Below are 70,607 nucleotides of genomic sequence, written 5' to 3' on the forward strand. Positions count from 1 at the left end.
CAAAGGACAGGAAAGATATACTCAGTGCTTATAAGTTTGATGATTGCAGTTGGTAGAAACTAGGACCTCAGGCCAGGTGTAAAACAGTAGGGAGAGGTGAGGCCTGAGGCAAATTAGAGAGAATGTGCCCTCTGAGGAAAAGGGCTTTTGGCCAATTGTTGCCACACATTGCTAACTCTTTAAATTTTTGAAGGAAAGCTGGAAATCATATTTATGTGAAATTCCCCACATTTTAAATGTTAATGCTAATTTATATATATATATTTAAAGATTTTATTTATTTATTCATGAGAGGCACAGAGAGAGAGAGGCAGGGACACAGGCAGAGGGAGAGGCAGGCTCCATGCAGGAAGCCTGATGCGGAACTCGATCCCGGGACCCCAGGATCATCTCCTGGGCCGAAGGCAGGCGCCAAACCGCTGAATCACCCGGGGATCCCCTAATTTATATTTTTTAAATATTTTTTTAAAACACTGTTTTAGGGGTGCCTAGGTGGCTCAGTTGATTAAGTGTCCGATCCTTGGTTTCAGCTCAGGTCGTGACCTCAGGGTAGCAGGCTGAAGCCCCATGTTGGCTCCATGCTCAACAGGGATTCTGCTCCAGATTTTCTCTCTGCCTCTGCCTCCCCCCCCCCCCCGTCCTGTCTAAAATAGATAAATACATCTTTAAAAATGAATAAATAAAACACTGTTTGGTCGTTTGGCTTTGACCTTTGGTCCGCCAATCTGTTACCTTTGGAGTATACCAAGATGTTGATACCAGCTGTCTCTGAGGAGCATGCTTACTGGACATTTTAATTTTCTTTATCATAGCTTTGGGAATTGCCCAATTTTATAAATCAATGATTTCCATAATTAGAGAAAAAAATGAGCTTAACCCCATGGGACTGGGGGGACTAGGTGCCCATGCATGCATGCATGCAGATGAATGTTGAGGGAAAGGTATCTGAAAATTCTGGGCAACGCCCAGAACCTTCCTGGGCTTGAGTTTAGTTAGGTGCTATTGGGGATAAGATGAAGTTGGTGCTTATATGAATGTAGGCAAAGAGGAAGGAGAAGAGGTGGCAAGTCTCTGCAAAGTATGGGAAGTATACAGCTTTAGGAGTCAAATGTGTGTTTGTAAAACAGCCTGGCTCTGCCATGAACTAGCTGTTGACACCTTGATAAATACCATGATCTTATCTATAACTATGATAATCTGCACGACTGCTATGTGCTAATGCTCGGTTAAGCACTTTGTATGCATTATACCTTTCTGAGCCTGATTCCTCATTTAAAAAGGGAGAATCATACTCCTTATCTCAAAATGTCCTTGTGAGCGTTAATTTGGGTACTCTACGTAACTATCTAGAACAGAACCCAATAAATAGCACTTCCCTTTTAGCTCTGGGCTGGATTTCAAGTTTAATTTCACCTGTTCCCACTAATTCAAGGAGACTGAATGGATGGTATGAATAGAATAGATTACTTATTCAAAATATCTAAATTCCCCTTTTCTAATAATACTCAAATATGTAATTTTTTCCTTTCTTGGTTTCTTAAAGAGAGGAAGCTCATTCTATTCACTGGGATGGTTTACAAATGGGAAGCAAAATCCAGCCCATGTTCTGCTTTGCAAAATTCCTCCCGGTGTGTCTGGAGAACAATCTAGCCCCACCTGCCGCTTTGGCAGGTACTGCTTGGCACCTGAGGAAGTTTAAGAGGTGTGTTTTTTGTTTTTTGTTTTAATGCACATGGTTTCTACTTGTTTTTCTAGCACTTGTTTTACGTGGGTTAGCACCTCCACGTAAATGACCTTGTCAGATAACCAAATATATCTATGTCTGTGTCTATATCTATATATGTCAAGAAGTGGTGTGTGTAATGTATTTTTTAAGATGCAGGATTTTTAGGGATGCCTGGGTAGCTCAGTGATTGAGCATCTGCCTTTGGCTCAGGGCGTGATCCCAGGGTCCTGGGACTGAGTCTGCTTCTCCCTCTGCCTATGTCTCTGCCTCTCTTTCCGTGTCTCTCATGAATAAATAAATAAAACCTAAAAAAAAAAAGATGCAGGATTTTTAAATGCGAACGTCTAGTGTAGGCAGTTCATACACATTAGCTCTTAGATGGATAATATTATTTCCTTTTTACTTATGAGGAAAATAGGCTCAGAGAGTGGAAGTAATTTTCCTGACATCACAAAGCAACTGAGTGGGAAGACTGAGATCCAGGCCAGAACTGACTGGTAGATTTTCTGTGGTTGCCATGGTAAAGCGTCAGCAACAATTATTTTGATGACTTGTCCCATGAGAACAAGCTCTACCCTTGCCCAAAAGAAATCAGAATGAGGGCACACAAGTCTGCCTTTAAGCTCCATTAAACAGTGAGATGGAATCACAGGTTGCCACTGTCCGTGTATAGGGAGACACACAGGAATTGGTCCAGAGGCTCGCCAGGTACTTGGAACTGCTCTGTCCCCGACAGGGCATCACTAACACCATTTGTCACCCTGAAGGTGAAAGCAGTCCCTCTCCTTATAGTATGTGCCGCACCTCTCTTCTCTCAGGGTGCTGCTTGCTGACTGTGGCAGCAAACACCCCCATTTCCCAGTGTGACAGGAACAAAGATGCTGATACCTTTGCAGTTTCTCTGCTGTCTCAAAGGATCGCTTGTTAACTCGCTTTTCACTCTGGCAATGGAGCTCATGCACTAAGTGGACGGGAGCATTTGCAGGAGGCAGAAGGTTGAATTGGTTTCCCTTGGAAAAGGTGGGAAGTAGCCACATGGAATGAAATAAACTGAGTAGATTTAGAGAGCTGGGATACAGTGAAAAGCAGAGGAAAGGTTTCTGAGGAGGAAAAGCCCCAGAAAGAAATCAGGGGTGAAGAGGAGTTCCCCTATGTTTTGCTGGATGTCCTACAACAGAATGACTCTTTGGAGCCTTTTAAGAAGATTTCCATAATGGTTAAATCAGTAAATGTTTACTTTGCTCCTTACAACAACCCATTTTTAAAAACAGTCAAATGAAAAACAGAAAATTTCAATAAATGTATATCTATATACATCCATATATTTTTTATTAGCAAAAAGAACCATAAAGGGAACACTAAACTGGTCAGTTCAAGAGGTGGGATGAGTGGGGAGGGGAGGGTGAAGTACTTCTTTCTTTTTTTTTTTTCTTGAGAGAGAGAGAGCATGCCTGAGTGAACAGGGATGGAAGAGGAGGGAGAGAGAGAATCTTAAGCAGGCTCGGTACCCAGCATGGAGCTCGATGCGGGGCTAGATCTCACGGCCCTGAGATTGTAACCTGAGCAGAAACCAAGAATGGACTGAGCCAGCCAGGGGCCCCTAAAGTTTTTCTTTTTATCTCCTATTCTGTTTGGCTTGTCACAATAAACACTTAAAAATATAAAAAAAAATAATTATAGACTTACAGGAGAGTTGCTTGCAAGGAAAATTCACAGATACCCTTCACTCAGCTCCCCATAATGTTAGCACTGCATCTTTGTTCACAACTGAGAATTAATACTGGCATAAGAGGATTAAGTAGACTCTACACTCAGACTTTATTTGGATTTCCCCACTGATGTCCTTATTCTGTTCCCGGATGCCATCCAGGCTCTCACATTATATCTAGTCATCCTGTCTCCTCCGTCTTGTCCAACGTGGGACAGTTTCTCGGTCTTAGTTGTCTTTTTTTTTTTAATTTTAAAGATTTTATTTACTTATTCATGAGAGACACAGAGAGAGAGAGGCAGAGACACAGGCAGAGGAAGAAGCAAGTTCCCTGCAGGGAGCCCGATAGGAGACTTGATCCCAAGACTCCGGGATCATGACCTGAACCAAAGGCAGACACTCAACCACTGAGCCAACCAGGCATCCCAATCTTACTTGTCTTTTATGACTTTGACAGTTTTGAAGTGTACTGGTCAGGTATTTTGTAGAATGTCCCCCAGCTTGGGTCTGTATGATATTTTCTCATGACTAGATAGACTCAGGTTGTGGATTTGGGGGAAGAATGCCACAGAGGCAAGGTGCCCTTCTCAATGCATAGCGTTAGGGAACGTGATGTGCATACATTTATTACTGCTCATGTTAATCTTCTTCATGTGGTGGATAGCAGAAAGCCAGAAAGTTACTATTTCCCCTTTTGTAATTAGTAAATATTTGGGAGGGAGGATTCTTTGAAGTTATCTTATAGCTTGTTTCTCCTTGAACTATCACCCACGAATTTGAGTATTTAATGGTGGACCTGGAGGCAGTTACCATTGTCCAGCTTGGATGATGATTTTCTCTTTTTCCTCCTTTTTCTGTTTGTTTCTGTAAGGAAGGGTTCTCATGTCACCCTATTTATTTATTTAATCTTTAAAAAAATCAGTATAGGCTCATGGATATTTCTTTAAACAATTAATTTTTAATTAATTTTAATTATTTTGAGGGGTTATAATAAAATATTATAGTGACTAATTTTATTGCCCCAATTATTTCAGCTTTGGCTAATGGGAACTCTTTCAGCTTGGCACTTGTGTCCTTTTGACACGATGTGTGACTTTTTTCGTTTAAACAGTACAAGTAAGTACAAATAATTAACATTGCTTTTCACTGCTTTTTCTTATCTTGAACTGGTGTTTATTTGAATGGGAGAGGATGCAAAGACTAGCCGTGAGGCAGCTTGGCTTTCCTGGAATTACATAGACAAACCTTTAACAGATGGTGGATTTTTTTCTTCCTTTTGTATCATAAGGTACCATTCTCTTTGGCATATGAGGGTGGATTGTACTAGAATAGAAAATCAGGAATCTATCTAGGTTATGAACATCTGCAAGAGGATTTAAAAAAAAATCACAACGAATGACAAGAACTTCATGCTGAAGAGATTCATGAAAACCATGAGCTCTGAGTGTTGCCAAAACTTTGCTAGGAGAGAAAATGACAAATAAATTGCAAGGTATTGTTATGTCTGATTTTACAGTCACAGGCTGAAAAAGATGACTGAGCTGGGAAAATCAAATTTCAAGGTTAATTCATCATCAGTAAGGGAAAATTGTTCTCACTGAGTATTTACCCATGCTGCATTGAAGAGCCTGGGAGAGGACCCCTGAGGCTGATGATGTCTTTGAAGCATTGTTAAAATTCTTTGTTAAATGAACTTAATTAGAAAAAAAATATTAGGTGTCTACTGATGCTATTTCAGCAGTGCCTTGTCCAAGATCAGCATTTGGGACAAAAATCCAAGAGAAGATGAATATTTCAAGGATGTCTTCTCATTGCTAAGCATTGAACCAGACAATTCTGTGAGGGCAGCTCAATCTAGCTATCAGGATAGCCAGTTTGTGGAAAACAGTGTTTGAAACATCAGGTCATTTCCCTTTTTATTTTTTGTGAAGAGTTGAGAGTTGATTCCAGAATAGTGAAGTTAGTAAGGAAATTAACTTGGCTGGGATCAGTGAATACCCAAGGAAAGACTTTTTCAAGTTTTTAAAAACATTAACTTTCCATATACCTTGGTATAGCAGACACTCTCAGTGCTTCACCTGGAGCCCTTGGGTCCCTATTCTGGGTTTGAAGCACTCATGCCTTGGCTTCTTTGTGCTCTGCACCTGCTGCTTTCTTCTAGGACCATCCTTGGACCACTGGGGCCCTCTGCCCACAGGTGCAAAGAGCATAAGTGCCTCTGGAGTTCATAGTACCTTAGTGGTTGTAGCCAGTGACTGTAGGGCTGGGTGTAAAAGTCTTTCTCCCTTGTGTTGGGGTGGGGGCAAATTCTGGTGTGTAACTCATCCTCCAGAGGTCTCCAGAGGACAAGGACATTGTTGGGACCTGCTTGAGAGGCCCCTTTGTGTGTCCTGCTTCCCTTATTCCATTACAGGTTTCTCCTTAATAACTCCCTTTAACACATATCCTCACCTAGGGTCTACTTCTTGGTGTCTCACCTAAGATACTTGGCATACTTGGCAGAGACATATGAAGCTTTGAATACATTGATTATGCAACTTTAAGAAATAAGCACCCACCTCTTTTCTCAGTATTTCATATGTCAAGAAATTATAGCCAAGGGGCGCCTGGGTGACTTAGTCATTTAAGTGTCTGACTCTTGATTTCTGCTCAGGTCATGATCTCAAGGGTTGTGAGATCAAGCCCTGCTCCACACTGGGCATGAAGCCTGCTTAAGAGTCTCTCTCCATCTCTACCTGGGCCTCTCCCTACCGCTTAACAAATTATTTTTTAAAACAAAATATTTTATTTATTTATTCATGAGATAGAGAGAGAGAGAGACAGAGACAGAGACACAGGCAGAGGGAGAAGCAGGCTCCATGCAGGAAGCCTGACATGGGACTCGATCCTGGGTCTCCAGGATCAGGCCCTGGGCTGAAGGTAGTGCTAAACTGCTGAGCCACCTGGGCTGCCCCAAAAAAGAAATTATAACCAAAATTTATCTATAGAGACATTATACTAGTTTAAAATTTTCTTTTTTTGTGTTTGGTGATATTTTTTCTTTCAAAGAAAAAAATATTTCATCTAATGTGTCTGCTGGTGAATTCAGGATATATACTTTTTTTTTTTTTTTTTTTTTTTTATTGTGGCTGAAAGCACATTTGAAACTTTGCAAGGAACCTTTTCTTCACCAGGACTCAGTCTTTGCCAGATCTCCCAAAGGTGTTTTTGGAAGTCAAGCTTCACTTAGTGACCAGGATGACTTGCATCCAATTGACTTTAAAGATTTGCAGGAGTAAATGATCTCTCTAACTTCCTAAAAGCAAGTAACCATTGGTTGTAAATTATTTCCCATTTTCATCAACATAAAAAAAAAAAAGGTATGCAATAGCCTCAATGTTGCGGATGATCTTGGGTTTGTTTTAGCTGCCATGTGTGTGTGAGAAAAACTGGGGTAGCAAGTGGATTGATACCATGTGAGTAAAATAAAGAGTCAATTTCCCTTGTGTGTGGGGAGGGAATCAAATTGCTTTCATCTCCAATGGCCATAGCCTTGCTTTGTTTTTGCTGATGATGCTTAATCTGTTGTACATTCCAGGTGACATTAAAGGAAGCTGATATTTTTGGTTTGTTTGTTTTGGGGTCAATGCCGAGAAGATGAGCATTGAAGGTGGTGAGTGCTTCTGTAGGCCTCTCTGTGGTCTTGCCCTGCTCTGACATCCTTTGATCCTAAGATGCTCTAAGAAAAAATGCTCTGAATCAGCATCCCTTTTCCCCTAATTGGGGGATGCTGTGGAAATTCCATACACCTAGTTTTCAGACCCAAACACAGAGGGGTAGAGACTGCAGAGTGAAAACCCTGCTGTTTCAATAGACATTGCCAATATACACTGTCATCTTTGGCTCTTCTGGATCCATTGGCTGGGATGAGCATGGTCCTCATTAGCAGCCCGTTCTCCTGTCTTCTTTCCTCCCTGCCCCTCCCACGGTCCTCCCTCCTCTCTTTTACCTCCACTCCCTTTACTTCCTCTCTTCCTCTTTCCCTCTCTCCCAATGATTTTTCCTTCATGATTTATTTTTCTTTCTCTTTTCTCCCCCCTCTTTCTGTTGGTGGCCACTGAAATGCACCCAAACTGAAGTGATTACGGCTTCTTGCCTTTCTGACAAGAAACGTTGATGCAAAAGACACCCTATCCCCCAGCTGGACTGGAAGCAGAGTATCTGTGGAAAAGTGGTGCGGAGCCCAGTGGGTGTAGATGCAAGGACCGTGTGCGAGGGCTGTTCTTAAAGAGGGCGCTGGTAAAGGTGGCGTTGTAGGTGCTAGAAGCTAGAGAGAGTACAAGTTCAGTGTTTTTGTGATTTGCATCTGGAGAAGACTTGTGGGAATAGGAAGAGGTCTTTCTTGAGGAATGTTGAAGAGACAAATGGATGGGGCACCTGAGGGCTCAGTTGGTTAAGTGTCTGCCTTTGGCTCAGGTCACGATCTCAGGGTGCCAGGATCAAGTCCCAGGTCGGGTTCCCTGGTCTCAGAGAGCCTGCTTCTCCCTCTCTGTCCTGCTCGTGCTCTCTCTCACTATCTCTCTGTCTCTCAAATAAGTAAATAAAATCTTTTTTAAAAAGAGAGGCAAATGGCTGTTGATCTGATAACCTGTCCAGGTTGTCTTCTGGATGCCTGAATCTGCTGTTCTGTGAAATGGGAGCAGTCGTTGTCAGAGGTATTTTGAGCATCCTTGGCTCGTTGGAGGGCAGCATGGTGAGCACTGTGCCAGGAGCCAGGACACTTGGGCTTTATTTTTTTATTTTTATTTTTTTTTTAAATTTATTTATTTATTTATTTACGATAGTCATACAGAGAGAGAGAGAGAGAGGCAGAGACACAGGCAGAGGGAGAAGCAGGCTCCATGCACCGGGAGCCTGACGTGGGATTCGATCCCGGGTCTCCAGGATCGTGCCCTGGGCCAAAGGCAGGCGCCAAACCGCTGCACCACCCAGGGATCCCGACACTTGGGCTTTAAACCTAGCTCTGCTGCTGTCTTGCTTTGTCATCATCAGCGTGTAAATAGCTTCTGAAGGTCTCAGCTTCCTCATCTGTGAAATGGGAAAGTTGGGTTTCTCAAAACGGGATGCATTTCCTCAATTCACAGCTGTGTCCCCTGCTCCTCCACTGGTGCTCTGGGCCATGTGTTTTTCTTTCTTTTTTTTTTTTTTAAAGATTTTATTTATTTATTCATGAGACACACACACACACACAGAGAGAGAGAGAGAGAGAGAGAGAGAGAGAGAGGCAGAGACACAGGCAGAGGGAGAAGCAGGCTCCATGCAGGGAGCCTGACATGGGACTCGATCCTGGGTCTCCAGGATCATACCCTGGGCTGAAGGCACCGCTAAACTGCTGAGCCACCCGGGCTGCCCCGGGCCATGTGTTTTTCAAAAGCAAGGCCTACCATAGGATCTGACAAAACGCAATTGCTTGAAAATACTGTTGAATGGATGAATGCTCACAGCCAGGGACCCCAAATATGGCCGTGCTATACACAGCTCCAAGGGAAGGGGGACACTGCTCATAAAGACTATGATGAGAATCAAGTCCTTGCAGTTGTGCAACATGGAGCCCTGCTTCTAGTGCACAAGCATTCAGTGACCTGAAGTTGCCAAGAAGAATGTGGGGCTCTTGACGGTGGAACCTCCCTTATGCCCCTCTGACGAGTTTCCTTTCTTGGAAGCTGCAAAACAACCCACCTGGGCTCTTCATCTCTCTCACATTACAGAAACACGGACTTATGAATGCTTTTTGGACTAGCAGCAGCCGTGGGGCAGCTGGATAAGCACAAATTTTACATCAATAAGGGCCAGAAGAGCTGATGAAATAATCTGACTCTTCAGTTCCTTCTCTCTGAAGCTATATTTTAGGAGTTAAAGAGCCCCTCACTTTCTAACCAAGGAAAATATTGACAGCTCAGTCAGAAAGCAAATCCCTTTTTTGGCCAAGTGCCTTTAGAAGAAAACTAAATTATCTTAGAAGATACATGATTATTAATTTTCCTAGAAGTCCATCTGTGCGCCTTTTGTAGCTGCCCTCATGCGCTCCTAATGGTACCCAAGGGAGCCCCTCTCCGGGAAGCCCTCTTGGGGTGAGGGCATTCTGCACCGTTTTGTCTGGAGGCTTAGTTGATCAGCTAACAAATTCCTAGCGCCCCCTGCTGGAGGTCGCTGCTCTAATTGACCGGGGGATTCTTGGATTTGGCTGCCCTGGAGCGATGGCGTTCCCAGCCCCAGCCACCCTGCCAAGGCTCCTGCTCCACACCCACCTTCTTAATTTTCTCTGCCCTTTTATTTCCCCTTTTGTGTTTGTGTCTCACAAAGTCGCGGTGATGCTATCAGAGAACAAAGGGTCGGGGTACAGAGGTCTGGCCCGGGAATTGGTGTTTATTGAAGGCACTTTCTTGGACTCAGCATGTGCCACTGCTGTTCTGAGGGCCTCCGTTCCTCTGCCTGCCGACTGGGGAGGTTGGGGGGCGGGAGGGGTCTGTGATTTCCAAGGCTTCTTGTAGCACTGTGCTGCCTTTTGTGAAAGCTTGAGTTTCGGGGTCCGGCCTGTCTGGGTTTATAGCTGGGCTTGGGACTTCAGGCAAGTTCTTTCATCTCCATCACCTCTGATCCAGAAAGTGGAGCTGATGATAATGGTCCCTGGGCTTATGGTGAGTTTCAAATAGGAGCATCTTTGCAGAGGCCTAGCTCAGGGCCTGGCACGTTCGTTAGCACGCTCCGTGGCTATCCTCATTAATGCCACTGTGGTCTTCCAAAGTTTTGGTCCATGGGGTGGCCGCTGAAGGGTGCAAATCAGTTTTTAAGTGAGAGCTGGAATAATAGCACGAATGTTGTCCCAGGACGTGGTTTGCATTTGGAAAGATTCCAAAATGATTTGTTTAGATCCATTTTTTTAGTGGGTAATGATCAGTCCCAAGCCAGCAGCCCTGGAACCTGGGGCCACTCTCAGCCACGTGGATATCATCCAGCCCCGTCCGTGCAGGGAGAGGTAGGATGGAGACCAGAGTCAACGTTGTAGGAAGTCCCATCGGCCCGAGTGCGAGTGCGTGGTCAAGCCTGGGGGAATGGGGAAGGGGGGGGTGAGGTTCTCGCCCTTCATGGCCCTGATTCTGGGGCCTGCTCAGGACCAGGGCCGGCCCTTCCCTTTCGATCCACGCTCTCAGCCTGCTGCTCCTTCTGCACAGCTGCTCCTCTTTCCTTCTTTCTTTTTGCTAATACCTAGAGCCCCTGCTGCGTGTTCGCCTGAGCACCTCTCAGGAATGAATTCATTTCATCCTCCCAACTGTCCCATGAGCAAGTTAGTGTTACTGTGTCCCTTTTAAGATGGGAATGTGGGGCTCAGGAGTGAATTCCTTGACTGGTAAGAAGCACGATTGGACCAGAGCAAGCTTCTCTGGGTCCTCTACCCTCTACTGCCTCTGCTTGATCCTGTCTCCACCCCTGTGCATGGCTGAGGGCCCCCTGGGTTTGGGGCAAACCAGTCAGGTTCTTTATTACCTATCACCCCCCCCTTCCTCCCCAGTATTGTAGCATCACTGTGAGGCCTGGCATCCACTGGGAGGGAGCCCCCAGGAGAGACCAGGTCAGGGCTCTGACTGGATACTCAGCCCTGATGTTTGTTATCAGGAGGGAAGAGTGAGACCCAAGATGTGTGTGTCACATTTAGTGGGTCCCCACCAGGGTCTCTTGTGGGCTGATTCTCCACGGGCCTCCAGTGTTTCTGCATCCTTTACCAGCACAGGCCTTGTCTGTGCTTTATTCTGGACTATCTTCCCTAGGAGGTTTGCACAGTAGACATCCTTGGGAGGCAGAGATAATGACTCCCTCTGGAACAAAGAACTTGCCACCCACTCTAAGATATTTGGGTTTAGTAAGCTCATCATTGCTCTCCTGTAATACAACCCGGTGCATGAATGAGTGTAACCTGGTTCTCCTTGTGTGGTCCCATGGGAATTGGGGCTCAGGGAGCTGGGGCAGAAATGCTGATTGTCTGGCTACCACTATTTCTGTGAGAGGTAATAAAGTCCTTTGTCTCTGATCCAGGAATCTTGTGTCTTTCTGCCAGTAGCCACAAAACTGGCAGCCTAACTCTTAAACTTGCAGATAGGGTACCCTTCACAGTTTTGGAGAGATTCTAGGTTCATAGGAGAGAGGAAGCAACGATGTAGGGTTTTCAGGGTGGATCAGCCACAGCCCCTGCCCTCAAAGGGGCGGAGGAAAAAGACCCATGAGAGAATGACACAGGTGCTAAAAGGGGAGTCCTTCCTGAGTCGGTAAGGGCAGGACTCTCTGGGACACAGCCTGTGAGTGTGGCTTGAAGGAGGCCTAGGATTGTGATGGGTTCAGAAGCTGAGCAGGGGCGTTCCAGGCAGAGGGAACAGAATGAGCAAAGACACAGAGGTATGAAGGCCAAGGGACTGCCATTGTTCCAAGTGTGCTGGAGCCAGAGATGCGTGGCTGGCCGGGGTGGATGCTTTGTCTGCCCCTCTGGAATCACCTGCAGCCCTCTCTGCCCTGCTGCCTGCTCTGGCTGGGCTGGTCATGGAGGCCCCAGCAGATCAGTGGGTGGAAGGAGAGTGAGGTCGGGGGGTGGCTCCTCTGGGCTCCCTGCCTACTGTTCAGCAAAGTCACTGTTCCTCTTGGGGCCTTTACCCAAGTCTCTGCTTGTAGAGTTTTACAGACTCTCCCTGTCCTCACGCTTTCAGGCCTAGCTCCGTTCCCACTAGCCAGGTGAGCACACTGACCTGTGTGGTTCCCCCACCCGGCCCTTTATGTGTAACACTCCCTATGAAAGTAAACACTTCTTGTGTGATCCTGACTTGAGTGAGGATCCTGACTGATAACAGTGGTTGCCAGGAGCCGACATGTCAGGTCAGCCTGTGGAGGGAGTGCCAAAGCCTATAAGACTGGTCTAGTGTCACCTAATGAACCCCCATTCTTCCTGTGAGCCCACCTCGGGTGTCCCCTTTCCTGGCAAGACTCCCAGGACCTCCGAGCCCCCCGTTCCACAGCACTGGCTGCCTTGTTTCATAGGCCTCTTTCCTCGTGTCTCACCCTCTGACTGTGGCTATCGAGCTGACTTCTATATTTCCTACACTGCACCCAGTAAATATTCATTGAGTGAACAAATAAATATATGGATGGATGATGCATGGATAGAGGGATAAATAGAATCCCAGGCCATGGAAGATTTGGGGACCGGGGAGGGATATGCACAGGAAGAAGCATAGAGATAACCTCTACCCTCCAATGGCTTCTAACCCGAGTGGGAAAACACAACACGGACATGTGATGTTTCTAATCCTAAAAGGCCACTTCTGCAGAGCTACCCCAGGCACACGGACAGTGGGTGTGATAGGCAGACAGGAAGGAGCTCACTCTGCTCTGGGCAAGGAAAGCAGGGAAGGCTGCCTGGAGGAGGTGAGGTGGAGCTGGGCACCAAAAAGTGGTGTGTCAGTCTGCTCAGGCTGCTGTAATAAAAACATAGACTGGGTGGCTTAAACAACCAGTAGTTACTTCTTACCATTCTGGAAGGCGGGGAAGGCCAAGATCAAGGCCCTGGTATATCTGGTGTCTGGTGAGGGCCTTCTCCTGTCCTCTTGGCTGTGTCCTCACATGGCAGAGAGCAGAGAGAAGAAGTTGTGGTGTCCCCTGTAAGGGCACTAATCCCATGACCTAATCATCTCCCAAAGGACCCGCCTCCTAATACCATCATGTTGGGAGTTGGGATTTCAAACTGTAAATTTTGGGGGGGATACAAAGAAGATAGGAGGGGCCAGACTTCAAGAGGCCTTGAAGGCCATGCTAAGGAGCATGGAATTTATCTCAAAGGCACTGGGAAGCCATTGAAAATGCCCCAGAGGGGTTGCTTACTTAGAATACAGAGTCAGGTAGACCTGGGCTTGAATCCTCACCTCCATGAGGGCTAGCTGTGTGACCCTGGACAGGTTACTTCACCTCTTTGAGCTTCAGTTTCTTTTTCTAGAACACGGGCCTTGTAATAGGCACCTCCTAGGGCTGCTGTGAACAGATGAGCAAATGGAAGCAGCACGCCTATCAGACTGCTTCGTGTATGGTAAGCCCTCTGTTATTATTGCTATTATTAATTAGTATTCCTTCTGCAGCCTTTTGGGTTTTGTTTTGTTTGCGAGAACTCGGCCTTGAGGGTCATGTGCATTGTCTGCAGTGGTTCTGGCAGCTGTGTTTGTAACAGAAGGAGGAATCTTGCAGATATGGAGCTTTTTTTCTCCTTCTTTTTTTGGCCTGAAAGAATGAGATAGTGGAATATTAATACCGCTCTCTGGGGGCTTGACGCTGGGGCCTGGTGGGGGCTTGTTTTCACAGCCTGAAATAGTCTGGCATTTGCCTTTCCAGCGGGCAGGCTGCCAGGCCAAGGAGTGTGTAACCACCCAGCCTAACAAAGCATAACTATTTTTACCTTGGGAGGCCCAAGAATGTAGCCCCACCCGGCCTGGCGGCCTGAGCCAGTTGCCAGTGAGGGTCTGGCTCCTGGAGGCGGGACTGAGAAGCAAACAGCTGGGCGCCCTGGGGACGAGCCTCCCTGGCAGGCAGGCCAGGTGTCCCAGAAAGTCCTGGAGTGCCCCGCCTGCGCCTTCTTCTCTCAGCTGGGAAGTAGAAGCTCAGAATTCTCACTCAGAGTTTCCCAAGTCGTCAGACAAGAAGCCACAGGGTTTAGTTTATCCTTTAATGTAATCTGAATAAAAGCAATACTACTGCTAAGAGTCATGACTTCTGCTTTCCGAGACTGTGCTGGCTCTCAGGCCCTGTGCTGACTTCTTCACATGCACCGTCTCTTGGCATAGCTCTGGGAGGAATAGCCCCATTTTGCAGATGTGGAACCTGAGGCTCGGGGAGGTTAAGTGACTTGCTCAGAGTTAACCAGCTGGGAAGTGCTTTGGCCTCAGGCTTGCCAGTTGCCCAGTGGATGCGCCTCTCACCTGGCTCATTGCCTATGCTGCGGGGTGGCACAAGAAGGGGAGGAATCGGGGGGTCTGCTTTGGTGCTGGTCTTACCTTTGACCTGGATGGCAAATCTGTGGCTCCTCCATGCCTTTGACTTCCTAGGGGGGAGTCATGCCTGTGCTCCTGGACGGGCAGGCCCGTGAGAGCTGGGAGATGGAGAGAGATGTGGAGAGCCCCAACAGCCTGTTAATGCCAGGCCACAATGCCCATAATGAGTGTGTCACCATGCCAGTCCTCCCTTGAGCAAGGGGGAGCCTGGGGTCAGGATCCTGCAGCGCCGAATCCTCCGCAAGTACCTTAGAGAAAGCTTGTGCTCCCTCCTTCCCTCCCTCCCCTTCTCTCCCCATCTCTCTCTGTCTCTGTCTCTCCTTCTCCTCTCTCTGTCCCTTCCTTCCTTCTGTTCTCACCTCTTGGTAGGATGTGGCAGAGAGAGCTTGGTCTTTGGAGTCAGCCTTCGTTCCCTCCTCCTCCTCTCCATCCATCCAACCCTCCCCATCCTTCAGTGTCTGGCTCTAGGCCCACCTGCTCCAGGCAGCCTTCTCCAACTTCGTCTGCTGTCCAGAGCAGTGTGGGATGCCTCTCACCTGACCTCCTGTCTCACTCACTCTGTCTGTAAGTATAGGGACCCTCCGTGGAAGTGGCTTGTCAGTGTTAGAGACATTTCAAGTGTCCATGCCAAGTCTTCCCAACTGGATTGAAAGCTGCTTGAGGGTAGGGGCTGGGTCTTGTGCTTCTTTACATCACTTTGTATCACTGCCCTGGCCACAGATCTTCAATGACTCCATCCTGTGCACAGGATCTAGTCCCCACTCACCCACCCACCCACCAGCCATTCAGCAGATATGCATCAAGTGCAGTGTTAGGGGCGTGGAGACCCAGTGGACAAGAACCAGGCATCTGACTGCAGAGGGAAGCAGTTACAGCCACCAGAGTGGTAAATCCTTTGAAAGAGGAGGTAGAAAGGTTTGAGGAGTCAGAGAAACCCATATTCGAGTCATGGCTGTGCCACTTCCCAGCTTGACCAAGCTATGGGAGCTTGGTCACGTTACATCCCTCCCTGTGTGCCTTAGCTTCTCCATCTAGAAAATGGAGATGGTCATAACCCCCTACAAGGTCGTAGTGAGGACCAGCTGAGATGGTGTGTGTCAGGCCCCTGGCCCTTTCCCCTTTTGTCACATTACTCCTGCTTGGGATGGGGCAGGTCAACTCTGCAGGACGGCCCTTTCTGCGTCCCCAGGTACCTGTTGCTGGCCACGGGATGCTGAGAGCCTGGGAGTTGAAATGATCAGGTTTTGTGCCAGTTTGGTCCTAAATATGCTTTGCATCAAACTTCCAATCAATCGACGTTTTCCATTTCCCTCCTGCTTCTGGTCTTTATAATACATCCTGGCGGGGCAGTTTCTCAAGATCCCCTTTCCCTGGACCAGCCCCCAGCCTCATCCCATGAACAAGGAAACTGAATCCAGAGAAGGGGAACAGAGCCCCCCAGGACACGTGTCAAGTCTGGATCCAAACTTTGGTTCGACAGGTTGCCTTTGCTCTCCCGACGAAGATGATGGCAAGCATTGCATGGGGCCTGGCTGTTTGCATCCCCTGACCCTCCCATTTTCCAAAGGACCCCCGCCCCTCCCCTGGCTTGTACACACCATTACAAGAGGTCTCCTCCTTTCTCATGTGTTGTCAGAATACAAATACTACAGTTTGTCCTGGGCCAGACCTTTTGTTCCCTTTCCTGCAGACTTGTTGATGGGAAAATTAGCTGTTTAGTAGGAGACAAAAAAGAGGGAGGGTGTGTTGCCAGAGATTTGGGTTTCTCAGTTCTGAGCCTTTGAGTGGTGTGTTCGGTTGGAGACTTGCACTAACCCTGTTTCTTAAAATCGTATTTCCTTGGCCATTGTTGACGTGGGACAGAGTTATTGAAAACAAAAACAAAACCTTGCTTTCATAGCAGCACAGGCTTCTATTTAGTTAAGATAATATTCTTTTGAAATTCAGTTTCCCCTGCTCCACTGTGGGGCAAGGGGCAGGAGAAATGTGGAGAAATCTGAAACATTTCCTGGTATCCAGAACTTGGAAAAGAAGAGAGCGGGGCTTTCAAAATCGTCCTAGTGTCTCTCTGCCTTCCCCACCAGTGCTCCAGGTCTTGGGCTTCAGAAGCCATCAAGTGTCACGGTGGACAAATGTTGTGTGGTGCCGGGGCCCTATTATTAGGCCGCCTGATTTGCTTCAAACAAAGAAAGGGCCCTGTTTTCTCTCTCCACACTCAGCTGGAGGTGGCAGTCAGAAAGCTGGCCTGAGGCATGTTTGGGATTCCAAGGAGTCTGTGTGCACAACTAATTCCAAATGACTATTTTCGATGTATTTAGAGGGAGTGCGGCCTAAGGGGGCAGGCCTGGCAAGTCAGGGAAGCGTGGTGCTTGGCGCTGCCTCTGCTCCCCACTCGCTTGAGGAGGACTTGAGGAGGACTCTCAGCGTGCCCTCGTGGAGAGCAGTCTCTTGGTGTGACATTTGGAAGCCCATTCACTCACTGTGACCTCAGAAAGACACTGTGACCTTCAGACCATTCACTGTAACTTGGAGAGACCATTCTGTGCGTGCGACCTTGGAGAGACGATTCCTTTGTGTCACCCACTCCGAACATGGGGAGGTCATGCACTGAAACGTGGAGGTGCTCACATCTCCCCCAGAGCCTCAGCATCTGTCTGTAAAATGAGGCAGTTGCAGCAGTTCTCTTTCTCCACATCTCCCCTGTGGAGTCATGCACACAACATGCAGGCGTATGTACAAGGAATTTCTTTTTTAAAATCACAATGCTTCTGGTAATTGCAAAACAAGGGAAATAATTTGGAAGTCTATCAGGAGCGTGATTGAAACGTCACAGCACATTCCTACTGAGGGATACTGTGACATATGGGAAGTGGATGGGACTGGGACATGAGGGATAATTCTCAAAAGCGTAATGTTGAATGAAAGAAGCCAGCTACAAAAGGGACCTGCTACGCACTACGCTGGGTCCCCCCAAATCCATTCCCTGAAGTCCTAACCCACTGATGTGATGGTGTTTGGAGGTGGAGCCTTGAGGAGGTGATTGTGCCAGATGAAGGATTGAAGGTGGGGCCCCGTGATGGGATTAGTGCCCTTATAAGACCAGAGAGCTCCCTGGAGCTCAGTCCCTGCTGAAGTCCCACATGTGTACACTAAAAGCAAAATTTGCTACAGAATTCACCAAAATTAACAGAGTAAAAGATGTATGCTGACCCAGAAAGGTATCCATATGTCTGTTGTTTAATAAAAGATGCTGAGTAATGCTTATAGTATAATCCCATTTGTGGTTTTAAGAGTTTTTTTTCTTTTTTTTAAATTTATTTATTTATGATAGTCAGAGAGAGAGAGAGAGAGAGAGGCAGAGACACAGGCAGAGGGAGAATCAGGCTCCACGCACCAGGAGCCCGATATGGGATTCGATCCCGGGTCTCCAGGATCGCGCCCTGGGCCAAAGGCAGGCGCCAAACCGCTGCGCCACCCAGGGATCCCCCATTTGTGGTTTTAAAAATGCTAAGTGTATGGACACGAATATGCAGATCTCTATATAAATTTATGTATGGACATTTTAGGTGGGGAGTCATTAGTTTTTCACTTTTAATCTTTCATTGGTTTGATTTTTTTCCACAGCATTAAGATATTTCTTTTTTTTTAATGTAAAAAAGGACAATGGGGAGAAATAAAAGGGGAAAGGAAATGAAGGGTTTGGAGCAGATGATATCTGAAGCCCCCTCTTCCCACTCTGGAGTCTGTGAAGAACACTGAGCACCTATATATCCAGCAATATGGATGGTCAGGTTTGAATTATATGGCACTGCATCTCTATTTATGTGTTTTTTTTCTATTTATGTTTTTTAAATATAGATCCACAAAGGCCTTCAGCTTTGTCCATTCCTGTGGCTGTTGCTTTGAGGTTTTGTTGTGAATTCTTTCTCCAAGCCAAGTTTGACATCTGGAAGCAAGGTATAATGGATGTGCCTCAGGATGGCTGTTCAGGGAGCAGTTCCCAGCTGTCCCCCTCCCTTCCTCCTCAGGAGGATGCCAGTCACATGCTTATATCCATACATAATGGCCCTGTGAAGAGTAGTGTGGAGACATGAGGGAGAGAACAGTTGGTTCTGCCCAGGGAAATCAGGGAGGACTTCCCTTAGGAGGGGGCATCTGAAGTGGCCCTTGGAGGATGAGTAGGAGTTTGACAGGCAGAAAATAGAGGAGGAGAAGGTTCTAAACAGAAGGAACCGCACACACACAGGTTTGCAGTCCTGACGGCTTGAATGTTGGGGTTGCGTAGGAGTGAAGGGTGACTGAGAACTCACAACATGGGTGGATCAGGGGAAAGTATGAGGGTCAAGGCTGGAAAAACTGTTTGGAGCCAGACTGAAGACTGGGCTTCATTGTGAAGATAATAGGGAGCCATGGATGCTTGGAAGCAGGAGATTTATGCACATCGAAGGAGAGAGCTTTTGATCCTCCTGTCCTTTTCTCTCTCACTCTCCCTTCCAGAGAGGGAGCCTCTGACCGGTAGGAATGAAAGACGGTCTTGGCAGACATTGTAAATTGTCAGGATTATGTTGTGAGAGGCAGTTGACACCCAGGTGTGCCAGCCTTGTGGGGGTTTTAAGTGGAGGAATGGAGAGCCCATGAAGCTGTGCACGGTCTGGGTCCGGAGCTTGCCTGTGCGGCTCTGGGGGGTGAGCGTGAGCAGGTGAAGCAGAGGCAGGACGGTGGGCTCCCGCTCGGCTGGTCACTGATCCCTCCCTGTGGCCTGGTGGTTGCTGTCTCCCCATAGCACAAGCACAAGGCCTAGACCTGCTTGGGAGGGGGCGGGGGCGATGGGTGGCAGGGGCGCGCTGGCAGGTGACAGGAGGGGGGCGCCACATAGAGGCTGGGGGGCCAGAGCCAGGCAGCCGCCGCGGAGATGAGGGAGGACAGATGGCAGGAGACATCGAGGCAGTAGTTGAGGATAACTAGAGGGTTCCAGATTGAGGCTGGAGGGGGATGTGCCTTGGGGCAAGCAGAGGCCAAGGAAGGGGGGAGGCCTGGCCTGAAAGAAGGAAACTAATTGGAGTAACGGCAACACATTCATCCTTGCTCAAGGCTGTGTCTCTGGTTGACATCAAATGGGAGGCCCAACATTAGGGCGTAGAGGAGAATTGTTTCTGCCACTTTTGCCTTCCCCGGGAGGCACCTTGATGGGGCGATGTCCGGTATTTCTTGTGGCTCCAGTACCCATCAAGGTCTCTGAGGGGGAGTTGCAGCTTGGTAATGATGACGAATGTAAAAAGGCCCAATTCCTATTCCCCACCAGCTCCCACGTCCCTGCGCGGCCTTCAGAAGTCATTGCACATCTGGGAATCTCAGTGCCAAGTGGGGAGCGCATCTGTCATAGGAGAAATCCTACACTGGGGCTTGCCACTCACTGCCATGTGGCTGTGGGCAAGTATCTTCCCTTAGCTTGGCCTCAGTTTCCCCATGTGTACCGTGTAGAGGCAGGACACGGGGATTTCTGAGGTGCTGGCATGTGTTCACCACCAGCGATGATGACCTTCTTCTGGCTGCATGGCCTTCCTTGCTGGGTGGCAGAGGGAAGCACAGGCTGGCGAGAGAGCCCCTCCCCACCCCCACCCTCACCCCTACCCCATGTCCCAGGGCTAGGGCTTAGGCCTGGGAGGGCTGGCGGTGCCTCGCAAAACAAATTGAATTTACGTTTGAGACTTTAAGTGACCAAATAGACTGGCCTTTTCGAATTCCAAATTGGGTTTGGAGACAAATGGGTTGGATTAGCAGGAAGAGAGGGAGAAATGGAGGGACAGCTCCAAGTGCATGGACTTGCTGGCAGGCAGCCTTGCTCTTTACGAGATTAGCATCTCGGACTTTTGCTGGAAACAGACCACTCTGTCCTCCGTGCCTGCCAGGAGCCAGGTTTTAGCCCAGAGAGACAGCAGCCAGACCACAGAAACTGGTGCTCGTTGGTTGAATCTGAAGCACGAGGGGGTGGGCCTCACCTTGGACCTGCTCAAGAGCTCTGTGAGATGTGCCTTCCAGAGTCGTGTCCATGGGCTGGATCTTGAGCTGTCACCAGTTTTCTGACCCTGTGGGGACAGAGCTCTCCTTGTTTCCCCACTTCTGGGGGAAGCACCCTTAGTTCAGCATGTGAGTCCCAGGGTCACTGTGAATCCCCCCTGCTGTCCCTGTAATGAGACACAGAGGGACTGGGTGCCTCAGGTCTTGAAATTGTGAAAGTCAGAAACAGAAACAAACTGATATTTAAAAATTACTAATGGTCTCTCTCTCTGTCTCCATCTTTCTCGGTCTTTGCCTATCTCTTTCTCTTTACAGATGGAACAAATTCATCTTTGGAGAAATCTGCTCAGAAGTCCAGAGACAGGAGGATAAAGTAGATGCATGAGAACGTAGATTGTGAATTGTCCTCATCATGTATTTATGGGGTACTTGTTATTTGCCATGTTCCATTCAGGGGGATAAGCAGGCAACAGGGAGCAAAATAGACAAAAATCTGTCCTCACAGAGCCTACATCCTGATTTTAGGGTCATTAGGGAGATGTTAAACAAAGTAAATAATAAGACGGTTGATGTGGGGTGGTAATAGTGCTATGAAGAAAAACCAGGAACTGGCAATAGGGAGCTGGAGATTTACTGGCAGTGACAGTGTGTGTGTGTGTGTGTGTGTGTGTGTGTGTGTGTGTGTTGGCGGGTGTTCACTTTTAAAGAGAGGGCCAAGGATGGCCTCATTGGGAAGGAGACATTTGAGCAAAGGCCAGAAGAGGCAAGGGAGTCAATTGTATGGAGAGCTGGAAGGGAATTCCAGGCAGAGGGAACAGCCAGTGCAAAGGCCCTGAGGTGAGAGTGTGCTTACTATGGCTCCAGCAACAAGGACGCTGGTGAGGCTGGAGTAGGGGTGATGGGGGAGCAGGACTGTGACAGTGACAGTGGGGGGAGATGCAGGTTGCCTCTCGCAGGCCGTGGCAAGGGCTTGGCTTTCAGTACCAGTGAGATGGCATCCAGGGAGGGTGTTGAGGGAGGAGAGTCATTATGTGACTGGCCGTTACAAAAGCATCAGTCTGAGGGCTCTGTGGACACGGGTTCTGGGGGCAGGGAACTGAGGGGAGAAGCAGGAAGACCAGGGAGGAGGCCCCTGCAGTGACCCAGGTGAGAGGAGAGGGAGCTCACACGTGAGTGGGAGCAAGCAGTTGGAAAGTGATGTGGCCTAGACAGCGGATGTGAAGGGTAATGGGTGAGGGGGTGAGGAACAGAGAGGAGTCAAGGGGGTGGACATCAGGAGTTCAGTGTTGGACATGTGGGCTTTGAGATGTCTGTGACACATCCGGTTGGATCCAGAGGGCGGAGGGTCTAGAGTTTGTGAAGCTGCATGAGGTCACCACCCAGACACTGCTGTAATGTGATGAGATAAGGCTTTGCTGCCATCTTCATGGCTGTGAGGCCCTGGCAGGGTGATGTGGTGAGAGATCCTGTCTGGGCTGCTTTGGGGGAAGATTTGCATGTGGGAAGTCAGCTGAGGTGCTCTTGGGATCAAGTTGTGTGAGGAAACATCGAGCTGTAGGGCAGTCACAACAGAGGCCTCAGCCGATGCCAGGAGTAACTTGGGAGCCAGGTGGCCCTTCAGGGGTGACCTGGAGAAAGGCCTCGGCCTTGATGCTACTTGAGCTGGGGAGTGCATGCCTGGGTGCCCAGGGGTCCCTGGGCGTACAGCCTGGCACCTGCCCCTTGAAGTGCCCCACTGCAGGGAGGTGACCAGGCCCTTATAAGACAGTAGCAGGCCAGGGTCTGTTCAGAAAGTTGGTGAGTTTGGGGTTCCCTTGGAGAGTCAAGACCAGTGGAACCTGGCAGCTGTGATGTGCCCACGGTCCAGGTTATGTTTCTTTTGTGTTCCCTTATTTCTTCAGCTGAGTTTTGTGACCTGAGTCGGCCTGGTTCCAGAGACTCAAAGTTGGGGCCTCACTAACATCTGGGAACCGGGGGCAGGGTAGGGGGATGGGGAGGAGGAGCAGAAGCCTGGAGGAGGTGAAGGAGAGAAGGGGAGAGCACCAGACCAGGATGGCCAGTGACAACGCGGGCTGGCGCATATTAGTGCAATGGAGAGCAGTGCTCAGGAACTTCCAGAAAGACCTGGGAGGGATGCTTGTTGAAGTGTGGCTTTCCTGTTGTCAAGGAAACAGAGGTTCAGACTATTATCACTCAGCCAGAAAAGGGAAGGGTGGAAGGGTGACCTTCTGGAAGGCCAAGGAATTACAGTCATTAATTTCCTAACTCGTCCATTGTTTTCCTGGCCAGCCAGGAAAAACATTGGGGAGCCAGACTTACAGGGACCAAGCTGTTTTCTCGTTGGGTCAGTGAAAACCACGTCACTCTGTTTCCCCTCAGCTTCTTTCAGTGACATATAACAATGCACAGAAGTGTGTGTAGTTTCTGCATCAGGGCCTTTGTGCGGACAAATCTTGCTCGAGTCCTGGCTTTGCCACACGTGAGCTGTGTGACCTTGGTGGAGGCACCTCACCCTCTCTGAGTCCTTGCTTTTTAATCCACAAGGAGTTAAAGTAGATATGCACTGTTGGAAAGGTTGAGGCGGGAAGCACCCTCGAGGGCATCTCCCCTCTTCGTTGGTGTTGGGAGGCATCAGAAGGACTCGGTCTTGCTCTTTGGTCTGTGCGGCTAGGAGCCCAGGCCTCCGACCTGAAAGGCTGTGCCCATTTCCCTGGCTCTCAGGGAGAGGGGGGGTGCTTGGTGCAGTGTTCCAGGAACCTCCCACTTGGGCAAGTTTCTTATTTGTGTCAGGACCATTCTCTTCTACTCCATCCTTGATTCCTGCCGTGGGCACCACCGGGCTCCATCCACCCAGCCTGCAGATAAGCTGGTAACAATGTTATCGCAGCTGCCAGGCCCTTCAGGGCAGAAGTCCTTTGTTGGGCAGTCTTGGCTCCTTGGGGGGGCGGGGCGGGGAGGGTGATTCTGGGTGGATCCAGGTTTAGATGGAGAGCTGAGAGGGCCTGGGGCAGGGCCTGGCTCCTAGTAGATGCTCAGCGAGTGCTCACTGGATACATAAGTGACTGGGAGCTCTAGGACATAGAGGGCGAGAGCCTCCCCTGGAAAGAAGAGCAAGACTGGGATCCCTGGGTGGCGCAGCGGTTTGGCGCCTGCCTTTGGCCCTGGGCGCGATCCTGGAGACCCGGGATCGGATCCCACGTCGGGCTCCCAGCATGGAGCCTGCTTCTCCCTCTGCCTGTGTCTCTGCCTCTCTCTCTCTCTCTCTCTCTCTCTCTGTGGCTATCATAAATAAATAAAAATTAAAAAAAAAAAAAAAGAGCAAGACTGCATTTGGAGCCAGTGCTCACGTATCCCTGTGTGGCGCTGGGACAAGGCAGTCCCGGGAGTTAGGAGGCTCCAGACTGGCTTCTCACTGTGTCATCCTGGGCAACTCACTTTATCTCTTTGAACCTTTTAAAAACATCTGTCACGGGACACCTGGGTGGCTCAGTGGTTGAGCGTCTGCCTTCGGCTCAGGGAGTGATCCCAGGATCTAGGATCGAGTCCCACATCGGGCTCCCTGTGAGGAGCCTGCTTCTCCCTCTGCCTGTGTCTCTGCCTCTCTCTCTCTCTCTGTGTATCTCTCATGAATAAATAAATAAAATCTTAAAAAAAATCTATCACGTGGAAATAGGAATAACAATTTGTAAAGTGTAAAGTGCTGTATAAATAGAGAAGTGGAGATGAGATGTGGAGAAGAGGGACCCTTAGGTCCCATTGGCGGGAACGTAACATGGTACAGCTGCTGTGGAAATAGTATAGCGCTTCTTCATAAAATTAAAAATAGAGCCACCATACGATCCAGCAATTCTATTTCTGGGCATATAACCAAAAAGATCTGAAGGTAGGGTCTTGAGGAGATGTTTGCATACCCATGTTCACAGCAGCATGATTCACAGTGGCAAAAAGGTAGAAGCAACCAGATGTCGGGATGCTTGGGCGGCTCCGAAGTGGCCCCCAGGGAACTGAAGTGTAATAGCAGGGAATTGGCAAGCAGGGGCAAGAATGATCTTGGCTAACCTGATCATTCCTTTCGTCTCCGAAGGGGCAGGTTCTGCTCGCTTTCTGCTAGAGTCCAGACATGGTAGTTTTGATCAACATATTGTGCTCAGGGAAGGCAAATCTGTATTCAGAGTATCTGTTTCAGAAGAACAAAGCGCTACGCCTTCCAAGATGGAAGTGGTTAAGTGTAATCAACCTGCCACCAGGTGCTGGCTGACCACCTTGGAGAACAGTGCCATCTGGGGACTCAGTGTTTGGCCTTTGCTGCTGGCAGACGGAGCGTTCAGCGGTAGCCAGTCCAGCGCTGGTGGGTGGAAGCCCGTGCACACCTCCATCCCTGCCACTCTGACCCACCGGGCCATGGGCAGCAATGGCTGAGGAAAGAGCCTGACAGGTGCCCACAAATGGGTCATGCCATCAACCTGGTTATTAAAATCCCCCTCTGCTGAAGTTAGCGTTTGGTGAGCACTAATGTGGAATACAAATCTCTTCACACTTTCTTTATCCATTCAGAGAAACCTGTCAGCATACCTCTACCTCAGACCTCCAAGGCACATTTTCCAGTAGTGTTCCTTCCAAAGTTCCTGACCATTTACCACTGTTACCTAAACCATTTACCACAGCACATGAATTGGTATAGACCCTCACCTGTGGCCATTTCTTCTTGCAGGCACAATGTACAACCTGGTGCACTGCGTACAACGGGTCTGCCCCTGCGAGGATGGCCCTTCACCGGTCCACCAGGGGTGCTCCAGAAAGGGACTGCCGTGCTTCCATGTCCACTTTTGGGGTTCGAACACAGTTTACACTGACTCTGAAGCCGTAAACTGTTACATTATACTTCTCCCACTTGTCACCACTTTGATTAATCTTCTTTAGGAGGCTCAACCAAATGGAAGGGAGCTCTATTCACCAGACAGATGTTCTCTTTGGTAAGTTGAAGGTGGTCGCCTACTGGGGACCGGCTCTTAGTATGCCTACTCCTCAGTGAGTGTCCTGAGATTCGATTCTGCACCTCTTCCCCCATGACAGCCATTTAAATACTCGAAGGCATTTGTTGAACCCTTCCTGTAGGCAGGCCTTCCTCTTACCATCATATTCAACTGCAATCACCCCATGTGGTTTCTTGACTTTCTTCTAAAGCCTCCACCATCCTGACATGTTTTCTGCAGCCACAATGTACCCTCAACATCCAGAGACAACCACTGAGGTTATATAGACTTTATTTCCAAGAACAAACAAGGTACAGTCAGAAGTAAATGGGTAGAGTCGGCTCGTGGACAGCAATGTTCATTCAGCAAATGTTTCATGAGTACTTGCCATGTGTAGGCCGTGTATGTTGGATCCTATCCATGGACCACTGAGGACTGGTTCAGGAAGAAGAGCTCTAAGGAACCCACTTCCTGACATCAACGGCAGTGATACAGAATGAGTCTAAGAAGCCTGGTTGGTGCCTCTCTTCTCCCACCCAAAGCCCCTTTGGTCCTAGTGGGAGGTGGGGACCCGTATTAGCTTCGTGCTAGCCTGGGTCCTAGAATTGATGATGCTTGCTCCTGCTGACACCATGAATACTAGGTGGCGATGGGTACATCCCCTGCCTTCAATCACTCAAGCACACCATTATAGACAGCTTTCCTGTCTTGATGCCTAAGCAAGATTAGAAAGGTCTAGCCGTTGGTTTATTCATCTTCATGTATTTTAAGAGATGTCTATTAACCTACTGCTGTGAGATCCATCTAGTATGCAGCAAGGACTATCACCCACTTTGATCTGTACCTCCTGGTTTTGAAGATACCACTCAGGGTTATCTGCATTTGTGCAGGCTCCAGATTTCTGGCTTCTTTAATACTTTGCTCTATTTGACATGCTGTTCCTTGTGTTTGCCGTTTAAAGAATTTTCTCTGGTTGTTTCTTTCAAATGCTGAGTCGGGTTTTAGGCAAGCATATATTCCTGCTTAAAAAGACTTAGGATATGATAGTGGTATATTGTTTTAGTTAAGCCACAAGTAGTTTCTCTCTCTCTCTCTTATCTGTCTGTCCATCATCTATCTATTGTATTTAGGCTTAAATACACACACACACACACACACACACACATTATGTTTAGAGTGAAATATACACACATCCATGGTAATTCTGTTACCATGGAGACAGTTCTACAAGGGCTTAAAAATTGCTTAATGTATAAGAATATAAAAGACTATACCTAGTAGGGCACACACACAGTTCCATTAAAAAAAGACTGTATTTATTCCTCAGGATCTGGGTCTTCCTCATGAACATGAAGTAATGAAACGTACATAACTCTCAAATTTAAGGATTCAGTGCTCCTACCAACCATAAAAACCTATTTGTGGGCATTGAGTCACCCGCCTGTATTTAGGAAGTGTTTGCCAAAGTATTGGTACAGCTTTTTTATTTTTATTATTGCTACTAGCATCCTGTTAAGGGTAGGCAGTGATTGATAAAGGTGAATGCAGTGCAGAGAGACGGAAGGCACTTCATGGGGCCCCTTGAGGCCATCTCTCTGTGTGTGCTGTGGCCATTCTAGATAGGCTGCTGACAGGTCAGTCACAGGACTTTCTGGGGTGAATGCAATAGCCAGTCTTCACTGAGAAGTATCATGGGACAACCCCATGGCCGGTTCTGGACTGGGCAAGCACGGGTGTGGGGTACTTGCCTTCCCTACGGAGGAAGGCTGCCCTGGCCATAGATGTGAGAGGTCATTGCCAAGGATGCAGGGCAGGTGGCTCCAGCTCACAGCTGTCTGCTTCCACCACCAGGATACCCAGGTCTAGGCGTTCATTGTTTAGACTCATCCAGTAGAAAGGAGTGATCCTCCAAGTGTTGGGTTGAAGGATTTTCAAACTCCAATGCAAAAGGCTCAGGAAGAGACTAAAAAAGCCACAGATGCTTCCTAGGGAGCTAGGCTGGTGTGATGAGAGTGGTGGCCATGCGCAGCCTGGCTTGGGAGCTGGCTCTGCCCACCATGTGCTGTATTGCTTTGGAGCATTGCCTCATTGCTTCCCTGGTGAGAGGAGGAGGTTGACTCTCAGGACTTCAGAGACCCCGCCCATATCTACTCTCCCCCTGGGGGAGGTAACCCTTGTGTCACTGCATTTCTCTGTATCCCCTCCCTCTGCCCGCACAACACTTAGAAGCCTGCCTCTTGACAGATGAGCAAGTTAGCACAGTGGTCAGGGGCCACTCCAGGATTCTGGAGAGTCAGAATTCCAGCTCAAAAAAATGGGCACCGTAAAAGTGCCCATCTCACAGGGTTGTATGAGAACACAGGGGACTAGAAACACCCCGTAGGAGCCTGGCACGTAGAAGTTCCTATTCAAGGAGCTCCAAGGACCCCCGGAGATTGGGTCAGAGCAGCAGCTCTGATGGACACTGTGCCTTCCCGAGATGGTTTCCCTCTGTTGTATTCAAATCGGGGAACAATGGGCCCGGGTTCTGGGAGGGGCCGAGGGTGGTCCCTCAGATCCCGGCAGCCCCAGCCCACTGGGAGGTCAGACGCCTCCTTGGCTGGACGTCTGCACCATGGACAGGGATCTGAGTGACGAGGACAGTAAGTACAGCTGGGGAGATGTGGGGCACCCACTTCTGGGGCTAGCACTGACCCAACAAAATCTTCCCTCTGGCTTCCGTGCTATCCTGGGTTCTGGGTCTGTGTTGCTGAGAGCATCCTTCCTTCCTTCCTTCCTTCCTTCCTTCCTTCCTTCCTTCCTTCCTTCCTTGTGGAAAGCCCATTTGCAGCCTGCTGGCTGTTCTTCCAGAGTGTGCCTCTGGGCAGTGGAGGAGGAAGAGGATAACAACCCAGTCGAGAACTTTCCTCCCTGACCATGTCACACCATCCAAGTCTCATATTCTTCAATCTTCCTTTCTCTGGCTGACAGTTCCCCACCCTGCTCCTGCCCCAGCCACAGGTGAGCCTGAATACCACACTTGGGCTCAGTTCTGAGATGAGGTTAATTTTAAAAAAGTGTCCTGGAAGGTCTTTACTCATGATCTTCCTCCAGCAAAGAGGTGCTTGTTCATTACTGCTCCAGAAACACAGTCCTGGTGGCCCCGACGCTGTCATTCCTGGAACAGAAATACAATGGAATCTAAGGACTATTTAAAAAGGTGAAGATGGACATGGCATTTTAGGAAGAAATGTGCTATGTTTAAAAAAAAAGAAATTTCTGATCTTGCATTTGGAAAGGGGCAGTGTGGTAGACTATAAGATTGGGGCTTGGGAGGCTAGGGTTCAGGTCCTGGCTCTGCTTTGAATTGGCTATGTGATCTTGGGCAGGTCATTTAAACTCTCTGAGTCTCAGTTTCCCCAGGTATAAAAGGAGATGGGTCAGGAGTTCCTAATTTGAAGACCATGAAGGTGAGGGCAAAATGTTGTATGAATGTACTTTTTTTTGGGGGGGGGGGAAGGGAGTGGTCCTCAGCTTTCATTTGAATCCTGGAGAGACCTGTGACACTAGTTCATTTTCACAGTTCCCGAACTTGGGGACTTTGAAGGTCCTTTGCAGATCCAGCACTATTGTCTTTAATGTAGGTAGCTAAAAGCTTTAGGTTTCAGAGCTGAAGCAGGGTATGAAATACACCCATGCAAATCTCAGCAACACATTTAAAATTTTGTTGGAATCCTTTTTCATATTGAAATGGGAGACAGTACAGAGATATTTTATCATGTATTTGAGCTAGACCTAATCTGCTGTCTGACATATTGGAAATTGTGTAGCCGTCATCTTATAAGCTTCGACTCATAAGCCAATGTAACTTTTCCTCTTTGAAATACTGCTCCTTAGCAGTCTTGCAGTTTATAATTGGAGTTTCTTAGTAGCAATGGGCTAGGTCAGATCTGGATTCAGATACAAGTTCTGCTTCCTAATTGCTGGGTGACTTTGCTCAAGTCACTTAACCTTTCTGAGCTGCATTTCTCACATTGAAAATATAGATCATATCATCTGGAAGAATTGGTAAAAGACTAATTGGATGTGAAGTGCCTATAACGTCACTTAGAGTTGAGCAGGGATGGAATAAATGATAGCTCTAGAAAATGATCAGACTATGTCTCCCAGATCTTTAAAATTAAACTGCCATTAATGAAAAATACTTTCACCTGCAGTGTTTCTGTTTGGCATCATGCCTTTTGGTAAGCCAGGTGAGAGTAAGGTTAACTCTTTAGTTCCCTTAAACTTCTAAAAACTCCGATTCTGCCAAAGCGTCACCTAAATGCTGGTTTCCAATATAATCAAACCATAGGGTCTTACTGCGAGGTATGGGCTTGTTCAGGAAAGTTTCTGGAAGCAAGTCTTTCATTTCTGATGAAATCTGAAACTAGGTCAATATTTGTCCAGGTTTCAGAAAGGGAGGCTGTGGTGGGACTCACGTAATTGAAATGTCCCTCCTTAGGCGAGAGAGGTCACTGCCCACTTTGTCCCAGGTGAGTTACTTTCCCCAGTCCCAAAAATGCTGTCTCCTCAGTTTTTGAATCTTCAACGTGGGCAGCTTCAGAGGGAGCATATCTTCTTCCAGTGACACACTTTGGCACCAAAAGGAGGCACAGACAGAGACATTCTGGGATGTGGCATCCACGTGGAAGTCACCATGAGGGCCTCTTAGCACGACCATCGTAAGCCGCTGGGCTGCCTCTCACAGCATCCCGGCTAGAGGTGGCACCTCCCGCTATTGGCAGGGGCACTTCCAGCGATAGGCTGGTCCCCTCTCCTTAGCTAAGGCTGTCAGGAATTCTTTCCTGCATTCCCTTGATAACTCTTTTCCTGGAACTTCTACTCTTTGGTCTTGGTTCTATACCCTGATCCCCCAAGGCTACTCAGTACAGGTCTGTTCCCTGTTTAAAATAAGAAACCTTCCGAGTTTTTTCTTTTCTAGCATGACCAGGTCCTGTTTTTTCAATGGTCCCAGATATAATGTGGTTTCAATCACTCTTGTCCTGGAGGGAGATGTCTTAGCCCAGAAATGAAGCAGAAAAATCCCCTCCCTTATTCTAAGAACCAGATCCCTTGTATACAACTTATTTTATTATAGGCTGACCCCCCTCCAAGAAATGATGTGCAAGAGCCTCTTCAAGTAAGGTGGACCCCCACCCTTCAACCGTAATTTAAGGACAGGGCTGCTGTGATTCTGGACAATATGACCCAGGTGGCAACTCCTTACTCCTGGGCACTGATAGCTGGGGAGGGGGAGCAGTGATCGGAAGCCACACCACCATCACCATCAGTGACCCATTGCTGAGGGATGGGGCTCATCCCTTGGTACGCAGGCCAGCTCTGCTCCCTTAAGACTTATTCATCAGTGTTCCTCCCATCCCAGCTTTGAATTGGAGACCAGAGATTGGATGAAGCTCTCAGGGTAACTTGGTAGGAAAGATGCTGGACTTCATGGCAGGGGCTCAGCTTCTAAGAGCCTTGGCGACTGACTGTGGGGCTTTAGTGTATCACGGACCCCCTGGGATGGGGGCACGGCCACCAGAAGCACAGGCCCTCCCTGTCAGTTTGGCCCTGACCTCTCGGGGCAACTCTTAGCAGAAAGATAGAGTGTCCCTTTCTGTTTTCCCAATAGCTCGTCTCAGGGACTATATTCCCTGAGCCCTGTTGTTGGGAAAGAAGACCAGGGCCCTAAAATATACAGTGATGTCCCCCCCAGATGACACAGTAGGCTAGCTCTTTGGTGCTGTGCTCATGGCTGGGGGCATAAGGATGAATGCGCTGACCTACCTCCTAGGTGTTCAAAGCCTGGTGGGGGAGGCCGACCCCAGATGGACTTTTTACAAATAATTCTTAGAAAGCTGTTTGGCAAAAGCAACAGCAGAGAGTGGAACAGAGTCCTGAGGGGAGGTGGGGGCATCGCGGGGCAGGCTTTGTAGGAGATCCAGTCTGGGCTGAGTCCAGCCGAAGCGGGGGGCCTTGGGCAGGAACCCCCAGAACAAGCCCTGGGAGAAATGACTCGGTGCATGTGCCAGGGTGAATGCACACATCAGTGTCCCGAAGGAAAGGCAGCACTTAGAAATCCCACCCCCACCCTGTGGCCTTGTCTTGGCGTGATGACACTTCCTACAAAGCAAGAGCTCCACACCCCAACTAACTGAAAAATCTGTTGTAACATTGGCTGGGTTCTCTCTTGGCATGCCGCAGGGGCCTGAAGGACCCCAAGGAGAACTTCTCCCCGGCCCTCTCCCCATGCCTCTTGATGCTGGTCTCGCTCCCATGGCGGGCGCCATGTTTGCTCTCCCAAATGTGTTCTCACTGGCTCCCACCTCGAAGCTCCCACAGAGGCCTTTCTCTCTCCTCCCCCTTCTGCTCTGTTCTTTGTCCTCACTCCCTCATGGTCCACAGTGATTGTTTTCTCTTCTCTCACCCTTTCACGTTCCAGGCAGCATGGGCAGCAGGTCTCTTCCCTAGCCGGGGAGGAGACTAGAATCTCTTCTTTCTGTCCTGCAGGTAATATGGGGCCTGTGGATACAGGGCCTGCTCCACTGAGGCCAGAGCTTGGACGTTAGCTGTGGGCTGTGGTGAGCCACCACCATGGTTAAGACGTGGGACGGCCTGGTCAGGCTTTCTGGTCTTGCTACGAAGGCTTTTAAATAACGTAGCCAATTATTTGTTTCTTCTTCCTGGCAAAGCGGGACTTTTTTCTTTCTCTTATCATCACCTGACTCTTCCGTTTTTATTACTTTAAATTATGATAGAATACATGTAACGTGAAATTTGCCGTCGTAACCACTTTTAATTGTGCTGTTTTGTGACCTTAGGTACCTTCCCATTATTGTACGACTATTACCACCATCCATCTCCAGAATCCTTTCATCTCTAGCCCCATTAAACAGTTCCCCACTGCCCTCTCCTCCTTGCTCCTGGCCAACACCATTCTATTTTATGTCTGTGTGGATTTGGCTGCCTGAGTCTCTCCTGCCCCATCTTCAGTGTAATTCTAACCACAGTGCGCTTTGGTGCACTGACTGTGTGCGGGGGGGGGGGGGGTTTCTGAAGGGGGCTCTCACCCCTCTTGGAGGAGACAAGGTAGGAAACAAACAAAAGCAAGATGGCAGTGGGGATCCATGTGAGCAGAAAAGGGGCATGGTTTTAGTGCTTTTAAGATAATTAGGACTGGAATCAGAGGCAGAAGATGTGGACTCCTTTTATCCTCTGAAATAAAGGGAATGGCATTCTAAAAAGAGGAAGTTAAAGCGATTATCCATTAATTACACCTTGCTCCACAAGAAAAAATTCCTTTCTACACAAAAGAAAAATAGCTGGTGGCTGGTGAGCATTACCGTAGAGACGCTCTGCGAAGCCTTCTCGGCAACCACTCGATGCCCTTCGTGTGGAGCAATAGGGCGTTCAGCTAAGTGGAAAGGTCACCGGCTTAGAGTTCGCATCTGAGTTTTAAGTTCCCTTCCTGGCTCTGCTGTGAATGTGTGAGCCTCGCGCCCCACATCGCATCTCTCAGTCTCCTCGTTCCTCTGCAAAGCAAGGAAAACGGTGGCTATTGTCAAGCGCAAAAGAGATCATGCCTGCGCCATCCCCTTGTGAGCCACAGGACACAATGCGTGTCGGAGGGTGGGGTGGCCCAGCTGGCGCTCAGCCCCGACCCCGGGGAAACAGTGATGCAGCTGGGGGGCCCTTCGGGGCGCCCCACGCTGGGCGTCACACAATGACCCGCGGCGTCCACGTTGCTGTTGTGCCCGCTGAGATCGGCCCAGGAAATGACGCATCTGCCTGCAGGTCAGCCTGGAGCCCTTTATTTTTGTACATAACATAATGGTGAGATTAATTTAGTGCTGACGAATTACGGCTGCCCCGAGAGGTCAGGGCGGCTCCTGGCTGATGGATGGAGCCCTGAGCTTCCCACCTCTTATTCTTCCCCTTTTCCTGCCGCTTTGTTTGGTTTCCAGCTGGGCGTCGCAGCCACAGCATGTGTGTCTGTCTTCTGGCAGTCGGAGTGGGGATGCCCCAGCGGGCCCCAGACTTGGGGGTGGGCGAGGGCCTTGCCCGGGGAGAGGGCTGTGAAGGTCTTGCCTTTCTCTCTACACTTGACATTTCCCCTCTGGCTTAAAGGAGCACAAGGGAAGGGGAAGAAGACCCTCCCTCCTCCCGTCCAAGGCATTGACTGAGCATTTATTTATCGCATGCCAGCCTCGCGGCTAAGAGCCGAGCGCACGCTGTCCTATCAGAGGGGCACTAGTACCATCTGCCGTGTGTCACAGCAGCAGGGAGGGCTTGTGTGGCGGGCTCGGTATCATGCGTCCATGACTCAGATGTGTCGGAGCCCAGGTCCCTCACCACCGTGCCTCAGGAATTCTGACTCGGGACACCCTTGGCTACAGTCCAACCCTGACCTTTATCCTTAATTCTGACACCTGGGCTCACAGGAACTGCAATGACATGCATGGGCCCTGATCCCAGAAAGGTTCAAATTCCAGCCTCCCTCTTTCTGAACCCCTCAAACACACAGGGGACCTATGCACACAGGGGATGTCTAAGGCGGGGAGGGCAAAAGAGGGCTCAAGTCTGCCCCACCGCCCGTTTTTGCAAGGTTGCATTGGAACAAAGCCATGTTCACTGAGTCGTTCATTAGCTATGGCTGCTTGCGGCCGAGTTGAGTGAGTGAAACAGACCCTATGACCCACAAGTCTACAGTATTTACGCCCTGGCTGTTCGTAGAAAATGTTTGCTGATTCCCGGCATCTAAAAGAACTTAAAATGCTAATAAGCCTATTAGGAGCAAACAATATTGAGAAGTCAGGTATGAGCGATAATCCCTAGTGAGTTATCATCTTGGGGACTTCAGTACACGTGGGCAGGCACCAGCGTGAAGCCTTGGGATGCTGTCCCCTTGCATCACACCCATATGTATCCCAGATCTCTCACCTGTGTCTGCGCAGAATCATTTGCTTACAAAGATAAGCTTTCCTGCTAAGGAAGGCGCTCCCTGCATCTAGAAACATTCTTTTGTAAGTTTCCTGCAGAGAGAAACTGTAGAGATGCATATGCGTTTCTTATTGTCAGAGGACTAAGACATTTCTAATTTAGGGGGAGTGGAAGAATGAGATTGTTCATTTGTCTTAATGACACCCTGTCTTCCCCCTCTCCCTCCACTGTTCTTAGCTGTGGGTTTCAGCATTCCAGCATTCCTCACCACCTGCGGTCCCACTTCCAGATAGACTCAGCTGCTCCAGCTTAGAGCAAGATCTGCTGCTTCTTCTGGCTTCTGTTTTTATTGAACTTGAAACGACAGGGCATATACTTTTTATTTTTGTAGAGGGGAAGAGCTGTAGGCTTTAAAGAGCTAAAAAGAAAAAAAAAGAAGAAAAGAAAAAAAAATAAAGAAGGGATCTAAGGGGTGAGGGGGATCAGCTGGTGACCAGAGTGTGTTTAGTGACTTCATGCAGAGAGAATTACTTTCCACCAGCCATATTTATCAGCTTGCCCTTTAAAGTCAACTTCCTGTAATCAAATTGGCCCCTGCAAGGACAGAGATGAGGAGTTCTTGTCTCCCAGCAGGGAGGGAATAGATTTGGGGGTGGCTCAGTGTGCTGGAACTGGAACAAGGAGCCCCTAGCCTGCTGTGACTTCACTGCTGTGCATCCTAGGAATACTGGATAGCCTCTTTGAGCCTCAGACTCCTCATGTTAAATGGAGTTAGAAGTCCTGCCTCCTGTATCTCCAGGTGGGAGGGTGGGGAGTAGCAGCAGGTATGGGGAGGTGCTTTATGAGTTGTCTGTTTCTGGGAGCCAGTTCTTTTTTTTTTATTAAATATTTTTATTTATATATTCATGAGAGACACACAAAGAGGCAGAGACACAGGCAGAGGGAGAAGCAGGCTCCATGCAGGGAGCCTGGTGCAGGACTCGATCCCATGGGATCATGACCTGAGCTGAAGTCAGACACACTCAACCACTGAGCCACCCAGGTGCCCCCTGGGAGCCAGTTCTTATCTTATGCTTTCCTCCTTGGAGATTCAGGGCTGTGTATCTCTGTCATAGCCTGACAGACCAAGCTGAGGGATTTTTAAAATTTAAATTTTAAAAGTAGAAGTATAATTAACAGTGTTATATTAGTTGCAGGAGTCTAAGGTGAGGTTTTTAACAGCAGATACACGGTGAATGATTCTTCCATGTATCAGAAAAGTACGTGGGAAGAACATGGGTTTTGGAGAACAACGAGCCCTGGTTTGAAGCCAGCTCCGTCCCTCACTGGCTGTGTGATCTTGGGTGAGCCACAACCTTTCTGAGCCCATTCCCTCATTAGGAGAATGGGACAATATGCGTCAGTTTGGATCATCTAAGAAGTAGATACCCAGATGGCAGTAGATGTGTCAGAGGTCCCTTGTAAACACATGTGGAGGGAAAAGAGGAGAGGGAGCCGGTGTGGGCAGACCACGCTGCAGGTGGACACCTGTGAGAGGAGGGCGGGAAGGAAGGAGCCTCAGACTGTGGTGTAGCTCCAAGAAAGTCTTGCTCAGTTTGCGGGGAGTCCCAGAGCAAAGACTGCCCATTGCAGGAAGCTGCATTAAAAAAACCACTCCACATCCCAGTGCCTTAAAACAACCACCATTTCATTATCATTCATGATTCTGCAGGTCTGGAATTTGGGCAAGACTCAGCTGGGTGATCCTCCTGCTCCCTGTATAACCGATTAGGGTCTGTCTTAGGTTGTTTGCTGCGACAAACCATAGACTGCCTTGCTTAAGCAGCAGACATGTATTTCTCACAATTCTGGAAGCTGGGAATGCCAAGATTCAAGGTGCCGGTAGACCCAGGGTCTGGTGAGAGCCTGCTTCTGGCTTGCAGACAGCCACCTTCTCACTGTGTGCTCACAGGGCAGTGAACGAAAGAGCCCTATTAGCCTCTTTCCCTGCCCTGGCACTAATCCCACCACAGGGGCTGTGTCCTCACCACCTCATCTAAACCTAATCACCTCCCAAGGGCTCCAGCATGTAATGCCATCCATCAGGGGTCAGGGCTCCAACATATGAATGTGCAGGGGACACCGACATGTGGCCCATAACAGGGTCAATCAGTGGTATTCAGCAGGCAGCTGGCCTGGCGGGCCGGATGGCTTTGCTCGTGTGCCTGGTGGCTTGGCAGGATGGATGGGCGGCTGGAAGTCCAGGCTCTGCTGGGCTTCTGTCCATGGGTCTACACGTAGTCCACGTGGTCTCCCAGGAAGCTAGCCTGATTTCTGACCCGGCAGCTCGGCTCAGGGGGCAGTGCTCCAGGAGGGAAGAAGTAGAAGCTGTGGTCTCTTCGTTGCTTCCACTGTGTTCCCTTGCCTGAAGCAGTCGCAAGCCTGCCAGGGTCAAGGCGAGGCGATACAGATGCATCTCTTGAGAGAAGCATCGAAGAAATGTGAGCATCTCTAAATCAGTATCTGTCTCCTGGGGTCCTGAAATACGATCATGTTTCTAAAGCACCTGCCATTAGAAACGACCACTACCCACCATTTGCTTTGATGTGGATGGAACTGGAGGGTATTATGCTGAGTGAAGCAAGTCAACCGGAGAAGGTCAATCATTATATGGGTTCACTCATATGGGGAATATAAAAAATAGTGAAAGGGATTATAGACGAAAGGAGGGGAACAGAGTGGGAAAAAATAGAGAGAGAGAGACAAACCATGAGAGACTCCTAACTCTGGGAAATGAACAAGGGGTAGTGGAAGGGGAGGTGGGCGGGGGGGTTGGGGTGACTGGGTGACGGGCGCTGAGGGGATGAGCACTGGGTGTTATACTGTGTGTTGGCAAATCGAACTGCAATAAAAAACTATACAAAAAGAAATAAATAAAGCACCTGCCATGGTGACCGGCCCAGAATAGGTGCCCAGCAAACAGGAGCTGCCATTCTGAACGCTTCTCTCAGCGTGATTATTCGTGCTGCCACTAGCACACCCCGCCCCATCCCTGCCTGCCCTGCAAATGTGTTGTGTGTGCCACGGGGGCCAGAGTGAGACTGGCTTAGTTAAAGGGTGAGCACAGCTTCCGTGGCTGTCACGGCGACGCCCCTCCCTCCCAGAGGCTGGGGACTGCCTTCCCTCCGCAGGTGTGGCCGACCTCAGCTTTGAGGCCGAGAGTCCTCTGGCGCCCCCGGCTGAGCTCCTGGACAGACTGCCCAGCTATGACTGGCTTCTGCAAGGAGGTGGTAAGTCGGCGAGCGCCTGGCTCTGCAGCCTCTTCCTGGGGCCTGGGCTGGTTGGGGAGACCTCTCTGGAACGGGCCAGGCCGGGACAGCTCTCGCGTCTCCCCTGGGCGGGGAGGGTCCTGGGAAACCTCTTGTCACCATGGGGGGCGGGGGAGTGGGACGACTCTGTGTCCACGAACATTCCGTGACCATATCCTCGTCCTTTAAGACTGGGATCGGATCATGCAGGTGTGAGAACCATTCTTCTCGCATTAGGTGCCTTGGCATGTGGGACTCGTTCCCTTTGTCCCGTCCAGCCGCACATTCAGCCTGTCTTTCCTTCTTTCACGGCAAAAATGCCTGTGCCTTTGAGCTAGGCCGTTGAGCCCCGGACTCCTCTCTCCCCCAGGTCGGCAGATATTCTTTCCACCTTTGGAGGCTCCCGGGAGACCCCTGGACCAAAGGTGCTGGTCCTCATTCATGGAACTCAGGTGAGCTGCAGCGAGTGCCGCCACAGAGGATCGTATGTGGTGACCCTCGCGTCACCGTTACCCCCCCTCCCCAGAGCCCCTCCTTGGGGATTTTAGGGTCTACGGATCTCAATCCTGACAGTGCATCGGGATGCCACACCTACTGGACCGGATTCTCCAGGGACGGGGGCCAGGAAGGTGGATTTTACCAAGCTCTTCAGGCTGTTTGGCTACCAGGCTGGGGTTGAGAACCACGGTGTCGACCAGGGGCTGTCCTAATCCAACCCACTGCCCGTTTTTGTAATTCGAGCCATGCTCATTTGTTTACTGACTGTCGCTGCTTTTGTACCACATGAGCCGAAGTGAGTGATTGAGGCCGAGACTGTATGGCTCATGAAGCCTACGATATTTACTGTCGAGTCCTTTAGAGAAGCTTGCTGACACCCAGGCCCAGGACTCTGGGCGGAGCTCCGGCTTCCCAGCCGGCTTGGTGCGGAGAGGAGGTGCAGGCCCGCATTCTGGGTCCAGCCTGCTGGCTGGCTGTGTCCTGCCTTCAAGGGGTCTCCTGGCTGCTGCTGCCCCGCTGCTGCCCGCAGCGCCTCCCCTTCTCCTCCCTGGCCGCCCATCTTCCGTGCCCAGGGCAGACCCCACTTCCTCCGTGGAGCACTCTTGGCCATTCCGGGCCCACACCTCCTGGGGTGCATGCACGCAGGCCCCTCTGTGCGCAGGCAGGGGTGCTGGAGACATCGCTGTGCCTGAGACGGGCGTTTGGAGTGGGGCTGCTGCGGGGAAAGAAGTAAAAGAAGATGTGAGGGAGGAGGAAGGAGGAGAGGATTCCTGCTTCCTGGAGGTGTTGGCAGGGGGGGACTTCGCTAGGAGGGGACATGGCAGCTGGGCCTGGGCGGAGGGTTTTCTAGGAGGAGGGGGAGGCATCCAGGGAGACTGCCAAGGAAGGGGCCTTTGCTGCTGCCTTCACAGCCACTGCCGCTGCGGCCCACCGTGCTCTGTGTCGGCACCGCAGTCAGGTAGCTCCTGGCTGGGGTCTTCCGGTGGGCACTGCTCACAGCTCCTGCCCGAGGTCAAGGTCTCCAAGGGCAGGAACGTGGTCTAGCCTAACTTTGCCTCCTCCTGGCTGTGTGACATCTTCTGCAGACCTCAGTTTTCCCCGTCTATAAAATGGCATAATTCATCTTCAAAATGTGAGTGTGTGTGTGTGTGTGTGTGTGTATGTGTGTGTTTGGGTTCAAGATTCAGCCCTTCCCGTGAGCCCCGCGCTTGAGCTCATGCAGTTTTGCTGTCCTCTAGAAGGAGCTACTGTGCTCCCACCGCGGGCATGGGTTCACACAGCCCCCCGGGGCCAGAGCTGCCGTCCCCGGGGGGAGCCCCGGGAGCTTCATGAGTGTGATGGGCCGCGGCCGGGCCCTTCCCTTTCTCCCGGCCTCATCTGCATCCAGAGATGCTGGCTGGCCCTTTCCAGAGACCCTCCCTCTGTGCTCTGTCCCCAGCAGAGTCCCCACGGTGACAGAGGAAGTGGCTCGTGAAGCCCTCCTCAGCTTTGTGAGCTCCAAATGCTGCTATGGCAGCGCGGCCGCCGGGGACCTCGTCATCCAGGAGCTCAAGCAGCAGACCCTCTGCAGGGTAAGGGGGCCTGGGCCTGGCGGGCCCCTGGGGGCAGCCTCTGTGATGTCAAACGGGTGCAAGGAGTCTTGGGGGGCGGTGTCTATGAATAGTGGTGACGCTGAAGCCCTTGTTGGTCTGTAGCTGCTGAAAAGCTGGAATGTGCTGGCCATCGTGGGGAGCACGTTACATGTATGTCTTACGAAGTCCTCAGGGGCGACCCCACGTGGTGGCTATTACGGTCACCAGTTCAAGGGCAGGAGCTGCAAGTTTAGAGGGGTAAGGCCACTTGCCCCAAACACACAGCTAGAAGTGACAGGGCTGGGACTCTCTTGCTGGTACCAAAGTCCATGTCCTGAAACACATGACTAACCCGCCTCCAGGAGTGGTGGGCCGAGAAAGCTCCGTCCACTCCCTTGATCCCCCAAGTCACATCTGTGCCAACGAATCATTTCATCATCCCCCTGGGCCTGCAGCTCCAGGGAAATCCTCTGTCTGGTACTGAGACCATGCAGGTACCTATGTCACCTTTTGCATTGACAGGGCCAAGGGGACAGATTTAAAACTCCTATTTTCTAGTGTCACTGGCACAGCCACCCTCTGGTGAGAGGTCAGAGTGGGAGGCTGGGGGAGGAGGCTCCTGTGTCGCTGTGTGACCTGGGGCGAGTCCCCTGGCCTCTCTGAGCCTCTGTTTCCTCCAGTGTCAAAGGAGGAGCCAGCTGATGTCCAAGATCCGTCACTGTTTTGTGATTTTTGTGGATGCGCTCAAGAAGGAGGCTCTTGACATCAGGTGGAAAAATTCCTGCAAAGAGGATGCTCGGAGAAGCAGATTCCATCGGCCTCCATCTGTCAAAGAGCAATTGCTGCTCCACAGCTTGCTTTGTAGAACACTTCTGGGTAAAAAGAAATGGGGGGCTGACATCGCCCCAGCTGTGAGCCCGTCAGGAGAGATTTCCTGTGGCTGACTGATCTCCCTGCTTGTCTGGGGGCATCTGGAGCAGAGATCCCTGGTGCAGTCTTGTTTCAGCAGCTGGTGGCGCTGGCAGGGGGCCTTCCAGTTTCCCCTCCGAGCCTCGGCAGGGGGGAAGCGTCCTCTTTCTGTGGCATGCTGTCTTCCTAAAGGGCATGAGCGTGAACATGCTGGTTTGTTTTTTCCTCTGTAGTATCGACTAGAGACTTTTAGCGAATCAAGGATAAGCGAATGGACATTTCAACCCTTTACTAGTAAGTGAATTCAGTTTAACTGGGAGCAAATCTGACAGGGGCTGGTGGAAAATATCAGGACACGTCTTAGCCACTAACCCTGAATAAGGTGCTCTTCTGCGTGCAGCCTCGGTCTCCCCATTCCCTGTGAAATGAGCGGGTGGGCTTTCATCTCGGGCTTTCCAGTGCTGATCTCAGCAAATCCTTCCTGTCCGGAAAGCGGTTTGCAGGAGGACCTAAAAAAGTCTAGTGTTTGCCTTTGGCCACAGACTGGTGCCGCCTGGCCACAGACAAAGGCAGTGTGTGTGCCTGGGCATCTGCCTGCCTTGGAGGCCGCCCTCAGTGTCTCCCAGAGTCCCTAGGACCCTGTTCGCTGTGCCATCCCACCTGCTGCTGAACCCCACTGGAGGCTGAGGGTTCCCTCTGGGAAGCCCTAAGGCCTTCCTTTTCTGCTGACATCTCTGGTTCATCCTTCAAGACTCAGCAGCTGTGCCACCTCTTTTTTTTTTTTTTAAGATTTATTTATCCATGAGAGACACTGAGAGAGGGGCAGAGACATAGGCAGAGGGAGAAGCAGGCTTCCTGCAGGAAGCCCGATGGGGGACTCGATCCCAGAACCCTGGGATCAGGACCTGAGCCGAAGGCAGATGCTCAGCCACTGAGCCACCCAGGTGCCCCCTGTGTCACCTCTTTTATGAAGCCCTTCAGGATTTCTTTACCTGCTGACCCCATCCTCAATAGAAGGAGTCAGTCTTCTGGGCTTTCAGAGCATTCATGCAGCTCTTATCCAAAGTACTCCACATATCCCATGACGTTGTGTCGTGGTTGTAGCTGTGCCGCACCTCCTTGAACGGAGGGGTGGGGAGGACGAGGAAGGGGAAGGAGGTGGGGATGGTCACAGTTGTGATGGTGGTTCTTGTTATTGATCTGTCTCACGGGCCAGCCCTGTGCTAAGCATTTCTATGCCTTCTATTTAATTTTCACTACCATCCTATCTGGTAGGTAGGTGCCATCTATTTTCTCATTTTGGAGGTGAGAGAGTTTAAGGTCGGAGAGGTAAAATAACTTGTCTGGAGTCACGCAGCTAGGAAGAGGAAGAGTCAGGAGTCAGACTAGGTCTGCTCAGTTCCAACACCTGGGTGCTTAACCATGGACTCCGAGGGGCCCCTTGTCTACCCGTCCCTTGGCCCAGCATCTTGCCTAGTGCCTGGCATCAAGTGAAGGCTCTATACTATTTGGTAGATAAATGAAAGCTTGCCCTTGCAGCTGTTCACTGGCCTTACAATGATCCCTTTCTGTGTCAGACCAGTCAGTGGATGGGCCACAAAGAGGGACCTCCCCCAGACTGTGGGACATCAGGGTCCAGGTCCCCCCGATGTTTCATGAAGACACGAGGAAGTTCCAAGTCCCTCACTCGTCAGTGGTCAAGGTAACATGATTGTTGGCGTCTTTGCCCTTCTCTCTGAGCCGGTTTCCCAGACACTACATATTTCCTCAAACCTTTTCTTTTTAGAAAGGAAAGCCAGAATGCAGACCGCTGGTTCATGCTGTGGCTATCCATAAGGCGAATTCTAAGGAACCCCAGAGCATGGAATATAGACCCACACAAAATTCCATGCAAATTAGGGAGTAGTCACATAGCGAAGGGATGATTCCATTTACCAAACTGTCACCAGCTTTAAACAGTAAGTGTTCACATTCCTAAGACCATCTGAGTGTTTTAAATTTATTTTTGTTTTTTATTTTTGCCTGACAGTAAACAGCTGAAGTGCTGAATGAAATGGATATAAAGCAAATCTCAAACATTATTTGGATTTTCAGTAAAGGGACAGAGTTTGACTTCTATCCCATCTTATGGAAGTATAATCACGACACGAAGTGAGGCTGGTCTAATGTATCACAAAACCTCAGATGAGAAACTTCCTATTATGTTCTCATCTTCACTGTAGAACTTGATCAAGTATGTAACTTTCCCCTAGAGTTTTCATAGCATCATGTGATGACGAGAACTTTGAGAGGTCAAGAGAGGGTTCTATTCTTTTCTCAGGAGTGGAAAAGCTGTTTTGATTCAGGGATTAGATTGCAATAGCTCGTTCTTTGCCTTTCACAGAAATGCTGTGCATTTTTTATGATTTCTATTCCCAAAGACCTCTTAGCTGCCCAATGGGCCGAGGACACCAGCCTTTGTGGTTTAGCCTGGGAACATGAGTTAGGACATGGAGCTTGGAGAACAGACTGGGCTGGGGCCCTCAGGAAATGGTAACATGATCTCCTTGGCTTGGCATTCAAGGCCCTTTGGAATCCTAGTCAAGTGAGAATGGCCATCATGCTGGGCCTGAACGGCTGTACCTATGTTTGGACTGGTGATGCCATGGGGTGGGTGTGGGGCTGCTGACATCAGGAGGCCTTGGTGCTTGGGAGACTGGAGCCAAGGAGGGCTTCTCACTTTCAGGAATGTCACAAATGCCATGGGCGTGGGCGCTACAAGTGCAGCGGCTGCCATGGGGCTGGCATGGTGAGTCCTGTGGCTGCTGGTGAATTAATGATTGTGTAGGAGGAGGGGCCCTGTGGGGATGGAGGGTTGGGCTGGGGGCCTGGGGCTCCCCCACTAACAGTGTGACCTGAGGCGAGTCATCCTCCCTTTCTGGGCCTCCATTTGCTCACCTGTAAAATGGGCAAGTTGGATTGGCTGTTTGCTACTGGCCTTTGTTCCCTTGGATGGTTTATGGTTCATGATTTTAATTCTTCTCTCTTTTTCTCATTTGTCTGCAAACATTCCCTGAGACTGAGCACTCGCTCAGTGCTGGGCCCTATAAGAGGACTCAGAGCTGAGGGTCTTCCCAGCAGGGACCCTCTGTCCTGGGGAAGACCGACAAGTGACCAGCACATGTAGTAAGCGGTGATGAGCCTGAGGTGAAGTTCAGAGGGCTTCGAGGGGCAGAATGCATGGGGACCTTGTGTTAGTGCCCTATGGCTACCGGGGGGCTTAAAACGATTGATATTTCTTCTCTCACATTCTGGAGGCTGGAAGGCTAAAATCAAGAGGTCAGCAGGGTTGGTTCTCTTGGGAGACCCCGAGCCACATTCCTAGTGCCTGGCAGCCACTCCTGACCCTCGGCTCCCCACTCCATCCTCTGCCTCTCTTGTCCCGGGCCTTCTCCCGACGTGTGTCCCAGGTCTCCTCAGGCCTTCTGCTGAGGGCACCAGGCTCCGGATCTAGGGCTCACCCTCGTCCAGCATGACCTCATCTTAACTAATGACATCTGCCAGGACTAATTCCAAACAAGGGCAATTCTGAGGTTCTGGTGGGTGTAAATGTCGTGGTTGGGGGTGGAGGGAGCCGGTCTTCAACCTAGTACAGGTCCCTACGTGCACAGCCAGGCCCTGGCGCCATCAGGCTTCTCTTCAGAAAACTTCAAGGCTGCTGACGCTCCCGGGAGTGAGACCATGCTCCTCAGGTGTCCTCAGCTCTCTCCTTTCGCTCTGATCTTTTGGACACATATTGACCAGTCGCCACGCTAAGCCATGCCCTCCCCATCCTTCTCTCTGCCCACCTTCCATCTGCTGCGTGCATTCCTTTGGCTACTCACATGCCACCTATGGGGCCCACCTATGGCTCGTCCCGCCCCCTGTCTCCTGTACCCTCACTCCCGCCATATGCCTCCTCTCGGCCTTCCTGGAGCCCCTCCCTGCGGTCTTTATACTTTCTCCCTCCACCCCTGCTCCTCAGGCTTTCCCTGCAATGTCTCCAGAGTCCACTCTTGGAAAGCCTGGAGGCCTTTCCAAGACAGAACTCCCCATCCCCAGCTCAGCCAGCCTGCCCCCGTTCTGAGTCTGTCTGGCCGTGGCTGTTTGGTCAGGGTGCACTCTCAGGGGTCATGGGGAATCAGAGAGGAGTAGGGGAAGATGGTGTCTCAGGAGAAACACAGATGTGTGGATGTAGCATCTTTGAAGGCTACAGCTGGAGGGGCCCAGAGGTGCACAACGTCCACCTTTCCCATCTTACAGATGAAGGAACTGAGGCCCAGGGAGAGGAAGTGGCTTGTTCAGGGTCACCAGGTTGGGATTTGAACCGAGTCTCCAGATGCCCTTTGCCCCTCTTCCCTGGGAGGCCGGCAGGGCTGAGGCTGTGCTGTGTCCGCAGGTGAGATGCTCCTCCTGCAGCGGAGCCAAGCGCAAAGCCAAGCAGTCCCGGAGGTGTCAGATGTGCTCAGGGTCTGGCAGGCGGAGGTAGGAGTGGGTCTCCCCAGCGCTGAGCTGACGAGCTCTCACTTCCGGGCCTTCTTGCTTTTCACTGTCTGCTCCTCCGGAGGGAAGTCAGGTGCCCTGTCTTGTCGCTCTTATGCCCCAGGGTGCTGTGCCTGGTAGGTGCTCAGTAAATATTTGTGGAGTGGGTGAGCTTTCCTCCAGGCTTGCTATTTCGAGAGGAGACTAGACCTCGTCCAGCAGTCTAGGGGCCAGATGTAAGGAACGAGGCACTGCTGAGAGGAAGGGAAGGGGTGCTTTAAGGAGGAGAGACTGCACATGTGGTGGGAAATGAACACAGAAAACCACCCAAAGGTGAGACCTGTAACCCTCTGAGGATCAGGACCGAGGCAAACCCTTATTTATAACTCATTGTGGGGCCTGAGTGGAGACATCAAGGAAGGTTGGTTGATTGACTAAACAATCAACAAAGTTCCATCTCTCTTCACAGGGCTTTGCAAATAGTGGGTTATTGCATTTTGTAAATCGTGTCCTTAATGTATTTATTTATAAATCGTTAGAGGGAAACAGGAAACCATGAGGAGTGAGACTATTCAAAGTTGTGTTGGTTGATGATACCTTTGATTCATTTTGACCCAGGCCATCCTTCTAAGAAGCCAGAGAGCAAAGCTTTGGCAGACCTGCCACCTGTGGTTGGTAAAGAAGGTCTTTGATTTGGAGAGAAGCTCAGCTTTTTTTTTTTTTTTTGTTTACAAGTCAAAGAATCCTATTTCAAATGCGCTTAACAAAAAATTCTGCCCTTGGAACAGAAAAGTCCAGGATTATATTTCTGGGATGGCTTCAGGTACAGCTGGATCCAGGTGCTTAAACAAAGTCACCAGGACTCTGTCTCCATCCCTCATCCTGCTTTTCTTTGTGTTGGCTTCATTCTTAGGCATGCTGTCTCTTGTGGTGACAGAGGGGACAACCAATAACTCCAAGCTTCGTTACCTCAATAGATGAGGATGTCCCTTTCCTGATAGTTTCTAACAAAGTTCTAGGGCAGATCTCATTGCACTCACCTGAGTGCACTCATGTATGCTCATCTTTGCATCAGCCACTGTGGCCAGACAGATGGAATAAGCTGATTGGCCAAACCCAGGTCCCAGGCCGGTCACAGAAGGGGTGGTCACAGAGCCCACAATCTGTATGGTCAGGGTGGGAAAAGGGTGGTCTTCGAAGGGACACAGGGGCATTGCCACCAGAAGCAGGAGGTCGAGATGGTGGGCAGGTGGAAGCAACTGATGCTGACCTCAGTCCACCTCTATGAGGGAGGATTTGGGGTGAGCCCTCGAGAAGCCACCAGGATGCCGCGCTGTTTGAGTGGTGCTGACCATGTGCCCCCCTCAGGTGCAGCACATGCTCAGGGAGGGGAAACAAGACCTGCGCCACCTGCAAGGGGGAGAAGAAACTGCTGCACTTCATCCAGCTGGTCATCATGTGGTATGTGGCAGCGTCTCAGCACTGTGGCCTGATGGGGGTCCCTGGGGGACATGGCCCGGACTGGTTTCTGCGGAGAACTCCAGGTGGTTGGGGCTTTCCTGGTCCAGGGACTCGTGCCGGGAGAAGAGGGCTTCAGGCACCTTGGGAAGAGGAGAGGTCCCTGGGAAAGGGGGTCGGGTGGCTGGATGCTGGCGGGCTTTACAACAGACAGACCTGGGTTCAAATTCTGACATCGCCACTTTCTAGTGCAGCAGGCACTCGAGGCCTGGGCCGTCTCTTCTGGAACAGAGTCCCTGTGTCGTAAATGCCCCCATCAGGGAAGGCTCCCGTGCATGATGGGTTTGTCCTGTGGGCACCGTGCTAATAAGCACCTCGCAGCTGAGGACAAAATGAGGCGCTAGAACAGGACTGTCAGGACTCCAGCGGTTTGCCATTTTACAGATGAGGGTGCTAAAGAGCTTTCCCGAGGCCCCAGCAGTAGTAATGCAAGCCCTCCAGCCCGGCACTGATTCCAAACCTCTGTTCTTAACCCAACGTGCCATGTGCTCTGCTCCTCATGCTCGTCAACTCCAGGAAGAACAGCCTGTTTGAGTTTGTGTCTGAGCACCGACTGAATTGCCCTGGGGAGCTCCTTGCTAAAGCCAAAGGAGAAAGCCTCTTTAAGGATGAAAACACCACGGTAAGGGGGGCTTTGAACCATCACGAAGGAAGCTGGGTTCCTCCTCCCTCCTCCTCCTCCCCTCCTGGAGGGCTGCATCCTCATGGGAAGACCGGCTGGGTGGGAACAGAGGGGCTGAGCAGGGGAGAGCCTGCTGGGACCCCGCGGGGCCAGTTCTCTGCCCACCCCCTTCCTTCCTCCCTCCACACCCTGACACAAAGCTCGAGACCCTCCTCTCCTAGCAGGCGCTATTCTGGGGATAGTGCCCTGGGGATACCGTAAAACAGAACCCTCGCCCAGGTCGATCTCATAGTCTGGTGAAGGGAGAAGGTAATCATGTCTTGCCCTCATGTCAGAGAGTGGTTAGGGTCACCGAAAACATGCCAGCAGGGTAAAGAGACAGGAGTGGGTGGGGTTTCGGGGGGGGGCTGGGAGGTGACCCTGGGCAAAGACTGGAACAATGTGTAGTGGGGGCGTGGACCCTGTGGACTCTGGAGCCAAGGTGTCCAGCAGAGGGAGCAGCACAGGGCAGTGGGACAGGAGGGATGTGGGTTGTGCAGAGTAAGGAGCTAAGACATGAGAGGTGCCAGCGGCCAGATCGGGGGGTCCTGCAGGGTAGAGGTTGGCAAACTCTGGCCCTTGGCCTGCTTTTATAAATAAAGTGTTATTGAAACACAGCCATGCCTGTTTGTTGACATATGTCTGTGACTGCCTCCCCGCTGCAAGGGCAGAGTCAAGGAGTTGAGACAGAGACCCGATGGCCCACAAAGCCTAAAATAGTTACTATGTGGCCTTATACAGAAGAGATTTGCCAACCTCTGCTGTAGGCCTTGGCAGGAAACTTGGCCTTTATGGGACGTCTGAGAGGGCTTGTTTTCTCTGAGAGGGCCAGGTGCTCAGCCTCCTTTTCTCTCTCTCTCTTTTTTTTTTTTTTTTTACAGTAAGTAGCCTTTTCAGATTGGCTTTTTTCCCCTCACTTTATAGCATGTATATTTAAAAATCGAGGCATAATTGACATACACCGTATTAGTTTCAGGTGTACAACACAGTGATTCGATATTTGTGTTGTGAAATGATCACCACAATGTCTAGTTAACATCTCTCAGCACATAGTTACGATTTTTAGTTTCTTATGATGAGGACTTTTAGGATCTGGTCCCTTAGCAGCTTTCAAATATACAACACAGTATTATTAAGTAGAGTCACCAGGATGTACGGCACATCCCCGGGACTGACCGACTTTATAACTAAGTTTGTACCTTTCCACCACCTTCTCCCCTACGACCACCAATCTGTCTTTGTACCTGTGAGTTTGTTTTCTAGATTCAGCATAGAGATCCTACAGTATTTGTCTTTCTCTGATTTATGGCCTTTAGCACAATGGCCTCAGTGTCCATCCATGTTGTCACAAAGGACAAGGTTTCCTTCTTTTTTATGGTGGAATAGTAATTCTCAGACTCCTTCCTTTGCCCCAAATCAGTGTGGCTTCCTAAAGGCCCAGCTCAGGCATCGGCCCCTCAGGAAGCACCCCCTGCCCGCCCCAAGCCTGAGTCAGACGGCAGCAGGGGGGTGCAGGTAGAGGAGTCATCTCTGCCCACAGCCCCCCTTTCTTGGTTGGAATGCCCGAGGCGGGCAGGTGCCTAATCAAAGTCCCCTGGAGGTTAAACACTGAGTGGCCTCGGGCCCTTTCCTGTCTGTGCTCGTGTTCCTGCCCCCTGTGAATCAGAGCTGCAAGGCTTCAGGTGCTGACACCTTGGGTCAGGGCAGCGAGGCGACTGCATCTCTCCGGCAGGTGTACCCCATTGTGGATTTCCCGCTGCGGGAGATCTCTCTGGCTTCCCAGAGGGGCATTGCGGAGCACAGCGCTGCCCTGGCCTCCCGGGCCCGAGTCCTGCAGCAGGTGAGTGGGGTGGGGGCTGGGGGCCGTTGGGAGACTTCTGGGGCCGGCCCTCTGGTCCTATGAAGGAGGGCATGGGCTGTTCCCTCTGCTGGGGGGCCCCTTCCAGAGGAGGGAGGGAGGCGTCGGCTAGGGGAAGGGTGGCGGAAAGGAGCCCCGGTTTAGGAAGCGGAGAGAGCAGAGCAGTGTGGGGCCTCAGGGGCAGGTGGGACCCCTGGACATAGAGAGCAGGATTCTTATCCTGAGCAACTGGAAGCTATCGTAGGGTTTCAGGCAGGACCTTGGCTCAGCATGAGTTCGACTCTAACCCCGTGGGTTAGCATCTTCAGAGAGGGGGAAGCAAAGTGCAAGCCTCGGGGTGGTAGGCAAGTCTGGAGCCCCAAGTCCTGCCCCTGGGAGCACTTTGCAAATCCCAGGCGTCTCCAGGCTGAGATGGCTTCCAGGGAAGGGTTGCTCCGGTGCTGTGCAGGGAGGCCCACTAGGTGGCGGCGTTGCTTTGCGGCTTTGAGTGGTCACGGCTGCAGGTGTCTGGGGGACCGGGGGTGGGGGAGAGGGGTTGGCCAGGGAATGGCTTATATGTGGCCTTATACAGAAGAGATTTGCCAACCTCTGCTGTAGGCCTTGGCAGGAAACTTGGCCTTTATGGGACGTCTGAGAGGGCTTGTTTTCTCTGAGAGGGCCAGGTGCTCAGCCTCCTTTTCTCTCTCTCTCTTTTTTTTTTTTTTTTTTTACAGTAAGTAGCCTTTTCAGATTGGCTTTTTTCCCCTCACTTTATAGCATGTATATTTAAAAATCGAGGCATAATAGAGGAGGTAGAGATGACTCCTCTACCTCTACCAGGCTTATATCCTGGTTCTCCTGTGTCTCAACGTGGTCGTAGCCCAGCTACTTCTTCCCTGAAGTCCGATTTCTCATGAGTGCAAAGGAGACGCTGGCACCACCTCAGGGTTTGCTAGAGATGCAATAATTTGCTTTGGAACCTGGTGTTCAAAATGCCCCTTTTCCTTCTGGTCCCTTTGCAACGAGTACTTCCCCTTCTCTCTCTGCACATCTCCCCTGTTTGCAGGAGAGAAAAAGATACATTTAATTAAAAAGTAATGATGCCCCTCTTGGAGCTGTAGTGGGCCTCAGAAATCATGGGTGGGAGAGCCTCCCTATCCAGAGGGGTGGGCCACCACTCATCTTCTGCATCGGCACAGGGGCAGAGATTTCAGATCTTCTAAAAAACCTGATTTTTATATGAAACTTTCTAATTTTTCCATATTGAGAACAAAAGTTTAAAAATGCTAGGAATGGGATCCCTGGGTGGCGCAGCGGTTTAGCGCCTGCCTTTGGCCCAGGGTGTAATCCTGGAGACCCGGGATCGAGTCCCATGTCGGGCTCCCCGTGCATGGAGCCTGCTTCTCCCTCTGTCTATGTCTCTGCCTCTCTCTCTCTCACTGTGTGCCTATCATAAATTAAAAAAAAAAAAAGCTAGCTGAAAAAAAAATGCTAGGAATACTGTATGTGCTGATGGGTTGGCTCTGGCCTGTGGGCTATTGTCGGCTACCCCTGCCTAGCCCAAACCCATGAGTCTCCCAGTAAATCAGAGGAAGCTCAGAGAGTAGAAGTAATTCACTTAAAGTCACACAGCTTCTTGGTGGAAGAGCCCAGGAGCAGAACCCACTTCCCTAGTGCCAAGCCTAAGGTGATTACTCACTGCATTCAAGATACGTAACTCCTTCAAAGCCAGTGCTGGTTTATTGGGATATGTCAGCTGACAGGGATTTGGGGCCAGAAACTGCAGGGACAGCTCATTTACCAGGGTAGCACCTGCTTGCCAGCTCTGGCGCATGACTCATGACCCCAAGTCACGCTCTTGCCCTCTAAGGACCTCAATGTCCTCATCTTTAAAATGAGCTGGATTGGACATTGCCTTAGATTGGGGTCTGCAGAAGCAGCTTCGAGATGAGAGCTTGTGTGCAGGACATTTATCAAGAAAGGGCTCCCAGGAGAAAAAGCCTGTAAAGGAGTAGGGGAGCCAGAGCCGGAGGGGCAGGGGTCACACAAGGGCACAGTGTGGCAAGGGATCAGTGACTGCCGCATCCCATCGGAGTTCTGAGCACCGGTTACACCTCAGCAACCGTGTGCCCGCAGATGAGGGAGCTGGCCTTTTGTTGTTTGGCACCATCCAATCATCGGGCACAACTTCCAAGGCACTTTGTGCTCCTGTGTGCGAGGGTTCTGTATCCAAGGACAGGACCCCGAGGAAGAGCGATGGGCTGTGAGTGGCAGAGAAACAGCAGATTTGTGGGAACACGGGGGAGACGAGAACATTGTCCATGGAAGCCCCCAGAGCATCGTCCCTGGGGGACTTTGCTCTTGCCTCACTAGTATTAATGGTGTGGGTCACACGAAGAGCCCCCAGTATTGAGGTACGTACTCTGGGAAGGGGAAGAAGATAAGGGCCCAAGTTCAGCAGCTCGCAGACACTCGTGGTTATTCTGAGCCTCTTTGACTTCGGAGACTGACAAGTTGAGTCCTTTTTGGGTCCTTGATGTGGGAGCTGGGAAAACTGAGGCCTGCAGAGGGGGAGTGAGCTGCCTGAGATCACGCAGTGTCGGTGGCAGGCCCGATGTCCCCAGGCTTCCCCCTGGGGAGTACATCCCCTATAGCGCAGTCCTGACTTGGGCAACACAGGCCCCTGGGAACCAGTCCCGGAGGCGGGAAGGGTAAACCCGGGGCAGGTGGACATCTCAGAGCAGCGCGAGCAACGGGCTCTTTGGTGAACCTTTTTGGTCCTGCCTCTGTAGGCAAAGATCACTCTGCTCAGGAGTGAGAAGTTAGCGAGTGGAGTCAGCCGGAGACATGCCTGTCACGACACGGTGCCCCCGCCATGGCTCTCAGACCTGGAAACTGCTGGTCCTGGGGTCATGGCCAAGGTGTGCATGCACACAGATCCGTGGCTGATCACAAGGCAGCCACTCGATGGCAGCTGATGTCCCAACCAATCTGTAGCCTCAGACCCGGAGGCCTTTCTAAAAATTAAATTAAATTAAAAAAATTTTTTTTCTGGAGGCCTTTTGGATCAGAAGCAAATGGAGGCAGGAAGGGAGTGGTATGGCTATTGCTTCCTGTTTGATCCTGGTAGAAAAGCCTGGAAACGAGAGTGATCCTGACCCGTCTGCCCAGGCGTTTGGAGCAGGGACGTGGGCTCCCACCTTCTCTTGTCTCCTGGTCCCCATTTCATGTCCTCTATAACAAAATGTCGCAGAGGGGTCTTCTATCTGTGATTTCCAAAATTATCACTTAGAGACCACTTTCTGGCATACAGGAGGTCTCCGGGTCTTCTCTGGTTATCTCAGCAGCTCTGTGGCATAGAAGCCTTGATCCCCATTTCCTAGAAAAAGCAAGTACGAGATCACTCAGGGAACTTCATGGAAGACACCGAGTCCCCTCTTCCGGCCACAATGTCGCATTGCCCTTTGGCTGTCCCTCCAGTGGAGTGAGGAACCCCGCTTCTCAAAATCCGCACTCTGGCCTGTTTCCCCTTCTCCGGCGGCCCCTGGACCGTCACCCACAGAGTGAGGGGACTTGGAACGGTCCCCAAGGAGTGGAACTTCCTGAAATTCCCAAAAAGGACCCAGCCCTGGGCTGTCCACACCACCTCCCCCTGGGTTTGGGAACCCTTAAATGTGAGTCTGGGACAAAGAAGCATCTTGTGCGGAAGAACTTTGGGGGCTTTGGCGCAGAGCCTGGACCACGGTACATCCCCAAGGAAGCTTAGCTTCAGTGACTAGGAATAACTTTCCTACATTAGCTGTGTGCAGCTGCCCTTAACCAAGCAGCATCCAAAGCTGATGGAGGTGGGTGTCTTAGTAGTGTCACCTCCATTCCATTCACGGCCCCACAATTTTGGGAGGTAGTAGAGCAAGTGCTCAGAGCAGGGGTGGGGACATGAGGGGCTTTAGGACCACTCTGCTGGTGGAGTGAGCCCCCAGGCTCTTAGGTACAGGGTGGTGCTGGGAGGGGATTTGAGCATTAACCCCCTGGGGCTTGACCTGAATCATCTTCCAAACCTGAAATTCCAAGAGCCTGCAGGCCTCAGTTTCCCTGTTTCTAAAAGAAAGGGAGGATTTGAGAAAGGTCTCTCTTGAAGTAAGGTCAGTGCAAGAGTGTGTTGAGGGAGGGTCCTGAGAAAGAAGCCTGAGGCAGACCACCAGACTTTGGAATTTCTTTAGTGTCAGTGTTTTACCTTAAAATTTCATTCAAATTGTATAATCTACTCCCTAATATCTCCATGGCTGTTTTAATATAGAAACGCTTAAAATGACTTCATCTTCCACCTTTCTCTGCCCTTCCTCCCCATCTAAAAACTAATGCTTCTGAAAGATGTCCTGTTTGGCTGGTGGGTTTCCATACATCCTGGGACTCCCCCGGGGAAAGCTGTACCCTCCCTCTGTGACACATGGAATCAGATGGTGGTGAAAGCTGAGAAGTTAGTCTGGACCAGAGCTTAGTGTGTGTGAAGAAGTATAATAGGAGAGACACCTAGAAGGGCACATGGGAGCCAAAAGGCCAACTCCAGAGTGTGAACTTCATCCCACAGGTAGTAGGGAGCTACTGGAGGTTCTTGAGCAGGCAAGTGACTTGAATAGAACACCGAAGTTTTTCTTGCCCAATTGTCTCCCCAGCGCCAGACCATCGAGCTGATCCCCCTCACAGAAGTTCATTACTGGTACCAAGGACAGACTTATGTCTACTACATCTATGGCACTGACCACAGGGTGTATGTGGTGGACTACCCTGAGCGGTACTGCTGTGGCTGCACCATCATCTGACATGGCTCAGCTATCTCCAGAGCCTGCACTCTTGTTCCCCAAGGAGGACAAATGAGGTCCCCGAGTGACTGGCTACATTGGACGATCATATACAAATCCCAGTGTGTCCTTCTAGACAGTTCAACGTATCACCTGTCAAGCTTTCCAGAGCTCATCTAGAGGAATCCATCATCATGTGTTTAACCTACGAGAATCCAGCTACACACATTTCTTTAGAACAGATAATTTAAGCGGCCCCTGGTCTCCCAAGCTTTCGCCCCGATGGAGCGTGTGGTTTGATTTTGCCTCTCCCTTTAGCTTGCTCAGTTCTGCGGGGCCACTGCTAGGGTGAGCCTTTTGCCAAGCTGAGCGTTATTCAGATGTTCAAAGATATCCTACAAACCGGCTGCCTCTTAATGTGTCCCGAAGAGTGCTCTAAGGCATCAAGAACAAAGCCCTCCCCCCACCCCCCACCCCCCCTCCCCGCTCTGTGGGTTAGGATTTCAGATACACAGTGGAGATAATTTATGTCTGGCTCTGTGATATCTGGGATCTCACCTGGAAGGCTGGGTGGGCTCTGGAGCAGGTGGGGGCAGCTGAGGTTATTGGTGGGAGGCCGGTTCACCCTGAGGTCTGGCCGTGGATAGTGGCTGCTGGCTGGGACACCGGCAAGCCACCTCTCCATGCAGCCTGGGCTCCTCCCCCTGGGGCGGTTCTGAGGGGCAGTGGCCGTCCTGCACAGCCAACTGAAGAAACAGATGTGTTTCCCAGCTGGAGAAGAGAGCGGCTGAGTTGGATGGGCTGAAGGTCTGCGTGCTGGCATCTAACATGTTGCCTCTGCAAGGGGAGGTTCTGGAGAGCGATTCTGGATACACGTTGGTTCTTCACGTGCCAACCTTAGAACCTGCACATCAGTGGGACGTGAACTGGGTGTCCTGTGCGCCCAGTCATGTGTTCACGGGAGCTCCCACTTTGTGCAGCGAGGCTGGGTGGGTGCAGGGGGTTCTCTTCTCTGCAGACTGAATGCCCTGCTCTGGGGGCCAAGTGGGCCACTGTGCACCAAGTTGGGGGTAACCAGAGGCCCCTGTCATCTTAGTCCATCTGCACCCCACCCGGATGGGGACTGCCACACACTGATGGGGCCAGTCTGGGCCCCCTTGGCCCCCCAGTTCTTGCCCACAGACCTTGTTCCCTGGGTATGGGAGGATGTGGACACAGGAGGCCTAGTTGAAGGAAGCTTGGGAAATGGGAGGCCATCCCTGGGGCACTGGTGACAAATGATAGGCCGATGAGCACTTGCACCCTCACCTGTTGCGCCCTGTAACCTGTTCAGTTACTGCTGCCCCCACCCCCACCTGAGTCTGGCCAAACTTCTGCTGGCGTCTTGCTCACAGGAGCAGCGGCATTTGGAGGGGTGTCCAGCCCCCTTGCCATTGCACGGAAGACGAGGGGGAACTGAGAATCAAGGGGACGTGAACCAGAGGCTGAGTCCACCTGACCCGGCCAGCCTCCATGTTCAGACTCTGCCTCCCGCGCCAGCTGGCCCTGGCCAGTGCCACACGCTCTGCATGTGGGGAGGCTGAGGGCAGGTGAGGTCGGTCCTTGGCCCCGGGGCGGAGCCTGGAAGAGGAGACCCCTTCCTCCCCTGCCTCCTGAAGCTCTGTCGTGTGCAAGCCTGGTGGGGGGGGGGCGGCACCTCCATGGTGTCCCGACAGCCTGCCTCCGTGGCCTTCCACTGGGGTGCTTCTGCCCCCGGGCGCGTTGGACAAGCGGAGGGCTCAGTTTCTGGTTGTCGCCGTGATTGGAAGTGACGCCACTGGCATTTGGCGAACTGGATGTCTAGCAATCTGTGCAGTGAAGCCTGTTTCACATCTTCCGTGACTCGCAGACCCCCGATCCTGCCCCCGCCCTGCCACCCCGCATTCCCGGGGAGCTTCGGGACGCGACTCCTCATTAGTGGCTACGGACTGCAGTGCTCCCTCCGTGTGCTCAGCTCTGCTCTGTGATTGCTGCGCAGGTGTGGCTTGAAATGGCTCCGGGCCTCTCACTTCCCGGAGAGCCCAAACCAGTAAACCCCGGACGACTTGGTTACAGCCCCTCACGCGTCCTGCCCGCGCCTTCACGAACCGCAGCACGTGCACGGAGATGTTACTCTCTTCTCATTTCTCTGTTATATTTCAGTTTGGGCATTAAGTCGCTGTGTGTGTGTGTGTGTGTGTGTGTGTGTTGTTTTTTAAAAATGTGGGATGTCAGTGGACTATACGTGCGTGTCATTTTGGGATGAAAAAGGAGCCTCAAGTATGTTAGAGGTTGGGGCCCGGTGACCTGCACGTGCTGTTGATGTGTGAACCCGAGGAGAAAAATCCAGCGGGAATAAAGCGGGGCCAAGGGGACACCGTTCCCATTGGGCACCAGGGGTCACCAGCCCCAGGGCCATGAGTCCCCTTGGTTCTGGCAGAAATCCCCACTAAATCCTGGGTCGTCCAGCCGTTTCATAACTCTTGCATGTTTCTCCTCGTAGCGTTACCTATTTTTATGGCCTCCGCCGCAGCCAGGGTATGACTTCATTTTCTATTTCTGCCTCTTTCTATCATCCCAGGGCTGAATTGGCTGGTTGTGTGTAGCCCTAAACCTAATTGAAGTCACCGGGGGGTAGAGAGTAGAGCGCAAGGACAGCCTGACCCCAGCACTGGCCACCGCAGACTGTGACTCTGGTCTCAGTTCTGTTTAGCTCTAAAAGAACGCTGGACTCCAGTGCTTTGCTTTCTCTTCACTAGTCACTGACGGTCCATCCGCTGGGTGGCCAGAAGGATGCTGGGCTTGGGGAAGGTTTCAGGGAGATCGGTAGTCTCTGCCCTAAGGCTGTAGGATAGTCGGAGGGAATGTACGCAGAGGGAAGTGAAAGCATGGACGTGAGCGGTGGCTTTATGAGCTGAGGATCCCTAAGTCAGTGGTAGTGATTACTGGGGACAGAGACTTAAATTGACCTAAGCAGATAAGGTGATTGATTAGTTCTTATCCCTTAACAGAGCTCTCCAGCTTCAGGTACAGCTGGATCCAGGGATTTGAAGGGTTTCATTTGAACGTGGTTTCCCTGGCCCTCCTGCCTTCGGCCTCTCCTGTCTGCTTTTCTCACTTTTGCTTTTGTTCTCAGGCAGATTTCCCCTACTTTGGCAGTAAGACAGCTACCAGCAGCTCTGGAATTTCATCATAAGACCTCAGTGACCCCTGGAAAGTGGGGGCTACAAGCTGCTTTGCCAAAGAAACTCCCACAGACATCCCAGGGAAGGTTCTCAGTGGCTTGTTTTGAGTCACATGCCCATTCTTGAACCAATCACTGACCAGTGAATGCAACGACTCAGTTGGTCACATGTACCCCTCCCCTCAAGCTGGGCTCAGCCTGGGGGTATCAGAAAGGGCACCAGAAGCTGGGCATCGGTCCACACACAGAAAGTGCCAAGTTTATCCAGGGATGGTGTTCAGGAGTTTTCTGTGTACTTTGCCCCAAATGACATTCTAAGCCAGACGAGTAAGATTAAGGCTCGGTCCTTTCCCTGTCTTTGCTGCGGTCGTAGGGTTGCTACGCCTCCGCAGGTTGGCTATTAAAATAAGAATTTAGACTGATCTTGGTCTCAGGGGAGGCATGTGGTCCTGGTAAGAGAGGGTTTATGTGTGTGTGCATGCCTGCACACATATATGTATATATATGTATGTGTACATGTATGTATATGGGTGTGCATACGTATGTGTGTATATTGTGTGTATGCACATGGGGTGTGCATGCATGTGTGTGTATTTGTGCATATGTGTGCATGGGGTATGCATGGGGGATGTGTGCCCATGCGTGTGTATGTGTGTGTGTGTGTGTGTGTATTTGCCAGATGAGGATACTGCTTAGAAGGCAGGAGGGGCTTCCTCCTCTGACCTATTTTTTGTCCCTTTGCTCCAGGCCCCTGTCATTTCTCTGTAGTTCCCGGCCTTCGTCACTTGGTTAGCTTGTTGAACCCACAGCCAACTTCAATTTCTTTTTTTAATTTTTATTTATTTATGATAGTCACACACACATAGAGAGAGAGGCAGAGACACAGGCAGAGGGAGAAGCAGGCTCCATGCACCGGGAGCCCGATATGGGATTCGATCCCGGGTCTCCAGGATTGCGCCCTGGGCCAAAGGCAGGCGCCAAACCACTGCGCCACCCAGGGATCCCCCCCAACTTCAATTTCTAGGATATGTGCAGCCATTGGTACGGAGAATGATGAGAGAACTGCTTTCTTCATAGTCAGGACAAACGACCCAAGTGGAGTTAATGTTTTTCAGCAGGAGAGACCCTCTGGCTCAGTGGGCACATCAGAGGTCTGCTCTCCCTCTGCGCACATCAAGTGGTCAGGGATCGTGGAGAGGGCAGGGGTCTGGGGTCATATACATTCTGGTTGAAACTCTGGCCCTGCCTCTTGGCAGCCGTGTGACATGGCAATTCAACTTAGCCTTGCCGAGCCCTCTACCTTCGCTGTGTGACGGGGATGACTTGCTCTGCAGGGTGGCTTGGCAAGGGATGAGGTGTGCAGAGCTCGGTGGCAGTGGGTGTTCATTACAGGGAAAGGCTGTGTCCTCCCTGAAGGAAACTCCCCCTGGGCACGGGGCGGATGAGCAGCACTTGAAGGCTGTCACAGGGTCTCCCCTGGTGACGATGAGCCATGCCTCCTGCACCACAGTGACGGCTGCAGCTCCCTTCCCTGCCAGCTCTCCCTTTCTTCATCCTTCAGCTCGACCACCCCTTCCCAAGAGTGTTTCTCCTCACCTTCAGGTCAGGCCAGCCCTGCTGCCCCTGCTCAGAGCTAGGATCTCAGCAGAAATTACAGGTGTATTTTTCCCGTGATTTGACTTGTATCCTTGCTCATTGCAGGGTTATCTAGGTGCCCTTAGTAAATACTACCAAGTGTGACTCATCGACTGAATGAAGGAGCAGGATACCGGTGTAACACAACCAATATTGCATTTTAACCCCAGTCTCCACCAGCTGCGTGATGCTCTGTAAGCCCTTTTACCTCTTGGGCTTTCATTTGCTTTTGGTACCAGGAAGAGTTGGTTGGATCACTTTTTCCTTTTCTTTCTAATGGTAACCTTTCCTTCTCCTCAAATAAGATCTCATGTGGGGCCCAGATATTTAAACACGGCTCATAGACCAAGTGGGGCCGCTGTGGCTGAGGTATGGGTGGGGTCCAGAGCCGTCCCCTGATGTCTGCCCCCTTCTCACCTCATGACACCCACTTGAACGTGGCCAGCTCAGAGTCTCTCTGGGTGATGGTCTGTATCTCTAATGGACCACAGGACACTCCTGAAAACGTTGTCATTTTTTTTTTAAAGAGAGTTAAACCCTTGATGTGAGCTTATTTTCTGATTCTTTTTCAGAGTGAAAGATATATATAGAAAAGAAGCACCATGAAGGTCTGTCCACTGGTGCTCTCGCCCATTGATAATTCTCCTGTATTGTGTCTGGAGCAGAAGGGCCCTAGGACATCCAGATTTGGGGTCCCCTCTTTCTACTTCGGTCCCCAAGCTGGAAGCAAATGTTGCTATCTGTCTTTATGTCTTCCAAGTCTGGGGCATTCTATGCTCTGTCCATCAGCCAATTGAGATTTCCAGTTCAAAGAAAGATGTGACCCAGACAGAGGGAGCTAATATCTTAGGCCAAAATTAGTCACTGTCATTTTAGTAATAATTAGTTTCTGTCCCATGGTCAGAGAGTCAGGCTTTCTGTAGGGGAGATAGCACAGCATGGACAAAGCCACATGGCCTGGCCTCTGTGGTCACAACCTGGGATTCCGATCCTGGGAATCTCAGCTGCAATGCACCCATGTGGACGAGTGTTCCTTTGCTTGCCCAGAGGGCCTATCTTAAGACAGACACACTGTGCACTGACCACTAGGATAGTGGGAGACAAAATGAATAGTGTATATGGTTTGCATGGCACACGGGTCCTTAACGGTGTGAGAGGTTAGTAGTATGAGCGTATACAGGAAGAGGCAACTCTTGGGAGGAAGAGATCAGACCCTTAGCATTGGGGGTAGAGCAGAAGGAGGGTGCTGTAGACTGGGCATTTGTGACTCCTCAAAATCCATATGTTGACATCCTAACCCCGGAATGTGATGGTATTTGGAGATGTGGCCTTTGGGAGGTAATTAGGTCATCAGGGTAGGGCCCTCATCAGTGATGGATTAGTGCCCTTCTAGAAGAGGCAGGGAGCTCCTTTGCCATGTGAGCGTATAGTGAGAAGACAGCTGTGTGTGAACAGAGAAGCAGGCCTTCACCACCCACTGGTCTTCTGGCCCCTTGATCTTGGATTCTAGCCTCCAGAAATGTGAGACACTAACATTTAGCCACCCCATCTATGGTGCTCTGCGATAGCGTCCCAGACTAAGGCAGAGGGTGTCTGAGTACAGAATCTGAGGCTTTGCGGTACCAGGCAGTGGTTTCCAAAAGCCGGGCTGAGTGTCGGGGCCTGATGGCACCTGCCTCCCCTAGAAAGCTTGCCCAAGATCCAGGTTCCCAGTCTCACCTCTAGATATTTGGGCTGTTGGAGGCTGAGATTCTGCAGCCTTCACCCATGCCCCGAGATGATTCTTGTGCCTAGTCAGAACAGGAAATGGACATTTGGAGTCAAAACGTTTGGGCTCTGGAATCAAATTTCTCCACCTTAAATTTCAGCTGTTAGCTCACCGTGGACTTACCTTCTCTAAACCTCAGTTTCCGCTGTGACAGGGGGACAGTCCTTGCGCTACCGACCTTCCAGGGTTGCTTGAGGGCTCACATAAGACACGGAATGTGACAGCACTTTGTGGACTAGCACCCCACGTTTGTATCTTCCTTGTTACCAGCTGGAAAGACCAGCTCGAGGCTTTCCAGGGCTTCCTGCCGCTTTGATCCTGTCCACCGGGGGGCAGCAGGTGCACGTGGACGAAACCTTGGAGCAGCTCCTCCCACGGGCCGGTTCCCTGCCTGGTGAAATCAGAACTTCTGGAAGTTCTTGGCTGTTCCTGGGCCGTGAAGACCCCTTCAAGGTTCAGGACTCAGGGAAATAATTGAGGTGTCTCCAGAAAGTTCTTCAGAGATGCCTGTAGTATATTTATAGTAGATATTATTCAGAGGCTCCAGTTAAAATGTGGTTTTTTTTGTGATTTTTGTTGTTATTGTTTTTAAAGATTTTGTTTATTTATTCATGAGACACACAGGGAGAGGCGGAGACATAGGCAGAGGGAGAAACAGGCTCCTTGTGGGGAGCCCGATGTGGGACTTGGTCCCCAAACCGGGATCACGACCTGAGCCAAAGGCAGATGCTCAACTGCTGAGCCACCCAGGCGCCCCCACTTGAAATGTTTTATCCTTCCAGAAGGACATATGACTGACATTTAGAAAGCCAGGCTTGAGATGCCAAACTGGAAGTTAATGGTCCAGGTCAACACATTGGCTCTTGAATCCAACTCATTCATTCATTCTCTGACTCATTTGTTCACTCACTCAGCAGACGGGAGCTGACACCTTCGCTGGGGTGGGCACTATCTCAGCCAGGCATGGGGAAAATGAAGGCGAATCAGGCGCTGAGCTAGCCTTGAGGACTGTTCTCAAGATGATGGTGAACGTTTTCAGAGCATCCCCCATGTGTCAGGTGCTGTTCTTGGTTCTTCATAGGCGTTAACTCATGCGAGTCCTGCCAGGTGGGTATTATTATTACCTGCACTTGACAGAGGAGGGAACTCGGGTCCGGAGAAGTTAAATCAAGGTCCCACTTGGAAGGGAGAAGCAAGGATCTGAAGGTGGGCCGGCTGACTCCAGAGCCCATGATCCAGCTGCGTTAGTGGGGAGCAGACGTGACAATGACTTAGCAGGAAGAGCTGTACGAGACGCGTGCCTTAGTCACTCCATGTTCCCAGATGTGCTGATGATGTCTTACCGAGCTGGGCAGTGGGGCACTGCTGGGGAGATGGTGCCCCTGGAGGATAAATGCCCCAGCCCCCTGGGGCGGATGACTCTGAGGTATCGTCATCTGGTGCTCCCCAGTGGAGCCTTCCAACTAAACTATTTCCGTTGCAGCCCTTGGTTCAGGACCTGCTCTGGGGGGAGCCCTGCCTGGGACGCCCATCTCTCTGAAGTGTGTATCCTTTAAGGAGCAAAGAACTGCATCCAGTTCAGAGCTATAGCCTAGCCCAGAACATGCCAGGGCTGAATGGAGTGGAGCTGGAGGCTGCAGAGGCTTGGGGGGGCATTGACTTAGCCCCATGGGGAGCAGCGAAGGCCTCTCGGAAGAGATGGCATTTGAGCTGCTGAATCTGGATCTCCCTCCCTGCCTGACCTTGCTGTTAAGGTGCATTCTCCCTCATTGATTTCCTCCTGGTCTCTGGCACCCACAAGCTTCCCTGAGGTCTCAGAGAGTCATAATCCAGACACCCAGGATTCTCCAGTGCCTGCTGAGCCCGGCACTCACACCCTCAAAGGATTTTCTTCCCACGAATGTATCAGCACCATTAACCAATTAATTGCTTCTGCTTAGCTCTCTTTAGCCATCTCAAGCCACAGATCACCTATTGGGGCCTCAGGTGCCATATCTGAAAATGGGGATAGTAATGCTCCCTCACCGGGCACTTATGAGTCTCAGTGTAATAAGGTGGGAACAGGCTCTCAGCTCAAGAGCTCCCCTGGGAAGACCCCGCACGCGCTGTAATCTTGTGAATGAAGGTAGCTCAGTCACTAGCTGCTTATCTGTGCCTCCCTCCCTGGGTGTCAGGCAATCTTTCAGTCTGGTCTTTGCCCTCTTTCATGATGTCCTGGGTTCCTGGAAGAAACCAAAAGGAGAGATGCTCTATTTCTTGCTTGTTTCTTTTGGACGCCCCCCGCACTCGGTAGAAATCCAAGCATCTCACATTAGGGGCACATGGCCAAAGAAGCAGTCCTCTTGACTCCATCCAGGAGACCCAGCCCAACATCTGGACCTTATTATGCTAATAGAACCCTCGCCGCCTCCCACCCTCGTACCAGACAGAGCTCTGTGGGATTCATCTAACCTGGCCTGGGGAAGGCATTGTGATTCCTCCCAATTCCTGTTTCCCCTTTCCACTGATTGAAACACATAATCATCATGGGGAACATTTATTAAGCTTTTACTAAGTGCCAGGCACTGTTTTTACCACTTTACGAGTGTTTGGCCCTAAATCTTCTTAACAATCTTGTGAAGGAAGGATGGGTTTTATCCCCATTTTGCAGATAAGCAGATTGAGGCCCAGAGAGTTTAAATCACTTGTGCAAAGTCACAGAGCAGAGAAGTGCAGAGCCATCCTGTCTGGCCTTCAATGTCGGCTGTGAACGTGGTGCGCCAGTACAGATGGTGTGCTTCTGTGCGTGTAAGAAGAGGCGACCCCCCAGGTCTGCAGGGGAGATGTGTGCCTCTGAGCAGCCGGCGGCAACAGCAGCCCCCCCCCCAGGCGGAGGCGGGGTGAGCCAAGCAGCGTGCCTGCCTGTGGGCAGCTGGAACAGCTGCAGCTTTGGGAAGGCCCCAGCCTGGCAGCTGCTGAAAGGAAATGCGTTGTTCTTCTTGGATAGATATTTGGGGCCCAGCTTTCTCTGTGGCCCGGGCTGACTTGGCCTCTTCTCAAGGTGGGTTGGTCCTAGGTCACCCCTTTAGCCGCACCCAAGAGCAGGAACTTCATTTTGGAGTGCAAGTGGCAGTCCTGTCCACAGCTTCCTATTTGTGCCACTGTCCTGGGGAAGGGGACTAATCGACCCCTGTGTGGTCCTTCTCCCAGCCAATAATCCATGGGGCTAGAGTTACTCATGCATCATACGATATGTGGTATATGTAGTGCACACACACGACGGATAGATGAGGAATTGTAAAATCACCCCTGCATTTGGATAAATCCCAACTATGCTCTTTCTGGCCTTGAGACCCTGGCTCATCAACCTCTGTGAGCTCCGTCCGCCCATCTGCAAAATGGGATCTTAATAGTAGCTCCTCCTCCGGGAGCTGTTTGAGTGCTCAGGTCTGGAAAGCCCTGAGAATGGGGCCTGGCACACGCTAAGCCCTCCGAAACGTTTACTGTTACTAATCTGATGTTGGTGACGATGATTGTTATTCCTGTTACTTCTGCCTTGGAGGTCATTGGGGACTTAAATGAATTCATGTGTGGCACACAGTAAGTTCTCATTAAAGGGTAGATGATGATGATGGTGATGGTGGTGAGGATGATTTATTTTACTAAGTTCTTGTACCTTCCTTTGGTCCTCACTCTGGTTCGGAGGGAAAGCTGGAATTCCTTTTCTCATTTGAACAATATTCCAACAGATGAGTAAAAAAGCAAAATGTCTGGTTCCAGGTTTCCTAAAGAGTAGGAGTTCAAAGTTGTGCCTGAAATTCAACATATTTGGGCTCAAAACCCTACGTTCTTCTTAGGCATCAAAGACTCCTTTAAACTGTCCTCTGGTTATATAGGAAACCACGTTGCAAACCACACCAGCTCCTAATTGCTTATTTACAGAACACCCATCCACCTACTGTCTCAATCTGATGCACTTCTTGTCTTTGAGGCCTATTTATTTTAAGACCCACTTCAAAGATGAGAAAACTGAAGCTCAGAGAGGTCGCGCTTCCTGCCCAAAGTCACATGGTGGGTTGGACCAGACTCAGGACCTCCTGGCTCCTCAATCTCCAGCATGGGATTGAAGAGAGTTCCTTTAAGCCCAGAGGAGGCTCGGGCGTCCCAGGAAGCACATACTAACACAGAGCATGGTTCTTCCTTCCTGATCACCCTTGTGGCTCCAACTGTCTGTGAGGCCCCACCCCCACTCGCGATTCTGGCTTGTAACTGATGACTCCTGTTGAGCAGCGTCCTAGAGTCCAAACCCGCCCCACTTCTCACTGCACAGAGCATATTTGGACATCCTGGGCCTCCTCTCCCAGCATCTGATCCCTGGCCATCCCTAGGTTCAGCTTCCAAGCTCTTACCCCAGATCTGCCAACATATTACCACCTGTCCACCATGCAGCTGAGCTAGGACTCTGACCCACCACATGCTGCCTCTTCCAGACCAAGGTGGGACACTCAAAGACAGAGAAAGGTGTGCAGAAGGTAGATGTTGCTGACACCACCAGCAGAGTGACTCAGGTATAGCAAAAGAAAATATGGATGTACACATGGGCCCCGGGACCCTGAGTTGTGGGTACCAGAAGCCTGGCTCACCCTGGCTGATGTAGTCTGTTGGCTTGCAGAACCGGAAAGCTTCAAGGGTTTTCTGGCCTGGGGCCTGGGTGTACCCAGAGGTTCAAATGGTGCTATTAGGTAGGAACGTGTTTCTCTCCATCTCTCATCCAGTTGGGTGGCATGCTGTCCACCTTAGTTCCAGGCTTATGCAGACTCTCTCAGCAACTCTTGCAGCCAAGAGCACATGGCTTTCCTGGTTGCTCCAGAAAAGGTTCCAGTACTGAGACTCATTGGGCCAAATGGCCTGGTTTGGACCATTTTTGTGCCAATAACTGTGGCCCAGGTGATGAAATGAGCTGATTAGCCAAGCCTTGGTCTGGGGATGGGACCAGCCCCATGAAAACCACCTGGATTCGGAAGGAGAGGAGGCTGGTTCCCTTAGGATAATCTGGGTGCTGCTCCCAGGAGGGGAGGAGACTCCACGCAGCCAAATAACAATGACTGGGACAGCATTTGTACACACTCTAGACATGGGGCATTCCCCAGCCAACCTCTTTCATTCCGAAAAGGTGAGCTTGGACCTGTTCAGTGTCACACATGATAGGAACCCAGGTGCACAGTTTCCTTTGAGGATGCAGGGGCTGGGCTGAACCTCTCTGTCTACACCAGCCTGAGTTCAGTCTGAAGCTGGGCAGCAAAGTCAGATTCCTCATTCTCCTTCCTTCCTGTGGTGCTCGGCCCTTTGAGGATCACCCTGTCTCATAGTGGGGAGATGGTCCAGGAAGACAAGAAGCCACTTGCTTCTAAGGGACATACACTGTCTTCAGGTGGTGCAGAATACAGCCCCTTCCCTAGAATGACAGTGAATGGGCACAGGCTGGGCAGCAGAAGCCAGTGTGGTCTGGCCCTGGGCAGAGACGGGTAGCCTGGGCAGGTGGCTTTGGGCCTGCGGTTGGTAGGCACGAGGGAGTGTAGACTCTTGCAAGGGAACAGACCAGCTCCCATTATGAAAACATGAAAATTCTCCTGGCATCTGCCTTTTTTTCTCATCCCTCCAGCTTGGCTCTGGGAGAGTTTTCTCAAAGAAAGATACACTCAGTGGCTGCCCTGTACAGCTGCAGAAAAGCCTTCTTAGCTTTGCCCTGGAGCCTAGAGCTGGAGATGCAGCAAATGATCCGTGAAGGGATGGGGATTTGTATTGACAGACACATGTTTATCCAGATCAATTAGGGAGAATTATTCTTTTTTTTTGCAAAAACTCCTCCAACAAGGCTTTGCAGTTAGTAATGAGCAGGCGTGTGCAACACGAACGACAAAAATGTGACCTGAGAAAGTGGTTTGCTAAACTGCCTTTGGGGGAGGGCACTGTGTGGCCAGGAAGAAATGCCGTGATGACCTCTTGGAACACAGAGCAGGATGCCTCCTAAACTGCTCTGCATAATTGAGGGAGAAGTTTGCAGTTGAGGAGGGAGTGATTGGTTTTAAAAACTGACCAAGGTGTGAGGGAGGATGGCAGACAGGGAGAGTAGTGCTGCTGAGAAGGGCCTGAGAAGGGTTGAAGTGTCAGGTGGGGAACTTTTCAAGAGACATCCAGGGTGCTGGGTGATATGGGCCTTCCCTGTGCACATACACAGTGTCAGTGGAAATTATTAAGAAATCCCCAAATGTTTGGTGGGCTGAATCTCTTCACTTCTCTAGCCCTGAGAGGCAATGCTGGAGAGGCTCTCTTGCCCTCTGGCTTCATTTGGATTTGGCCAATGAGCAATTTCATTTGGTTTGGGCCAATGGAAGCTTCATTTGGTTTGGCCAATGAGGAGCTTCCATTTACATCTGATTAGGGCCTCAGAATGAGGAGAGTGATGTGGGGGGCTGTTTGTTCCCCTGCTTCCTACTTATACATTGCCTTGAGTTGGCTGTTGCCAGCTCCAGGGAACCACACCCTGCCCACACCTTTGTAAAATTTTTCTCTATGAGATACTCCCAAATTTGTCCTAATTTGAGGGTGCTGGCTGTTTCCTGCCAGGACTCTGACCAGCCCACTTGGGATGAGAGCTGTACGGAGGCAAAAATGGGGTTTGGTTCAAGATCAGTTTACAATGTCAACGAGAGGAGGTGTCAGACTAGTAAATACAGAGTGGAGCTGGCCAGACTGAGGAGGGTGCAGAGCTGGAGCATTTACACAATGGTTCAAGCAAGGCAGCCGGGCCAGTTCTGCGGTATGGGGATTGAAAAGATGCTCCTCCGTTTTGCTGCAATTCAGGTTTCCTTTGGGACAGTTGAAAGCCATGGCATAAACTAGAAATACCCAGGATCTTGCCACTTAGAACTCAGTTGTTATTTAAGAATGTTTCCTTCCAGGATGTTTCCACCCAGGATGTCCCTGGCGGTTTGATACCTGCCTTCGGCCCAGGGTGTGATCCTGGAATCCTGGGATCAAGTCCCACACCGGGCTCCCTGCGTGGAGCCTGCTTCTCCCTCTGCCGGTGTCTTTGCCTCTCTCTCTGTGTCTCTCATGAATAATAAATAAAATCTTTTAAAAAAAACATAGCGGATAAACATGATTTTTAAAACTTTGTTTCTTGGGGTGCCTGGGTGGCTCAGTGGTTGAGCCTTTGGCTCAGGTTGTGGTCCCACAGTCTGGGATTGAGTCCTGCTTCAGGTTCCCTGCATGGAGCCTGCTTCTCCCTCTGCCTGTGTCTCTACCTCTCTCTGTATCTCTCATGAATAAATAAAGTCTTTAAAAATATAAAAAATAGGGGATCCCTGGGTGGCTTAGCGGTTTAGCGCCGCCTTCAGCCCAGGCGTGATCCTGGAGACCCGGGATCGAGTCCCACATTGGGCTCCCCGCATGGAGCCTGCTTCTCCCTCTGCCTGTGTCTCTGCCTCTCTCTGTGTGTCTCTCATGAATTAAAAAAAAAAAAAATATATATATATAATAAAACTGTTTTTTTATATCATAGAGATTGCCATTTGTTTTTGTAACTATTCTTATGATAGTGGGCATTTAATATTTTTCTTTTGTATTTTTTTTTGCTATTGTACAGACACATATATAATGTATATTGTTCAATATATAATATGTGTATTTCATATATACATATAAATGTTTCCTTTCAGGCCATGATCCACTTTTAAAATTCTGAATGAAGGGGGCAGCCCTGGTGGCTCGGCGGTTTAGTGCCACCTTCGGCCCAGGGCATGATCCTGGAGACCCAGGATCAAGTCCCACGTCGGGCTCCCTGCATGGAGCCTGCTTCTCCCTCTGCCGGTGTCTTTGCCTCTCTCTCTGTGTCTCTCATGAATAATAAATAAAATCTTTTTAAAAAATTCTGAATGAAGGAAATCATCAGAGATGAACATAAAAATGTGAGTACAAAGTTTGTGTATGACATTTTATATATATGTGTATACACACACACATATATTTTTAAGACTCCTGTTCTATGCGGATTATTTGCTTTCCAGAGAAGCTGAAAAGTCCCATTTTTCCTACTAGTCACCTATGAGAGTGCAGATGTCAACACAGCTCTGCCTTATGGAGTTGGGTAGGACCTCATTTCAAGGCCCTGCCTTCCCCAGTTCCCACCTCCACCTCCATTAGTATCAAAGGTGAGCCCGCTGGTAGGGTGCACATGTAGTGGTTCCAAGAGTAATACATATCTACATTCTGCTTTCCAGATGTTTTTTCTCTCTGGGACCAATTCCAGAGCTCCCTGGAAGGTGATATGATGACCTTGGGCTTAAACCCAAAGAGTACAGGAAATTTTTGGCAGGTTGATGGTGGGTTGGTGCCAACCCACTTAGAACAAAAACACTGTGTGTTGGGCTCCTGTGGACTCAGGGGCCACCGCAGGCTCCTCCGGGACACTGCCTGAGCAGCTGGATTCCCTGGAGGGAAGCAGGCAGGAGGCATTTTAGAAAGGATTTATGTGTGAGGAGTTGGTGGAGGGGTAGGCATGCACTAGGTGTGGAATCAGGAGACATGGGACTTGAGAGACCATCGGAACAAAATCAATGGTTGTACAAGAAGCAGGTATTTAGCTTCTCTGGATTTCAGCTTCTTTATCATGTGGGTTAGTGTTGGGTAGATTTCTAGGGTCTTCCCAATGAGTTCACATATGCTCATACACACTCGCCTGTGTGTACACACACACACATCCAAAATTTACATTTAATTGCATAATCTGCCTGGTGGATAGGAAAATCACAAATCACCCATCTTTAATTTCAGTTTCCTCCAACTTACCCTAATGCTGGAAATGCATTTAGTAGATTACTAGTAGTAGCTATTAAAACTCCGGGCTGCCTTACCCTGATAAGGCCCTCTTCCTGTCACTACACTTGTGCCCCCAACATGCCCTGTGGCTGGGTAGTTTTCATTATACTATTAATGCAAAAAAGAAATGTGATTAAGAAAGTTCATCTGCAGAGCTTGTGTGTGGTCTTATCCAAGTGTATGCAGTCACCCTGCATCTCTTTCTTCCTGAGTGCAGGTAACTTAAAGTTGCGGGATTTGCCGGTCTTGTAGCTATAGGAATCAAAGCTGAGAGAGGGGTCACATCTAGCAAGAATGCCCACCCACTGAGTGCTGGAGCCCGGGTTAGAAGATCAATCTCCAAAAAAAAGAACATCAATCTCTAGATTCCAGGCTGGTGCTTTACTTATTTTACTTGTGGTTTTGTAAAAATAGAACCCCTCAAAGATGTCTTATGTGAGTCTTCTCAACTTTAGATACATAGAAGTAGTGGGAAGGGGGCTATGTGTGTCCCAGAGCCTCAACCACCAGGGGTGTTTGAAGTAATTCCATAGATCCTTACAGCTCTACTTAGAAGCCAAGCAACCTCCCCCATTCATTTACTTAGTCTCTCATTCATCTGTCCATCTAACAAACTCGTGATGAGTACTTAATATCTTAGGCTCTGTGCTTAAGTGAGCTACCTCTTTTCCTTCCAATACACTCTCTGCTCTTGCCTTTTTTCCTTCATAAAGTATTCAGAGTTGTTTATGTTGCTTTTCATTAATGAGCCCTAATAGATACAAGGAGTTTATATTATCTAGGTGGTGGAGCTGCTTTGGAAGATTTTAACTAGGGGAATCTCTGGGACAGATTTGAATGCTGGTGACTGAACAATGTATGGCTTGGTTCTTGTGGGGCCTGGGGAGTGATAGAGGTAAGAGGATTGGTTAAGTAGTGATGAAGAAGAGGGAAGAAATACTAAAGGTGTGAGTTAGGTGAGTGCTTGCACCAAAGGCAGAAAAGTGTAGTGATTAAGAGCTTGGACTCTAATGATAGATCTGAGTTTGAGGGGATCCCTGGGTGGCTCAGTGGTTTAGCGCCTGCCTTTGGCCGGGGGCACGATCCTGGAGTCCCAGGATCGAGTCCCACGTTGGGCTCC

At 50.4% G+C, this 70,607-nt stretch overlaps 1 protein-coding gene across 1 annotated transcript; it reads left to right on the plus strand.

Moving 5' to 3' along the window:
* The first annotated feature begins 28,008 nt into the window (after positions 1 to 28,008).
* Positions 28,009 to 54,401, plus strand: SSUH2 (ssu-2 homolog). The gene is made up of 12 exons (XM_055344407.1): positions 28,009 to 28,124; positions 37,614 to 37,712; positions 38,101 to 38,182; positions 39,670 to 39,799; positions 40,942 to 41,002; positions 42,286 to 42,410; positions 43,434 to 43,496; positions 45,126 to 45,211; positions 46,577 to 46,669; positions 47,243 to 47,348; positions 49,120 to 49,227; positions 53,898 to 54,401. Exons 1-12 carry the CDS (start codon positions 28,097 to 28,099, stop codon positions 54,042 to 54,044), a joined length of 1,128 nt encoding a protein of 375 aa, XP_055200382.1. The 5' UTR covers positions 28,009 to 28,096; the 3' UTR covers positions 54,045 to 54,401.
* The last annotated feature ends 16,206 nt before the right edge of the window (positions 54,402 to 70,607 follow it).

Source organism: Nyctereutes procyonoides, unplaced genomic scaffold (genome assembly GCF_905146905.1).
Source record: "Nyctereutes procyonoides isolate TBG_1078 unplaced genomic scaffold, NYPRO_anot_genome, whole genome shotgun sequence".
Lineage (NCBI taxonomy): Eukaryota > Metazoa > Chordata > Mammalia > Carnivora > Canidae > Nyctereutes > Nyctereutes procyonoides.

Excerpts from the sequence above, each read along its gene's own strand:
- SSUH2 (XM_055344407.1), top strand. The coding sequence starts at position 28,097 with ATGGACAGGGATCTGAGTGACGAGGACA. Across the intron at positions 39,800-40,941 it reads AGCAGCAGACCCTCTGCAGG|TATCGACTAGAGACTTTTAG; the intron begins GTAAGGGGGCCT and ends TTTCCTCTGTAG. Across the intron at positions 47,349-49,119 it reads TTAAGGATGAAAACACCACG|GTGTACCCCATTGTGGATTT; the intron begins GTAAGGGGGGCT and ends TCTCTCCGGCAG.